The sequence below is a fragment of the Triturus cristatus genome, chromosome 10 (assembly GCF_964204655.1).
Source record: "Triturus cristatus chromosome 10, aTriCri1.1, whole genome shotgun sequence".
Lineage (NCBI taxonomy): Eukaryota > Metazoa > Chordata > Amphibia > Caudata > Salamandridae > Triturus > Triturus cristatus.
The window spans coordinates 253,529,124-253,601,212 of NC_140593.1; the positions used below are offsets into that span (position 1 = coordinate 253,529,124).

Here is a 72,089-nt window from a genome sequence, read left to right on the forward strand (position 1 = left end):
TATTCTAAAGCATGTTGTTCATTTTTGGAGGCCCTCATTGTCGTGATTCCCAAGCCAGACAAAGACTCTACCTTATGTAAAATATTTCGACCCATTTCATGAATTAACTATGATTGTAAAGTCTTTGCAAAGATTTTAGCTTCTCGTTTGGAAAATGTCATTCCACTCCTTATAAAGCCAGATCAAGCTGGTTTTATTAAAGGTAGACTTGCTTCTGACAACGCTAGAATTTTTTCTAATATCCTCGCCCTTGGGAAAAAGTACTCATCTCCTTTAGCTGCCCTCTCACTCGATGCTGAATAGGCTTTCGACCGCATCAATTGGCAATATATGTTTTATACTCTTAATTGGTTTGTTTTTGGTCAAAAGTTTATTTCTTATATTAAATTTTTGTTTATTAATCCACATGCTTGTGTGTTTGTTAATGGCCAGTTCTCTCCCTATTTTAAATTACAAAGAGGCACTAGACAGGGTTATCCTATTTCCCCATTAGTTTTTCTCCTTTGTTTAGAACCCTTTCTTGAACCTATTAAACATAACCCTGATATAACTGGTTTTAAACTCAACTCTCAGGAAATTAAGCTTTCTGCATATGCAGATGATATTCTAATTTACATATCCAATCTCTGCAATTCCCTAGAACTTTTTATAAAAGAGATTGCTTTATATTCTACTGTTTTTGGGTACAAACTAAATTGCTCTAAAACGGAGATTGTACCACTAAACTCAACCTGTTATCATTATATGTTTGATAAAACTAGCTTTACTCGGTGTTCCAAAAAGATTAAATACTTAGGTATATGGTTCTCCTCCAACATACCTGACACATTAGCTCATAATTTCATTGCCTTAAATCTTAAACTTCAAAAATTGATGTCTTTCTGGTCTGCATTATTTTGATGCTAGTGGGGCAGGCTAGACACTATTAAAATGATGATTGTTCCTCAAGTTCTTTTTACACCCTTAATGTTACCTTTTCAAATTCCTAACTATCACTTTTCTCAAATTATTTCTATTTGTACAAAATTCTTTAGGAATAACAAGCATGTTCGTATTGCTTTATCTAAATTGATTCCACCAAAATCAGAGGGTGGTGTACGTTTTCCTAATTTTAAATTATATCTCACTGCCTTCTTAATCCGTCAATTCTATGCTATGTCTAAGGATTATCATGACTCTCCTATGCCAACATGGGTTGCTTTTGAACGTTCACTGTTACACGTCTTTTCCCTTCAGGATGCTGCTTTTATTACCAACTGTACTTTCATTTCCAAATACCCTATTTTAAAGTATTCTCAGTAATTACTACATACTCTTTTTACCTAAGGACTTGACTTTTATCAATCCTTTTTGACCTCCTCTTTATGGTATAATAAATATATTACATTTTGCCACAAATCTTTTTACTTCAAGCACTGGAAAGAAAATGGTATTTTTATGTGCATCATTTGATAGTCAATAACTCAATGTTATCATTTCTTAAACTACAAGAGAAATTTGGCCTACTTGATTCTTGTATTCAACAATAGAACACATTATTCCCTGTACTTCAAACCTTTTTGCTGAATAATAGTTCCAACTCCGATGTTACTTCTGTTACTCCTGTTACACCCTTATTTAATATCATTTTGGATCCTACTCCAAAAGCTTCTTTCTTATACAAAACTGTGTCCTCCCCCATTAATACAAGGAATAAATCTTCTATCGAATTACTATGGGGAAAACATCTATCTCAATCGCTCTCTGTTCAGCAATTGGATCGAATGTGGCTAAAGATTTTTAAGACCTCTAAAGCTGCCAACATTACACAGTCCCTATATTTTATATAAAACAGAGTGGCTGTTACTCCCCAGTTTTTGCACAAAATTGACCATTCTATCTCTCCCCTGTGTTGGTCATGTCTCTCTTCTGAAGGTACTTTGACGCATTAACTTTATTATTGTACTAATGTATATGAATTTTGGAAAGCTGTATGGTTGAAATGTTTATTTTTTTCATTTAATATCCCATTTGCTATTCACAATATCTTTTTGGGAACCATATCTACTGATTTTGATCATCTCCCCTCAAAGTCTATTCTATTCGACCTTTTTATCGCTCTTGCTGTTAAAGTTTTATTAACCTGTTGGAAAGACAATTCAAAACTATCTTTTTTGTTTTGGTACAACTTGATTTGTGATTAACACAGAATTGGTTCGGTTTCTCATTCTTCTGTATTTTAAAAAGATTAAATCTGATTTACTATGGTTACCCTTTACCACTTTTCTATCCTCACACTCATCCTTCTCCCAATAACTTTATCATAATTTATCTATCAACCTCCTCTTTTTTTCTTTCCTTTTCCCTTCTTTTCTTTTTATATAAAACAAAAACAAACAAATGTAATTGAGACATTCTCTTACGCAAAATATTCATTCATTATCTTGATGTATTTTGTTTTTATCATTCTTCTCTTCTCAAATAGTTTTCAATGATATGGTATTTTCTAATGGTTATTGCGTATTTTTCCTGTTCCAAATGATTTTGACAATTCTTATATCTTAGTTATTTCTTACATTTATTTAACCAATGTAATGTTTTACTACAATACCTGCACTCTTAATAAAAAAAAATTAAAATAGCTCATCCCCTCTTTAGAAACGGCAGACCATTGTCAAAGAGGGAAAAGAGCATTTTTGCAGTGTTTCTTCAGATAAGCTATTTTAAAGGGTTAAATAAAGTACTGAACAGGAAATGTTTGTCGGTTTTTCATGTATGTCCAAAAATGGCTCTGTAGCTTGAGCCGATAAAATTATCTATGACGCAGATCATTATAAAATCAGTTACCTGGGTGAAGAATCTGCACTTAGATAGAACAGATGATGAGTGTGAAAATTGAATTTGTATATGCACTATCTCCTATAAGCACTCTCATGTCGGATCCAATGTTTCACAGTCTATAGTCTGTAATTTTACTCCAACTGTAATCTTTCCAGATTCAAGCAACCAATATTCACTGTGTCACAGTGTAGTGGCCAATTGGTTTTATAACATGTAGGAGTGCTCAAAACGTATGCTTCGGGACAGGAGATACAATAAAATAAATCATGTCAATAATGGACCTTGAAAGGAACTTTTATCTACAGCTGGAGCAATTGATAAAGTTCAAAATGTATTGTGATACTTTTTAGGAATGGGTCTATGTTAGACATGACAGCCTTAGGTTAGTCTTTCCCAAATGTTTTGCCTGTTTGGCTCACTTTTTGGTGATCTGTTTTTGTTAGCCCTAGGACTCAGGGCACTTTACCACTGCTAACCAGTGCTAAAGTGTATGTGCACACTCCCCTAAAGCATGGTAACATTGGTTTATCCACAATTGGCATATTTAATTTACTTATAAGTCCCTAGTAATGTGCACTACATGTGCCCAGGGTATGTAAATTAAATGCTACTGATGGGCCTGTAGCACTGATTGTGCCACCCACTTAAGTAGCCCTGTAAACATGTCTCAGGCCTGTCACTGCAGAGCCTGTATGTGTAGTTTCCTGCTTTGTCGACTTGGCATTTAAAAACCCCTTGCCAAGCCTTAAACTACAATTTTATTACATACAAGTTATCCCTAAGGTAGTCTATAGGTAGCCCATAGGGCAGGGTGCTGAGTAAATAAATGGTAGGACATATACTTTTTAGTCTTACATGTCCTGGTGGTGAAAAACTCCCAAATTAGTTTTTACTGCTGCAAGGCCTACCCCTCTCATAAGTAAACATTGGGGATTCCTTAACACATTTACTACGTGTAATTCCTGACTGAGAAGGAGTGGAACAGTCATGTTTGGTATCTATGAACTTGTGATGATAAATCCGCTTTAATGGTAAAGATGGGTTTGTGATTACAACTTCAAAAATGCCACTTCCAGAAAGTTGAAATTGTTCTGCTCTTAAACCCTGTGTGCCTGCTGCTTGTCTCCAATACATGGCTGGGTTGGATGGCAGCTGGCTTTTGTGTATTCCCTCTAGAGAACACACACACAAAGGGAGCTGAGGTGTGCCTGATAAGCCATTCTCTTCCTGGTGGCCCATCACTCGGCTGATGGGTCTTCCTGGGCCGGATGGATGGGAGGAGCTGACACTTGCACCTGAATAGGCCTGTGCATGTCCTCACAAAAAGAGCTGCATAGCCCCCTGTAGTGCCTGAAGCCACGTCAGGAAAGGGAGGACCTGTGTGTACTTTAATGCCCCTCTTTGAAGTCTCCTGCACTTCAAAGGCACAACTGGTTATAGGCACTGGACTTCTGACACTACCAAATCAGTACACTCTGGATCTGAGCACACTGCCAGGAAGAAAGACTTCTGTGCTGCTTAAAGGACGCACACTCTGCTGTATCTGCTGGACTCCTGCTCTGTCGTGCCTACCCTGCTGGCCCTTGCCTGGTGTTGAAGACTGGACCTGGATCTCTGCATCACCGGAACCAGAGGCTTGCCACCTGTTTTGAGGTCTCAGGGACAACAAATACTTAATTCAACCCTGCTACAGCCACTGGACTCTGCCAACTGTGAGACCTGCCCTGCCAAGTGGTTCTAATCCAGTCCCTGGTGCTACTGCTTGGAAATGTTTTTTTGGGCTGTTTTCCTGCAGAATCCATGCATTGTCTTCTGTACACGAGTCGGAATCGACGCATCCCCCTTCAACGCATCGCTGCTTTGAATACTCCACAGGGACAACAGTGCAGCTGGATGCTGCTGCACTACCTTTTTCGCCAAGGGTCCAAAGGCAATGCATCCCCGAACTGCACAACTCGGAATAGATGCATCACCTAAGACCTTTGGATCAACGCCGACTCATTGCCTCCAACCACTCCTCGCAGCTGCTCCTCGAAGTCAACACTTTTTCGGTAAAGGTACTGCTTTCAGTGGGCTCTGCATAGCTCCTGTATTCGACCTGTGCGCCATCACAGTGTGTTTGACTTTTTGGATTTGACTCAGTCTAGCACAACCAAATAGCCCTGGTTGGAGCTTTATGACTCCAAGAACTATATTTCAATATATTCCTTAAAAATTCATAATACCGGTTCAACTTATAAGATTTTTGTCGTTTTGATCTTGCTTTGTTCATTAAATTTAGCTCTATTTTCTTACCTGGTGTGGATTTTTTGTGTGGTGTTTTCACTGTTTTCACTGTTGCACAAATCACTTACAAAATACTTTACACATTGCCTCTAACGCCGGACTGCTATGTGCCAAGCAACCAGGGGGTGTGCACAGGTTAATTTAGTGTGTGTATCTGTTAGAAATGGGATCTCTGGTTGGCTAAGGCTGGTGCCAAAGCCAGTCAGAGACCACCACTCTAGTCAGGGCAAGGGAGTTACACACCAAAGATAACCCCTGCTCAACCCCTTGGTAGCTTGGCACGAACAGTCAGGCTTATCCCGGTGGCAATGTGTAAAGCATTTGCGCAACACACACAGCAACAACATACTAGGCACACCTCAAAAGGAACTCCACAGAAGGTTATATCAAAATAGCCTTTGTATCATCATAAAACACATTAGATGGTAATCACAAAATATACATTGTGCCAACTGGCATTGGGCAATACTTACAGGGGATTATATACACATGGCAGGGCCACGTGGGCCACTGTCAGAATCATCACTTAGTAAAGATAATAAATGTAGAAATATAATAAACGTAGAACACAACCAGCAATTACTGGCAACACTATACTCAGCATCATCCTGTAACATAAATCATATCACGCACAGTATCACATTAGACGGGAAATATATTCTGCGACAACCTCATGAGCCTAAACATATTAGACCATAACCTCCTAAGCATAGCTCACATTAGGAAATACTCTTACTAACATAAACCACAGTAGGGAATAACTCATACCTAAACCACAGTAGAGAATAATCTCAAATATGAACACCGTATGCAAAACCTCATAATCATTAAAACACACTTAGAGGCATCAAATCAGGGTGCATCAATCATAGTATATACATGACATTTCCTAGCACCACAATCACATTAGGGCCTGGCGCCCTATTGATCTAACAGTCCCCCTGGGCAACTGGCCATCTCAAAGGGGCTCAAATGCCCTCTGTCCAAAAGTCAGGGCGCGCTGCCAATGCAGCATGAAGTCAGGGGTGCGCAATTGCGCAGACCTAAACGTTCCAGCTGGCACTAAGTGCTGCATAGCTGTGAAAGTATGGGGCGAAGGAGTGCATCTCTCTCCTAACTCAAAACATGCCCCGAAGAAAGAATAGCCTAAGTGGTGCATCTGCCCATTACTTGCTGGGCAGCTTTGAATATTAAAATGAGGCCTGGACACTCCTGGTGCCCTTAGAACACATGTGGGATGAAACATGCACAAAATGTTGCAGCTGCCCGCGCTGGTGCGGTGCAGCTGAGCATCATGGGAAGGGGACCTGGCACTACTGTGCCCTCGGGGCCCCGTTGGGGCTTTTAAATTAACTTTGCCCCCATAAAGTTGCAGCTGCCCTCGAGCACAATGGGGCAGTTGTAGAAAATGGCCAACACGGGAAAAATAATAACAAATGCACCCACCCGCTACGGCGGTGCAACTGCGACATTACTTAGAAATGGGGAGTGGGGTGGCACTTCTGGGCCCTTGGGACCCCCATGTGACTCTTTAAACCATGCCACCATCGTTGGAGCGGCCTGCTGCCAGGCGGGGCTGCTCAGAATCTGAGGACCACCCAACGGAAAAGCTCCTACTCATCGGGCTCTCCCTGCAACTCTGGGATCCTCTCTCCCTACTCCTTCGTGCTGGAGGACCAGCATCACCAGGTGCCGCGTTGGGCCTGCACTCTAGTCTCCATTTTTGCGGTACGCGGGGCTCTCCCGGCTTCCCTCGTGACACCGCAGGCCTCTTCTTACTTCACCCGGGCCCCCTCCTGGGACCCGGGGCTTCATGGGCACACGCAGGGCTCCCACCGGCATACAGGAGCCCTGTCCAAGCAGATGCTGCCTCCTTCTCTGCTCTTCCGCTTCCGTCGCAAGGCCCCGCTCCCAACCAGCCAAGCCGCGGTGAGAAGTTCTTCCGAACAGCAATGAGGGGTAGGCTCCCTCTAAATTTAAAATATAGAGCGGGGTGGGCTCCCGTGATTCACAATAAATAATAAGTGGCCAGGTGGGGTGGGCACCCACGATTAAATCATCAAAATGAGTGGGTAATTAACAGCACAACGCGGCATCAAAGCGGGGTGGGCACCCGCAAAATAAAGAAAAATGCGGGGTAGGCACCCACCACTGTAGGCATAACGGGGGAATCCCTATGATGGGAATTCCCTCACAAAGGGCTGCAGCTCAGCGATGCGCAGCCCCCAGGCTCCTTTTCTTTGGTAGGGCAAATTAAGATAAAGCGCTCCCAGGCGCTAGAGGTAAAACACAAAGTCCTTAGGGATAAAGAAAATAAAGCAAAAGGTCCCAAAAGTCCTTTAGGCATCAAGGGGCAAATGCAGGGCCAAGGGAGGCAAGCCCTCATTGCAGCCCCCCTGGGCCCCAGCAGCAGCACTCCCCAGCAGGAACAGCACATCAAGACTGAACATTTTCATGGTGTCACAGCCCCTATATTTATACTAAATTTCCCTTTGTGTAAAAGTGCCGGGCATGGGGATACCAGTCAGAACTGGTTTAGGGGGGATTTGGAGCACTTTGTTTTGCCCAGCTCCTCTCCCCTTTGTCAGGTGGGGGCTCAGGGATCAGATATCCACAGGGGGCGGAGCCAGCATTGTGGAGGTAAGGCACAGCCCTATTCAGGTCCCAGGTGCAACTCCTCCATCCCATCTACATGCAGATCTCTCTATTCATCACTGGGCTGACTCACCTTGTCTCCTGGAGCCACCCACACCTCTCAGCTCCTGTCACTCACAAGCCAGACATGCAATTCACATCAGGCAGGCAGACACATAGCACACAGAAATGCCAACTTCTAAAAGTGGCATTTCTCCACCAGACACCATAAATCTGCACGCACCATTGCGCAGCATTTAGTCTCAGGAGTTCATACACGCTAAACTCGCCCCTGCACTCCTCTTATACCAGGAATTACCATGGGCACACATATCCCCCATGCATTCCTATGGGAGAGCAGGCCAATCTCACCACACGTACTCCGAGCGTGCACACACTTTACACTGGCCCACTAATACCAGGTCACAGGAAAGGCAAAAAGTTTAGGGGTGAACCTGCCAAAAAGGGCCAAGTCCAACAGCATCTGATTTACCTTAACTGAGATTGGACAGAGTGCATACCTCTGCCCATCAGAAATACAATTTCTAACAGTCTAGAACATATAAAACATTTGCTTTTAAACTAACAGGCTGTTGAACGCTGTTTAGGTTTGGTGACAATTTTTTTTTCCTTTTTGCACCCTCTAATTCCGGATTAAAGAAACACAGAATAGGAGCCAGTGATCAAACTTAAACAATTCCATCTAATATTTTTTTTAATACAGAAAGGAAACAACAGTCATCCTAGGAGAAACAAACTCTGGATGGGTGTTTTCCAGTACCTCACAGTGGAATGCAGCAAAGTAACAATTAGTGTCTGAAATTAATTCACAAACATACAACTTTTTAAAGTTCACTGGAAAGACTATAAAGCTTGGCAGGGCACCATGGAGAAAGTGCAGAGCGAAAAGACTAAGTTGTAGATATGTGGTACAGGGGGTAATGTTTGGTGTATGGTTTGGAAAGCAGACAGGGTAAAGGACATGATTAACCAGCCCCTCGGAGTTGATGTAAGGTTTAGAGTGCACTACATTAACTGCCAAAGAGGGATGGATGGAGCATTTGAAAAGAAAGAAGACAAGATCCTACCACAACACCCCCCCCCACCCCATAATAATAATTTTGTTTTTAACTGGTCTGTACTTTTTATAAAGTTTATAGTGCAATGGTTCTTTACCTGTAATCCAGGGAACACTTAGAAACCGCGACTCCTACTCGGTTGGATCTACAACTATTTAGAATAAATAAAATAATGTTAACAGATTAATAAAGTGCATTTAAATAAAGTAACAAAATGTAAAATTGCAATTCCAAAATGTTCCATAATGTGAAGAAATATGAAACTCAAGGCTAAAAATGTATTTACTGTCCTCAGACTGATTGGTAAGAGCAGCACAAATGCAGCAAACAGAGCAGCCCGTTCCTCGCTGAAACCACTGTATGCAGGATGTGCAGCGATGACTCCACCAATGCTCTTCCCACACCTTTGCCTTACATTGGGGCCCTGGCAGATGGTCAAAAGCTCAATGCTGGGAAGTGGTGTGTGTACATGCTACTGCAGCCCCCCCCCCCCCCTCCATACTCACATTGGTTGCAGCTGGAGAACTAAGGGAGCCAGCGTTCCCTGATCTGGCCCTCTTCCTCTATTGGACCACGGCAGGCAAGTCTCACCACACTGAGTTTGCCTTACTGCTGATGCTTAAAGTGTGCCCTGCTTTGACCAGAACCTGAGAACCACCCACAGTCTATGTGTAACCCTGACCAAGGGCCAGCAGAGACAGGCCCCAGACCAACCCACACCACCCCTTCAAGCTCTCACAGCAGGACGTGTTTCGTAGGCACTTCTGGATCTTCCCACTCCCTTTTCTCCCCCTATTAAGGTATGAACATGACCCACAGACCTCCAGCACATGCCTATGAGACACACCAACCCACCCCCCTCTTCTTTAAGTCCCTGGCTTTTGACTGGACCCTCCCACCTTACATGTCTGCGCCTCTTCCAGTGACTGGTCTTTGTGACCACACCACCTACAGCCAGCAATCCCATTGGCACTTACTGCCTCCTCCATCATTCCTTCCATTACAGACATTCCAAGGTCCATCTGTCACATGACTATGATGGCGAGTGGCATATCCTTCAGACAACTCTTTTTCACGGAGATAATCAGATGTGGGAAACCTGCTCCCGCCCCTACCCCCCAGGTACCACTCACTGCTGGATGCACCTCTTGAGACCACCCTTAAGGAAATCACCTCCATTGGAACTCGCCTTACTGTCATGGAGGAAATAAAGAATTTCTGCCCTTACCCGAGACGTGAAGACCATCAAAACTGATATGGGACTGTTCCATGAACGAGTGAGCACTCTGGACCAACGACTCACCGTGACAGTGGAGAAAGTGACTCATATGGAAACAGTCCGACGAGATGTCTGGTCAGGATAGTATTCACTTCCAAGGAATCCCAGAGAAGATGGAGCACTCTTGGTACGTGGGCTTTCTTACATGAACTCATCTCGATATTTTCTGGCCTCTCCTTCACCCCTCCCATCAAAATCCAGAGAGGAAACAGAATCCAGGCCAAAGATTCACTTGCAACCAGAGAAAATAGGCCTCATCCTATCATCGCTTAATTCCTACACCAGGCTTACACTCATCACATCCTACTGGAAGGCCGTAAGAGCACCCTGTATGGCCTCAAGGGTAACTGAATTCAAAGAATTGAAGATTTCCGTTTGGACACCAACGCCAAATTACTGGCCTTCCTTGCTCTTCATCCACAATTGAAAAAATGGGACATTAAGTATGGCCTCCTAGAACCTGTCGTCATGTGGATCACCATGGATGGCTGTTCTAGGGACTTTCACGATCCTACAGAACTGGTCTGCTTTCTAGATTCCCTAGGAAATAGGAGCATGGACTTTGCACTTCCTCAAACCATGGAACCAGCGGTTACCGTTGCCTCTAATCTAGATCCAATCATTTGCAATGCGGATGCCAAGACCAACCACACCAGAAGCACCTGGGGCAGGTGCTAAAGGCTGTGGAAGAACTGACCCACACTAATGACAGAGACATAGAAGGGAGCATCACCTTACCCCCCCGAAACCGGCTCTTGTACACTGGCCACGCATGCCTACAGTCTTGCCACGATGAGCATTACATTGTGGAAAGTGAGGCATCTCATATTGTTTTACTGGTTATTTCGTATTACTCTTGCCTCACCGCCTTACTGCTATGGTCCTCCTGGTCCCACCCTCTTCCGCTAGTCCCCAATCTATTTCCCCCCCATACTCTCCCCCCCTTCTCGCTACCATACTCTTTGATGGGAATGTAAGGGTGGATAGTCAGGAACAGTTTGTGGCCTAAACTAGAGACCTGTTATCAACCTCCTATAGACAATAAAACTGCTGCTGTCACGGCTCTGCAGAGATTACCATAGTTCTCAATGTCTGAAATGCTTACATTGTTAAACATATTTAATATGTTTGTCACCCCTGTGAAAAGCTACCCAGCTGTTCCAGGGCCCGCCCCACACCCCCTTTCCATTCCTCTTAATCATGCCCTCTTCATTTATACTTCACCCGAAGCCCAAACAGGTTACCCCCTCAAACCCTTCAGGACAATCTACCCACATCCCAACTCTCATACCATTTCCTACCTCTTCACAGCCTTATCAGAGTCCCATCCTACCTAAAACCACCAGCTGTGCTGAGCAATTGCCAACACCTTTATACACACCTTGCCCCAGCTCCCACCCCATTTGACTTCAAGGGAGACTCCTCTCTATAAGCCACTGTTTTCGACAGGGCTCCCTATCACCCCACTCTGCCCCTTTGCGCCTACCTCAATTCCTGTGCTCTCTGGGTCCCATAACCACCTCTTTTATCTCCACCGGTCCCCTTTTAGGAGCTCCTCGTCCTTCCACTTGGTGGGGTTTCATGGCCAGCTTAAGTGTCAGACATGGATACACATCCATGGTCACACCCCCCCTTCCCCTGGTGGTGTGCACTTGTTTTTACCATCACACCCATGCACCAGTCAATCACTAGTGCCAGTCTCCTACAAGCGCACTCTCTCCTCACCCTACTCCCTAGTTGGCCATGCCCTCGTGGCTATAATCTCAATGGAAACATTAGACACGCCAGAGATGATTAAGAAAACAGCCCCTGATGTTTTCTTTCGACACAGACAAGGCTTTGGTTTGAGGCAGCAAAACTAGCTCACCCCCTCCTTGCACTCTTAGAGGCCATTTACCATCCTCCCACCCTGGCCTCCTTTTCCCCACTTCCTTGTCTGCCACTCCCATGGTCTCTTGCTAGATCACACCAACCGGTACCCAGTTACACCCCATACCCCCCCCGATCCGATACCACCTCCAGATACTTTCACTTGGGTACAAACCATACATCACCATATGCATCACTATGACGTCTCACCCTCTTACCTATCACTGCGGCATCTCAGCCACTTACCATCATTCCCTTAAATGTGTACAGGATGACCAACTATATAAAATGCAAAAAGATACTATCCTCACACGCTTCCCAAAGAACGGCTATCACCCTTATTTAAGAGAGTTATCTCTTACCCAGAGAGGCAAGAAACACTGAGGATACTCGACTGGGCACACCCTCAGCCCCGTCATAAATATAATCAAATCCACCATTACCCCCCACCCCCTCACCTAGACCATGCCAACATCCACTTTAGAATCAGTGTCCCTTTCCTAGCCAAGCCCACCACTAACAACCAGGCCAGGCAATGATGGAGCAAAAATATTTAAGTCAGACTGGCTAAAACCACTACACACAAATCAGCCTGATGATACAAACAGCTTCAACACCAATATCAGCCAATTCAACAAATGGATCACAACCTGCGCCAACTAGCACCACTGAAACACAATACACAGAAAAGTAGAAGCCAGTAAACAAGCCAGTAGGGCAACATAGGAACTCCGAAAAAAACACTAATCAGCTAGAAAGAAGATAGAGGGACAACCACCACAACACTGACAAGGAGAATTGCTTAGCCCCGAGCAGTTACTATAAGCACATCAGAGAAACACAGAAGGCATCCCTCTCTGAGCACATCCACAACAGGTACAACAGCAGCAATGAAATCTTCTTAATTGTCAAAGACTTCACATCACTTACCTTCAGCATAAACAATATCACCCCCTCCCAGGAACCGTGCAACAAACGTTTGGACTTCAACAAGATCAAAGTAATCAACAACAATTTCAACCCTCAACCATACACCAATATCTTCAGCTTACCCACCAGCAACCAAAAAGAAACATTACCATCTGGAAAACTCTCACTTCAGAGGAAGCAGCCAGCATCATGGAGACTATCCATTCCGGCATACCTACAGCTTCTATCCCCACCACATCAACAACCTTGGAGCTGCCCCTACCAGCATAGTAGTCACCTGCATCGTAAAAAACTCCACCATTACCAAGATGTTCCCTGACAAATTGAAACACGCAATGGTCAACACGTATTAAAGGAACCCTTGGCTGACTATACTCAACTAACTATAGGCCGATCTCCCTTCTACCTTTTCCAGCCAGGATCATAGATAAATCAATCAATAGACAACTAGGCCACCATCGCAATGAACACCAGCTCCTAGACACCACACAATCAGGCTTTCGACCCAACTACAGCATCGCAATAATCGCAGCCACAGATGACATTAGGATTATCCTAGACCGTGGAGACATAGCGGCCCTCATATTACTCGACCTCTCAGCAGCCTTCAACACGGTCTCCCGCCCCTCCCTAATCAAAATACAATATCCCTCTCCACTTGCAAAGCTCTTGGATACCCTCAGGGGTGATTAGTGAGCTATACAAATAGGCATAAGAATATATATAGTTCAAGATCCCCAGATGCTCCCACCCTGCCTCTAACCCACACACCTCTGAAGATATCCAGAAAAAGTGATATAGCCATACTCATGCACATGGCCTTGTCCTGCAGTTTTACAACAGTGGACGGACAATGACAGCCAATATGCCCATCCGAAAATAAGAGTGCCTCCATGACAATTTGAAGGGGTTTTATCTATGCCCCCACTTGGCCAACCACCATTTCGCTCCCATATCTTTAGGCTGCTCACTGAACTCAATACCTCCAATATTTTGCAAGGTGGGGACTGGAATATGGTGCAGACACAATACTAGATCGTACGGGCCCCATTGACAAATCTAATGACGTTGACAGGGCCCTACTGCGTGACATTTGAGATGCTCATCGCCTCTTTGAACAAGTAATTTGCATCTTACTCCCAGCAGCTAAGGAATATTCCTTCCTCTTGTCAGTTCATGGCACACAATTTTGCTTAGATTACTTCCTTGTCTCTCACCCAGTCTCCCTAGCCTTGCGTACTGACTGGAATCTACAGATCCACATACAAAAAACATGCTGTTTTAATGTGGCCTGCTATGGGACCCCACCCCCCCCTGGGAAAAAAACACCACTGCAATCCCACATACCTGTCGGACAATAGAGAATAGGTCACATCCTCCCAGAACCTATGGGCCGCAGCTAACTCCACCCTTCGTGGACAACTGATGACAGTGCTGACAAACAAACATGCATAATTCACTCGAGAAAAAGATCAAAACGCATACACTGTACAGACCTAGACAGCGATCAGGTGTGCCTTGGAGTGTTCAAAATGGAGCTTACTCCACTCTACACATCAAAGGCAGAAGTCACCCTATACAAAGTCAAAGCCCAACATTATAAACACAGGAAGAAGTGACAGCCATCAAGGATGGCTCAGGTCATATAATACAGAACCTGGAAGGCATCGCCAGCGCCGTTGGAACCTTCTGCGCCAAACTGTACAGTTCCAAACCCCAGGATAATGAAGGATGAACAGAGGACTTCTTCAGCAGCCTTACCCTGCTCAGTGTTAATGATGATGGAAAGGCGCTCCTTGAAGGAGAGATCACCAAGGACGAAGTAGGGTTAGGGAGGAGTCGGTAGAACTCCTTCATGCCGCTTTCCAAAAAGTGGAATACACTGATGCCCTCACCTTTATGGCCAACACAGCGGTGATCATGGTTCTACCAAAACCAGGTAAACACCCCTTGCTGTGTGGAAGTTCCTGTCTGATCTCCCTCCTCAACACAAAGATCTTAGCTATCAAACTAGCTACTAGACTCAAACGGGATATTCTGACTGTAATACACGATACCCAAGTGGGTTTTTTCACTAGAAAGTCTCACACTGCCCACCTTCTATGGAACTCCAATGATTCCCCAGAGGCCACAACTGCCCTCTCTCTCGATGCCGAGTAGGAATTTGACAGCATTGAGTGAAGATACCGGTCAAAAGCCTTACATGAAAGTGGTCTGGGGGAAAATTTCCATTTGAAAGTCTGCTGGCTTTACTCTTAACCCTCTGCCCAGGCCAACTGTGGCAGATTCTGGTTGAAATCTAAGGGATTTTTCTGTGAAGGTGAGCGGAGGATGTTTGTTTCCTAGCAGTTTCCCCTGACGAAGGGCCTCCTTAGGCCCGAAATGCATTGGGTTTGAATAAACTGCTATTGGTGAATTTGGCTCATGTCGTGTTCTTGATGAGAGGTTCGGATGGCCCAGCAGGAGCATTAGAAACCTGGGAAATTGCTTTAATACCTTGCTTGTCAATTGGAAAGTTTCTGAGTAGAAGAGTGATGAAACAATGGAGTGAATAACGATGGAAAAGAAACCGATTAAGTAACGAAGAAAACAGGAAAATATATTGCAAACGCAATCAGCAGTGCCAATGGTTCAGGGGCAGATAGTTGTCCCAATTATTGAAATCTAAGGGACCCATACAGGGCGCCCCCCTTTTACCTCTAGTGTTCCTTGTAACATGGAACCTCTGGCAATGGCCATCCATCAGATAATGGCCATATCCATCACTGGTGTGGGCAACTCTATATGCGGATGTTACCCTGCTCACACTTACGGATGTGGATAGCTCTCTACCAGCTCTAATGCTGCTCATCTCATCTTTCTCCAGGATATAGCGCTACATAATCTGGTGCAAAAGTGGGGAGTTGCTTATGTGACACCACAAAAAAGGCAGGCACAGATGGATTCCTGTTTTAATTAAAACAGGGACTGCTCAAGTACATTAGTCATCAACAGGGGCCTGGAGGCCATGGCCTCTGACTATCTGGACCCCCCTCATTCCCAAAACCAATCCTGAATACTCGAAACGGAGTTGTCTCAATTTGTTCCCATGGAGAAGAATGCAAGCAGTCAAAATGGTGGTAGGCCAACACTTCACATTTGTCTATGGAATGCTGCCCTGTCTTGTTCGGATGTATAAACTTCAGGCAATACACACATGTATAAAGTTCTTTATAAGGGGCATTATGAGGTCCAGACTGTCCATCTCCAAACAGATTCCACACCAGATATTTAGTGAGAGAGGGACAACCAGCATTGAATTCTATTACGATGCCCTACACCTGGCACAATTGTCGTATATGGACTTAAGGATCCATGTCCTCCCAATCTGGGTATGACTAAAACAAATCCTGATACATAGCAGCCCTGGCCTGCATATCCTCTACTGCCACAAAATGCCCTCCTCACTAACACCCAATCCTTTGTGCTAACAATAGGAAGGGCCTGGGATCACCCCCTAAAAACCTTGCACATCTCCGCCTGACTGCACTTTATGCACCCCCTCTATGGAATAACTTAGACCTTCAGGTAAGAGGCCATCCATTGCAGTGAACAGAATAGGAGACAGGAGGATAAACACACTGGCAACATCCTCCAAGACGGAGAGCTACATTTCTTTACCTCCCAGAGGGAAAAGTTCCAATTAGCCTAAATATTGTGTTACTCCCAACTCTGCCTCCATAGTACTCTAGGGTACTGACCCTAGGACATTTCAGCTTCCCCCGTACAACAATAGTTGGCACTATGCATAAACGAGTCATGTCGTGTTTATGTAATCTATTGGCCCAAAACCTCAATTTTTGCCCCCTACTATTCCTTACTCGTACACTGGCAAACCACTTTAAAACAATACACCGATGACGACTGATGAAGGTAAACATAGATGAGGTGCACACGATGCTGAAATGAAATTCAGGCACTTCAAAATGATAAAGAACTAGTACTGGACCCCTCAAAACTTGCAGCCTCCAGTCTTCTCCAATACACACAATGCTGGAGGTGCACACAGGAACATTGTGACACAACACACTTTCTATGAATGCCCCTACACCACCTACCTCGGGACCTGCATAGACACTACCCTCAACCTTATCTTGAACTACCCCTTCCTTTTTTGAGAGCCCTGATTATGCTGCATAATAAGGGAAATCGACCTGATCCCACAACGGCAGCTATTGATGATAGCGTTGGCCACAAACAACTATGTCTATCAATAGCACTCACCTCACTTATCCACACACGAAGAATGGTTAAATGAAATGTACAAAATGGCCTTCTACGAATGAGTTGTGTACAGACTTCGGGATAAAGTTGACCTGTTTGAAACCATTTGGCCTCTGCTCCCAAGGACGACACTTAAAAAGTCCTTCCCTATGGTTTCTGGGTAAACCTTCATGGTTCACTCATGTCCTTTTCCTCTTTGCATAGCCCCAGCAAGTCTTTCCCTGTTACCCCTCTTATCACACTACCCAGCCACACAGCAATCGGACCGCCCGCCTCTTCCCCCTCCCCCATTTTCCCTACTTAGGCCTCTAACAGGGACTACAACGCCCCAGTTCATCGTCTACCCCTGAACGCAATTACCATAGCTGGCACCCACGAAGGACCTCCCTGTTTAGTTGTGGGCTCTTTTCCTAGGACCTATGCCTATTTTCCTACCCCCTTGGTCTTCCATAGATCAGAACGTTGCATTCATTAACTCTTTTCTTGTTCACAAATCTGGCCCTATGTACACATCATAGTGCCCACCTGTACTGGCACGTTGCCGAACTCACTGTATTCCATACACTGGTGTATTACCAATACCCTTATGCAATAAAAAAAATTCCTTAAAATACAAGAAAAAAAGCCCCAACCTTCCCATATAAATGAAAACATTGATTTTTGTTTGTGTATTCGTTTTGATGACAGCTTGTCTCTGTATTTGTGTACTGTTTTGAGTTCAGATCAACATAACTGCTTAAGACGCAGTCCATGGCATTTAGTAGTGACCCCCCCAATACCTAAATTGATACAGTGCGAGTTACCCGAATTCAGTAATTATTGAGTGAGGGTTCCACAGAAGCCAAAGGGTTAAGTACCACTGATCCAGGGAAAGAAACATCAATGCTAAACTGCCAAGGGCATGAAGAAATATAAATGCTGTTAACGTCCACCTATCCAGCACCAACTGGATCAATGTAAGCACCCAAAAGGAGAACCATGAGACCTAAAGGGAAAATTAAATTAAATAATTTCAGGGAAATAAATTGACAAGAAACTGAACAAATGTTGATTACTGCCACAAGAGTTAGATAAAAGTCGGGCAATCAGGTGTTCGAGACGAAATGGTCTCTTTGGTGCTGAGCTACTGGCAAAGGCTTTTCCAACTTATTATAAATCACTTTTCTCTCCACTTTCAAAATTATATAAAATAAAAAGCTACTTAAAAACTTCTTTACAAAATAAATGGAACATTAAATATAGAATACAAAGGTTTCCTTGGCCCAGCCAGCCGGCTGACAATTATTGAAAAATTATGAATCGGGGAAGGATCTTTGCTGGAAACAAACATCAAACTTTCTAAACGAACACATCGCCTACAACTAATAGCAAAACAAGCATCAAATATGCAATAGGTCTCGCCTTTGATTAAGTTGAAGCCATTTGCTTTGCTAATGGTATTGTATAGCAAAGCAAATTGCTTTAACTTAATAAAATGCGAGACATGATCTGATTTTCAAAAAGTGCGCAATTTTTTTTTTTGCAGTACTGTGTTGTATAATGCGAACTTGGGGTACAGTTGTGAACTTGGGGTACAGTTGTGAACTTGGGGTACAGTTGTATCACAGACAGACACTTTCATTCATTGTTAGGAACGGGGAAATTATGTCACTTACCCACAATCACAAGATGTTTGAGTCTCCCGCCAAGATTCAAACCTGGTTTCCCTGCTATAAAGTCGTCCGTCAAACCAAACTGCCGGGAGGAATGGAGAATCGGGGAGCTGGAAGAGGGAGCCTCAGATGCACACACTCCTGGGGAAGGGGGGCTCCTTACACCAAACATTGCTTAGATGGGCTCGAACAAATTACTTTGGGTAAAACGTAAGATGAAAGTTACCCAACATTGCTTCGAGTGAGGTTGTAAGAGGGAAGCTTTTTACATGGTCTACGTGTTGGGAGAATCACGCCTAATCACTGTTTTAAATTGGGAAGAAGGTACCCGTGCTCGCTTCAAGAGGACCGAAAGGGCACACGTGTTGTAAAATACCACACACGTAAACTGCCTTGCGGGGTAGAAAGAAGAGAACCCCCTCATGCTGCTTGATAGGCTGATGAAAAGCCCCCTCGCATATGAACTTAAGAGCGATTATGAAGGGTGTCACCACTAAACCACTACCCCCGAAAGAAATTTTAAGTGCAGATCCCCACGTCAACATCACATCGAGAGTGTAAACGATGAGTTAGTTTGGTTGGATTACAAATTTTGAGAAGGAATTCTTCACTGTACCCATGTAAAGCGTGATCGCCCATAATGATCAGCAGTGAGGCGTGGCACACCATGAGTGTTTCATCCTTATAGTGCAGTATAGATTATCCAGAGTCAGAAAGTCCCAGACAGTGCAGAGCGTAGAGTGTACGCATAAACGTGAAGGTCTTTCTATGACCAGGGTGTGGTCACAGTATATTAACAGCAAAGGGCATTACAGTGAGGCGCATTTGTAGAGTTGAGTGTTCTCTATACGGTAGAATTTTGAGGTTGTAAACTGAGGTGCTTTGGGATAGCTCTGAGGGAACTGATTATACGTATAAACGAAGTTACTGAAGTGAAGCGCCCGATAAGACCTTTTTATGCCCTACGTGATGCTTATAGTGAAACGAGGCATCATTTATGTGACGTGCATTGACAAAGCAGTGTTAGGATGACCACTTTTTTTGGCGTTTTTCTATAGCGTGCACTCGACCCGAAGATATTGGTGCACTTTACATGAGCACCAGTTACGTTACACATTATATAAATAGTATAAAACACTAGTGAACATTGCAAGAGAGCCACACTCCATGTGAGAAATATTGGTATAACTGTAGTAATACGCAGTGGAGTGAGGTGCATTGGCGGTGCTGCCTGCGATCCCGGTTTTGCAGCAGCAAAATGTACTATCGTTGGTTGCTTTGTCCGCGACGGGGAGGTCGTGGGGGAGGTCGTGGGGGAGTGTCGGGTAGTGGATGAGAGGGGTTATGATGGCTGGAGTGTTGGGAGACAGCTGCCTGCCTCTCTCGAGCCCATCCTGGACATCGCTGCCCTGCACAGGGGTGGTGGTCGGGCCTGTAACTCCCCCGTCACACGTGTTTACAGTCCGCGCAGAGGGGGCACTGGGATTCTCAGGCTCGTTCCTAGCAGTGAGTCCAGCGGGGTCCTAGGGAAGAGTTCTCTCTCCCCCCCCCCCCCCCCCCTCCCGGCGTGCTGCCCGGGGACTGTGGGAAACAAACGCTCGCCAGGCAGAGCGCTTTACATGAGCACCAGTTACGTTACACATTATATAAATAGTAGAAAACACAAGTAAACAATGCGAGAGAGAGCCACACTCCGTGTGAGAAATATTGGTATAACTGTAGCAATACGCAGTGGAGTGAGGTGCATTGGCGGAGCTGCCTGCGATCCCGGCTTTGCAGCAGCAAAATTTACTATCGTCGGTTGCGTTGTCCAAGACAGGGGAGGTCGGGGGGGGGGGGGGGGGGGGGGTGGGGGGGGTGTCGGGTAGTGGAGGAGAGGGGTTATGATGGCTGGAGTGCGCGCTCGCCAGGCAGCCACAGTTTAGCGAGATGTAAAAATAAACACTCGGCGGAGCTTTTCTTTATGGAGCCATGTGTTTCAAACACATGGCCCCATAAAGATAAGAAACCTTTTGCGACGGGAGGAAGTCAGACGAGCCCGTCCAAGTGGGCCGTCTTAAACATGGAAAAGTCTTCCTCACAAAGTGCTCTTTCCCAATGGCTGGCCACCATTTAGCATAAACGGTGACGCCAGCCAATGGGAAAGAGGGGCGGGGCTTGAAGCCCTTTACAGAATTCCCTCAGAATCATTAAATCTCGCCGACCGAGCTGCGCATGTGCGCAGCCACGCTAGCCGAGACCTAAAAATGTTTTGAGGACCAAGCCCCTTTCTTCGTTCTGGACACACTCCAAGGATACCTCCCAGAGGCATACTCTAACTCTATGGAAAAAAACAATCCCTAATTTACATGCACGTGCATACTTTAATTTGATCCATGTTTTTCTTGTTTCCAGCTGCACGTACATACAGCAGTTCTGTTTCCTCACTCGGAATGTGGTTCAAATATGCTGCAATGCTTGATGTGTTATAGTTTTATGAAGAGCTCACTTAACTGCTATGGGAAACACTTGGGCATTTTGTGTTCCCAGATAAAAACATAAAATAAAAAACGCATCATGTACTGTCGAGCTATCAGTATAAAATATTACAAACTTGATTTCACTTAAAAAATTATGAATGTAAATATTCAAAGGAGCATCAGGTGTCAACACCAACAACTTGTTGTACAACACCCTTTTTAGATTAATGCACCACTATATTTTGCACATTACAATTATTTTTCAGGAAGGCCTATGAGAACTTTATATTTTATTTTATTGTAAAAACTTTACAGTGTCCATTAGCTAATTCCTCCTTTTCTTTTTTGCTTTGGGTTCTTGTGATATTTCAGAAATTTCTTCATCTTCTGAATGTTTTCTTTTCTTTTTCTTTGCTTTTTTATGGTCATCCAGGTAACCACAAGAGTCACTTTCAAGAATAGTCGAGTCTTGCTGCTTATGTTTTTTCTTCTTTTTCTTTGTCTTTTCGTGTTGTGGCACATTGTCTGCAGAATCATCAGTATTAAGCATGTCAGAAATGTCCATAGCATTTTCAGTGCCACTGTCCACATTGTCACCATTTAGAATAAATTTCTTCTTCGGTTTGTTGGTCAGAGACACATTTTGATCAACATCTCCAACAATGAGGGAAGTCACACCAGATGGCGTTTCAGAAGAAGTTGCTTCAATGCTGAAATAGACAAAACAAAACTTTTATTTCCAAGCCCATTGTATCCAATAGATTAAATCAAACAAGTTCAAAGCTAACAAGTTCAAAGCTAGATAATAAATACAGTTGTATCATACATGAGCACGTGAATATGTGGGTGGAGAGAGGCAGAACGGACCATCACACTGGTTACATGTTCACCCTGCTGTTATAACTCTGCCCTTGCCTTTATTTGAGAAGATAGAACACCATAGTTTTGCATAGGATACAACTGGATGGGCTTATTCGAGTGCAGGAATTCATGCCTGCAAACTTAGTCCGAAGGTCACAAGTTACTTAATTCAATTGGAATGGGAGCAGCATAATCAGTCCCCTAATTGGAACCGGATTAGTTGAAGGAAAGCCGGCAAGATTAGCTGAATAAACTCACCACCACCCTGGAATAGCCTTTGTGCCTAGGATAGTGGATGAAGTTCCAGACAGGGCAGTGGAGTGTACCTACATTTCAACAGGCAGACAGAAATGTCCAGTTCTCTATTCTGGGGATGATGGTGTGGAAATCAGCGTGCTCTCATTTTACTTCGAAATGAATGATTTCAACTACAGCTATATTAAAATAACATCTCCTAAGTGGACATATAAATATGCAACTTATGATTAAAGTCCTGCGGCAACAAATTCTCAAACAGACTTAACAGAAGGGCTATTAAATGGATCATTATAGCAGAATGAACACCTTAATATTTCTATGTTCTCTGCACTACTCTCTATACTAAATCAGAGTAGTTTTCAGTCATCAAAAGGTCCCTCGAATAAAGAATTAATAGTGGACTGTATAGCGATTCATTTTAATGACCATGAACTAGTTAGGCATTTGCGAGGACAACTTCACAATGTTTCTTTACCTGGGACTCAGATTTTTGCCTGATGACTGGACTATTTTTACAGCCCCACCTCCTTATGTAGCATTGAGCCTCGAAGAGCCCATTCTGGCAGGCCCAGACTACCTCTTATTGCTAACGCAAATTCAGGTAATATGGGGAGATTCAGCCTGAGAGTAGAGAATAGATTTGCCCATCTGTCAGATTTAGTCTTGCGACTGACTACCCATAGCTGACACCTACCAAAACGGGGAGGAGCCTACTAAGACAATCAATACAAAAGGCGCAAACCCCCCTAGAGAGCCCGCTTGGGGAATCCAAAGGGTGGCTAAAGTTAGCTTTTTGGAAAGTGGCCGGTGTTAGCTCAAATGCGGGTAATACATACTGGTTGGACGTTTGGCAGAGTCAGGACATATTATGCCTACAGGAGACGTTGGCAATTGACCAAATATTTGTAGATGGCTACCGTTAGTTTCAAACGGAAGCCGTTCCATCCCGATCAGGTCGAACTAGAGGGGGCTTACGGAAGTTAATATTTAATAACTTGCCAATAAGAATAAAGAAATTCGAGAGGCTGTATTTAGATCTCCTGTTATGTGCAGGGAATCGTGACCAGGATTGGCTCTTAATACATTTTTATATTAATAATTTTGGTGGAAACATGCACATGGCGGTGGCCTTATTGGATAACGAGCTTGTCAAATTTAGCAGAGCAACTTGGAATAATTTTTCCATTGTGTGGGTAGGAGATTTTAAATGCCCAGCCCTGTAAATATTCACTGAAGACAGTCTGTTGTATAGTGGACGAGGTGGGTGACCCAATCCATCATTTCATGCGTCACGAATATGGTAATAGACTTCTATGCATTAGAAACATGGAGATAATAGTGTAGACACAATCTTGGTAGATTTCACTAAGACGTAATGAGTACAAATTGACCATTGATGTCGTGCTCTTATCTGAATTTCTCAGAAGAAAGATTACAGAAGTGGATACTCCATTTACTAGCTTTAGTGACCATGCTATTCTTTCACTATCCATGTTAGCAGGGTTCCCCAGGAAGAAGCAACCACAAACTATAAAGAAGCCAATTTTGGGTAGAAAGAATGGATATCAACTGAAATGGGAAATAATTGACAAGGTAAAAGTAGTCAATTTGTATCCAATAACATTGAGTAAGTAATAAATTGTCTGGAAGCAGACTATCCCATTGACCTCCTTACCACAGAAATTTGGAAAATATTAGAGGGAGCTAAATATGCCCTGATTAGCAGTAAATCCACAAATAAGGCTCCAGTAATGCACTGGTTTGATCAAGCCTGCTCAGAATCTTTAATAGATTTGCATAAAGCCCTGAAAGCCGAACCCAGGGACAAGTACTGATAAAGACTCAGGGTAAGGCCTATAGAGATGCAAGGAAAGAAAGAGAAAAGGCCCTGAGAGAAGAGGCTTTGGAAAACCTGGAAAGGGCAGCAATTACCAAAAATAGTAGGGATTTCTGGAAAGTGGTAAATAATCTCTACTTTAAAAATACTAAGGCACTAATTTTGAGGAGATTTTGGGATCGAAGGTATAAAAAAAACTTTCTTCCTAGTCCTCCCGTTGCACAAACTGAGTACCTTACCTTCTAATTAGATGAAGTAATAAAGGGGTTGGGCAAGTGCAGTACGGCAAAGGGTACGGGCCGGATGGCGTTCCAATTGATTTATTTTTGGAATACCAAGATTTGTGGGCCCCATTACTGACTAATGTATTGAATGCGGTAGCCAAGTCTGGCCCCTTGGCCTCAGGGGGGGAACTAGTATACCTATACCAATTTACAAAAATGGAAACAAAAATGATCCTCTGAACTGTAGATCTATCTCCTTGTTAGACAGTACCTCGAAGCTAATTGGCGAACTACTGCTACATAGGGTGGAAGAGTGGGCACGGGAGAAGACTATCTTGATTCTGGCCCAATAGGTCTTCCAAAAAGGGAGGGGCACAATAGATCAGTGCCTGAACTGGACTCCGACTAGAGAAAAATACTCCAGAGCTAAAGACGGTAAGATTTACATGGCCTTTATGGACCTAACGACAGTATTTAACTGTGTGAGCCATTTAAAACTATGAAAGATAATGGAGATGATAGGGATTGATGCGCCAATAATAAATTGTATTCGTCAGTTGTATTCTCAGTCCACATCATGTGTTTGATATAGTAAAGATGCAGAAATTACCAACCCATTTCGGATCATAGGGGGAGTTCGACAAGGGTGAGTCTTCGCCCCATTTTTGTTTTTGATTTACACAAATGGCGTAGAGGCTGCACTGGTAGGATCAACACCAGATGTTCCTGTCTTTGATACCCTCACTCTACCAATATTGGCCTATGCCGACAATGTGATATTAATTGCCAGAACGGGGGTGGCTCTCCAACATCTGATAACGGCCTACTTGACCTTCATGACATCTTTGGACTTGAGGGTTAACAAATCCAAATCTTTCATACTGATAGCAGGGGCAACCTTGTCTAGGAAAGTGCCACACTTTCATATAGGGTCCCGCAGATTAGAGGTGTAGGACACATTCTCTTATCTGGGGGTCTCATTCGACAATAGCCAGACTTGGTGCAATATGGTGGAAAATAGGGCCCTAGTGATGGAAAGTAGTATGGTAGCCATCTCTAGATTTGCTCAGAAATTAGGCACAAAAGCTTTAGAACCCATAAAAAAGATATATAGAGCAAAGACAATACCGTCCGCTACCTACGGGGCAGGGGTGTGGGAGGTGGCTTCTTCAGCGCATCTCCAAAAACTTGAGGACAGATCCTTTAAATGGCGGGTGTCCCTCCCCGAATCCTGTTCTAATTTACCTGTCATTTAGATTTAGGTTTAATTTATGTAACCGATATAATAAGGCTCGCCCTGATATTGTTATGGCACTCAATATGGCGGAGGGTCACAGTAAATCTGACTCAATCTATTATAAAAAACACTGCTTAAAGCTAGATAACGCACACAAAATCCAATGGCTACAATATGCACGGTCAACCCTGATCTCATTGGGCTTAGAAGAATTATTTAGTAACCCAAGTGCAAGCATTAAAATAACAAAGAAGGAAATAATGGCAAACTTTATCAATGGTGGAGTACGACAGACAGGAAACAAATCAAGGCAAACCAACTGTAATATTGCCAGACATCGCCAACATTAGTGGGAGAGTATTTTTACTTAGAGAAAATTGAGAGACCACAGCATAGATTAATTTTACTGAGATTCCGTATGAACCGGATCCCTCTGACGGTGGGGTTTCCGGCAGGGAGGTTTAATTTTTCGGAACTGTCAGTTTGCCCTTGTAACAACAGATCAGAGAAGTCAGACCTTCACCTAGTTTTATTTTGCGATTTCTATAAAGAGGAAAGAGCAAGATATATTTTACCAAATTTAAGACAATGTAATTTTAGACAATGTAGACCAGCACTATGCTTTCTTAAAAAAAGAAGTAATCAGTTTATATGTTTTTTGTTAGCTACTTTTTTTATGGGCATGTTTAAGGAGGAGAAAATGTTGCTGATTTAGTTATCTTTTAGCAATCAAGGTATTTAACTTGAATTTGCAAAAGCGGTGTTGTCTTTTATCTTATTTTCCTTAAGGTATATTATTTATTGTGGATTATTGTAAAGTTACTCTTATTTGTATAGGTTTGTTTGGGTCAGATAACTATGTGAAACTATGAATGGTTTAGGAGGTTAATCGGTCTACATAATCCTATTTTAGAAATTAATAATGCGTCATATCAACCTGTTATTTTAATCAGAACTGTGCTTTTATGAGTAATGTTTTACTGGAATGAGATGGCTGAAGATGCGCCGAGCTGAAGTATATGCACTGACACTTTATGAGAATGTAGGCTACGAAGTACTGCACTTTTATGATCTTTGTTTTAAGATCGAATAAAGTTATTTGATTTGAACATATACATTGTTTGGTGTCAGAAATTATTTTATTCTGTTGCTTACCGTACCCTTTCAGCTTTCACTGACAACAGGTCAATGGCTGTTCGGTTCAATAAAAGACAAGGTAACTGGCGACAAAAATGCCCCAAAAAAAACAAAGAAAACCTAGCGCCTTGCAATTGTACGTTTTAGATTGTGTACTCAAATCTGGGTAGATAACCCTATTATACTTTTGTGTGGAAAACTGCACAATTTGTCTTAAGAAAATGGATGGAAACCGTAGGTTCTTAAGCAAAGAACATTTATGGATGCAGTGTGTTTTTTACAATTTCCCTCTGGTCCCCTCGGATAAGGTTTGAAGTCAAAGGTTTGGATCCGAAAGTCTTTGAGGAGGCACAACAGCCACAAGGAAAAAAAACACAATTTCTGAAAGAATACACGGGTAAAAGCTGCATTGAGGATCAAATAAAAACAAGAAAAACAGTATGGTATTTAGGAGGGGATAGTATCTTTAAAGATAACAATGAAATGTAGAGGTGTGCCAGCTATTACTGCATCAGTACTTCCTGGCACCGTAATTAGGCCACTGCTAAAGAACTTCTTCTAGCTCTATTCTGATGACTGAGGAAGATTCATAAACGTATCCGTGGAAGAAGAATCTATCAGAAAAGAACATTCATAAGATTTTGGCTATTTCAATGCTTGTTCTGTCATTGTTTTTGCAAACCTTTATAACGGTTAAGCTCCGGGCCTCTGATCAATCTAAAACAAAAAACAGCAAAAATATTTCTCTAAAAACAAAAAAAAGCACATATTGCAATAGTTGTCCTTGGGACTGACGAGAACTACTTGGTGTGGATGTGGTACTTGTGAAAGGGCAAACTGAGTGACAGTGAGGTTAGCCAGAGGCTGAAGTGGGAAGATCCACTGCCCCATGCTGTACTTGGCGGAACAATAGACTTAACCCCCATCGTGAGGTATATTCTAGAAATAATTTTAGTAAAATCATATGGTCTTGGCTAAAGCCAAACCTAAAATGATTACTCTCACTGGGCAAAAATAATGTACTCAAATGTGGCTCAGAGCAATTCTAAATGGAGATTAACTCCAGCATTCCACCATTTATTTTTGTTATTTAGAAGCCTTAGGTGTGATGGCTAAGAGCAGACGTGGGCACCATTGCTTGTTGCGATAGACTCAAGCTGTACCTCACTCATGAGGCCCAGTAAGCCAGAAACTTTACTGCAGTTACTTTTGTTTCTGTTAAGATGTGGCCTGGACTCTTCCTTTTAAGAGTCAGAGAAGGCTAATTCTTATCAGGATGCTTCCTGCCAAATAAAATCACGCCCAGAAATGCAGCAAAAAGTAACTCACAATGTCAGAGTTTAATTTAAGCATTCTATAAATCACTTTTTGGGTTTTTCTTGTAACTATCATGTCAGCCTTGAAATCTACCATATATATCATGAAGTTTACAATGTGGTGCTTTTTCTCCTTTTACTGAAATTACAAACGATGGAACACTGGCATAGATTGAGAGACAACAGCTTCAGATTGAAAACCCAGCAAAGCTCAAATCCAGAACAAAGCGGAAGTAGTGGCTTTACTCTTTAAAATTTAAGGACAGGTTACATCAGTCCACTGCAGACAATAAACTATAATGCAATTGTTAAATTAATTTCAAGTTGACTATGTCGAACCGTTGTATTTTCAACCAGCTACAACTACTTCAACTTGAAGACCATCTGAGACAGAGGAACTAAGTAATGCATTCGAACATATGCTAAAAAGATGGGGTTTGGTACAGCTTCAACTATTATGCAACTTTCGTAGGGCAGCTTTGATGACTAGCTACAACCAAGAAAACTCAAGCGTGGGGATCTTGTAAACCTCCTCATAACATATGAGCAATGGGTGGGTTCAATGGTTTAAACACAAAATGTAAACAAAGTACTAAAAACATGTTTTCACATGGATTATCAGCATGGCTGTTTTCACATTGATTATCAGCATGGCAGGCTGAGATGATGAACATGGTGGGCTTCTCATAAGTAGAGAAAATTAAACTAACTCTTTAATATCTTGCTGACTTGTCCTTTAACAAGTAGTTGCTGGACAAGCATTAAGATGGATTAACAGAAGCCTAAATAAACAAACAGGCTTCTCTTGAACGCTATTTATGAGGTGTGTATGTAGTTCAGGCAACGGATTAGCAAGTAAGCACCATTAGTTAAACCACAGAGAGCGAAGCTTAAAACAGCAATGTGTCTGGGAGGGAAATGAGTTCCAAGGAGGACACTGGGTCATCCAATTTCAAGACACCAAGCTATTCAATGCTAAACTAAATTTCTAGTATCCCTTGCTATCATTTAATGGAAAACAAAAATGAACATACCATAATGCTACGGGCCTATCAAATAGTATGAACAATGGAACTAAAAAGTGAAATTAATAAAAATGTACCGAGCGTTGGCTAAGCAAATCGGCTTTGCAAAAAAGGCTGAATTATTGACTTTACCAATGCTTGTTTGCGTTTTTAGCTAATGCTAAAATGGCAGCCACTGTTTTCATGATGCATGCATCGTAATATTTTCATGCTTTTAGACCTGTGGGTGGTCATCTTCTAATTGGATTTTCTATAAAATAAAAGCCATTCCACTATGGCTGCAGGTGCGGTCGCATTTGTGCACGTGTCAAGATGCATCGATGTGAATATAGGTATTCAAATTTGGAAGTTGACACGTACACATGCATGTGTTGTAACGCAACAGCGTACTACACACAAAAGGTGATGAAGATATTTGCAAAAAGTCTACCCACTGGCAAACGTTCAGGATAGCATTCTCGTCCATTATTTTTCACCCACTGTAACTTTCTAGACAAATGACTCCTTATGCAAATTAGTACTGGCCCTGATCCTCATGGGAACAGTTCATAACCAATTGCCAGACGATGAGGGCACCCTCAAGAAGGCACCACAAATGAAATGAAATGAAAAATTATATTTATATAGCGCGTAACTGCCCGGAGGCCTCGTCGCGCTTTAAACTCTAAACTGGTTTTGCCCTCTTCTGTTAGGTATAGCTTGGATCCTATGGCACTGTGAGCAAGGGACCCAGTCTGGCAATATCCTTGGGCACATAGTGTGGCACATAGCTACCACACTAGAACAGTTAACTGAATGTAAATAAAAGGCGTACGGAAAAAAATGGAAAAACGAAAAAACTGAAATGTTAAAAGAAGGGGAGCAGAAAATGTAGTAAATTCAGAGCACGGAGGGGAGCTGAATAATGAAAAGATTAAGGAGCAACAGGAGATAGGAGGGTGAAAGTTTAAAAAGCGATGGGGCAGGGAGGTCAGGAGAAACAAGTGAACAGGTTAGATAAGAGACCAATGAAAAATTAGCAAGCAAGCCTTGACATGCACTTTCATCAAGTGCTGGAACGGAAAGAACCCCCCCCCCCCCTCTAATAAGCAATGGACACATACAATAGATCCAATCACAACAATGAGACCAAAATGTTTTTGGGTGGGCCAAAAACTTCAATATGGAGAAAGCTGTTCAATCAAGAGCAGACATGAGACAAAACAACGCTATAGATCACGAGCAAGAGCTCATCCATAACCTATTGTGAGTATACATAATGTACTGGAAACAGGTCAGAGACAGACAGCTAGTCTGCAGAGAGACCTAAAAATAATAAAGTATTTTGCGCCCCCAGCCTATCCCTCCTTTAGCTGACAGTGTGATAATGCTTTCTTCCACTTCAATTGATGGGACGGAGATATACACACACACTCAGCACTGAAAGAATCCACATAATGAAATATTATCATGAGAAACGTTCTTGTAAAAGCTAGGAGAGACACACTAATCACTCTACCTTTCAAAATCCAGCCTTCCGCGAATACAGAACACCCCAACTGCATCAGAATCCAGGCGGGTCACGTCAAACTCCAACTCATCACCAATTTTTACTCCTAGGTTCTGCCAGTCCTCTGCAAGCATTTTATATGGCTTTGGTAGAGAAGCATTAAAACACCCATGCACTAAGCAGCCTATGTGACTGGGGGCAACTTTGTTGACCACGCCCTGAAAAAGAAAAAAATATATATCAATACGACACATGGAATTTGTTTCCCATAGAACACAACTTAATTATAGGTCTTTTATATGGACAAAAAAGAACACCAACTCGGTGGCAAGATTCCGTTTTAGCTTGTATGGGACTACAATAAACAGACAGTTGATCACGAACACTAGTTCCGCCAACTATTTCTATTTTCCTCACTGCAACAGCATATGCACTAAAAGGTGTCTAGAATGCCCATTGCTTCGCAGCCGTCTGTCCATGGCCCACATTAACAGCTCACTAAAAGAGCTTCAGATTGCTCATCTCATGATCAGTTTTAGTAATTATGTTCTTCAAAATGCTTCGTCTGATATAAAGAGAGGGCACTCCATTTAAAAACAGCAGCTAACTGTAGCTGGCTTTTAAGGGGGGGGGGGGGACACAGCAGCTGTTAGTGACAGGTCAGTAAGACATTTCTTTTAAGATGCTGTATTACTGTTCAGTCGTGACCAATGGCCCTTCTCACTATCAAAGAACTGTGTTCAGCATTTTTGAAGATTGCCTGCCACCCACTACAACTTCACTGTATACAGTTTGGCACAAACTTTCAGCCCTGAATCATGAGAGTGGTTTCATTGAGGTAGTTTTAGGTCACGTAAGTGTTTGTAGAAGTTTAACTAGAAAACTAGTATTCAGGCACACCACTACAACCCCAATATAATATAATATATCTATTACACTACGGAAACGCAATATGACATATCTATTTATTGGCTACACAGTGTGTGTGTCTGTTGTCATGTTTTATTATTGTGTCATGGTTATGCTTTGGTGTGCTGTTCTCTAGTGGTGATGGGACCTATTGTAGCACGGGTTTTTATTGGTGGTGTTATTCTGCTCTCCTGATGTGCTGTTTGGAGATCTTACTTTTTTCTTACGTAGATTGTTTTAAAGACATCAGCAATAGCAACACCCCTCCTATTACCTCTAAGCCTTCACATGATTCCAAACAAACTTTAACAGTGTCACAAATCGTTCCCTGGTCATAGGCCTCTTCCACATTTGCAAGATGAACAAGCCAAAGTATGGGAAGACTTTGTTAGAAATGTGGTCCTAGAATTAATTAACAACCTCACAAAATGAAATGGACGGAGCGTTGATACTTTTCAAACATTCTCCCCCAGTCACAGATTTGCATTTAATCCATCATTATTTTCCTCGCCACATCACCCCAGTTTGGACCCAGCCATAGACAAATCAGTCTAGACTCTGCTCCCGATGGAACAGTCCAGCCGGAACTGCCATGCCTGGTCCTTCCTGGACCGGAAATGAGCATCATGGGACTGGTTTCGAGGCATTACTCCTCATCAGCCAGGACAGCTTGAATCCATTGGTGCTGCGAGCCAGGGACCTAAGTCTGGGCATACGCTTAGATACTTAGGGTGCACATAGCAACATCAGTAAATAAAATGATGGGCGTGTTGAAACTTTTCAAACCCTCACCCCAAGTCATAGATCTGAACTAAAAGAGGTACTTAGAAGAAGGGAATCCATAAGTAGATAGTGCTCTTAAAAAGGAGATCATTAAGTGGATGCGACGGTTGTTGGCATACTGTCTGTCCCATGTAATTTTTTGGCCATGTGCAGGTGAAGAGGAAAACTTCAATGTCTGACAGGTGTAATCAACAAATGGAAGAGCAGGGCTGTTTTTTATACTTCTCTGTATAATTCTTTTTTAAACTGCTAGCATTCTCTGGCCAGACCTAAAAAGTATATATATGATATGGATGATGTATTTAAACTATCTAGCGCTGTTGAATTAATGTTGCTTCTCTTCAATTGTGACTAAGTCAAAAGGTTTAAAAAATATGAATAATAACATTGACTGGATGAGCAACGCAAATTCAATAGAATTATAAAAAGGTACAGACATAAGAGTCTCTGAAAACCAAACCTTAGCAAACTGATCCCAAGGAGGTATCGTTTTTAATTAGCATTTAGAGGAAAAGCAAGATAAAGACATGCATATAAGACATATGCTACATTCTTCAGATATGGAATGGATGGAAGATAATAACGCACAAAATATTGTAGGGGTATAGCTAGTCTTTCAACCATCCAAGGCTGTTTCCATTGCCATGCTTACACCAGCTGACTTTTACCCATATGTTAATAAAAGCTATACTAGCTGCAATTTGCCAGGCGACAAATGCTGTTTCTCATCAACAACAGGACAAGCAGTTGTTTATCAGCAGCATATACAAACTACATAATACAAGATGAGAGAAAATGACAACCTTGTTTTTGCAACAACACACATCACAGAGGATGGTTTCGAGATAAAAGGCACTTGCGCACATTCAAACTGATGGGCAGCTTCTGCAATTGATCTAAAAGAATGGGGTAGACAATGGTGTTAGATTCTGCTGACAAAATTAAGAGAATTAGTCCATCAGCAGCTCCCATTGGTCTTTCACCGCAGAACATCCAAGGTAATGACAAGCATGAAGTCTTGCCATAAATGAGGCTTGAAAGTCAGTAACTGGTTTTCCATTTTATTAAAAAAAAAATTTTTTAAAAACCTTTATTTATGTCAACATGGTACACAGCTATTCAGCCGACATCCCGGAGGTCCGGCAGCACGATGAGAACAACACGTAAGAAGGTCCATAGCTATAGAGCAGGAGTAACAAAGGTTTAGTTTTAAAGTAAACCGAAAATAAAAAACACAAGCAAGACAGAGCATATAATAAACATGCGCTAGTTCTCAGTTGGGGCGAGGTCCCACTCCCCTCAGCGGATCAGTACACCACGCTAAAGAAGTGAGGGGAAAGCAGAGGTATGGACTCCAAGTTATGAGCAGTTTTACGTCCAAAGTTGGAAGTAGAGCTAGGGGGAAAGTTGCACATCGAGCATCTCAGTAACCGGGGGCACACAAATATCTCCCCTATAATGGTTCCATTGCCCCCATATCTTAAGCCATTTCTTAGGGCGACCTCGGGCACTGTACACCGTTTTCTCCCGGAACATGCCCCAGTCCATATTTTCCATCCATGTTACCAGGGTGGGAGGTCTCTGGGATCCCCACAGCTGCGCAATATCTCGCTTCGCCACCATATTCCCCAGGGTCACCCATTGGGTCTGAGCGGCATCATAGTCGGTGGGACCCCAGACATTCAATAGGCATCGTCTTGCCTCCGGTAACAGTGCGATACCCGTGACCTCTTCCATCACGTCATGAATTTGTTTCCAGAACTCTGTGATCTCCCCACATTCCCAAATAATGTGTAGAAAGGTGCCCAACATCCCACAGCCTCTCTTGCATAAGCCATCTTCAGAGAAACCCATGTGAATCAGGCGGGGCCCCGTGACGTAAACCCTGTGAAGTATCTTAAGCTGCACCAGCCGCAGTCTCGCCGGGATCGCAACCTCCTTCAGAGAGGAGATGGCATACTGCCAGTCCTCAACGTCCAGCTCGAGACCATCCCTAGTCCATTGTTCGCGCACATCGAGGAGGAGGTCGGTCCCAACATTTACAAGCTTCTTGTAAATCAAGGAGATTGTACTCTCCGGCATATGACCATCCAGAATCCGATCCTCCAAAGGAGAAGACTCAGGCACGACCTCCCCCTCGGCAAAGACAGATAGCAGAGCATGACGTACCTGGGCATATCGAAAGTATTCAGTACCCCCTAATTCGTACTCCCGTCTGCAGCGTCTCAAACGATTTCACCTTACCCAGCAGATCCCCAACTCTAGAAATCCCAATTAGGTCCCACTTCTCGAACCCTTTCGTGTGCCATAATTTCCCCAATTTATCAGATTCGAAAAGCGGAATAGCCTGGGTAAGCCTGTCCTTCCAGCCCAACGAATTTGTAACCGCCTTCCACACATGCACCGCCGTCTTGGTTGGCCCCGTGAGGGACCCATCCAGTGATTTGGAATACAGCGCCCTAAGATAATTACCCCCGCGCAACAACCACCGATCCATAGCAAACCCAGGGTTCAACGCCGGACCATAAACACCGTGGTTATTCGCTCCCAACTGGGTAGCCCAATAATATCTTCTGATGTCAGGGAGTGCAATCCCCCCCGTCATACCATGGAAGGGTCAACTTTGCAATAGCTATACGCGGTCAACCGTCCCATAACAGCGAGCGCTGGAGACTCTCCACCTCACGAAAATAACAGGCCGGAACTAACTCTAGGGTGTTCTGTAGGGCATAGAGAAATCGGGGAAGAGACATCATTTTAAACAATGCGGCGCGGCCTAGGAGGGAGAGCGGCAGCCGCCTCCAATCCGCAACGTCCCGTCTCAAACGTGACAACGGAGGGAGTGGGTTCTTCTCGTACCGGACAGATGGATCGGTGGAAATATATATCCCTAAGTACAGAAAGCCCTGCTGGGCGATCTGGATGGAGCAATTCCGCGGGACGATAGGGGTGTCTCCACTTAGAACATATAGATGCCCCAGTTAATGGCGAGACCCGAGTGTCTACCGAAAGAATTCAAGACGTCACAGACTACTATGAGGGATTTCCTAGGTGAGGTCAAGTATAACAAAATGTCGTCTGCATACAAAGAAATGCGGTGCTCGTGGTCTGGCGACCATCGGATCCCTTTTATGTCTGGCTGCCATCTAATCCATGCCGCCAGCGGCTCAAGGGCGAGGGCGAACAATAGTGGCGACAGAGGACAACCCTGCCGGGTGCCTCTCCCAAGCTCGAACGGAGATGACGCCCTACCGTTCACCGCGACTTTAGCAAAAGGTTCCTCATAGAGTAGCCTAATTCAGCCTATAAAACCCGGTCCGAAGCCAAATTTTGTGAGTGCTGCCCACAGATACGGCCATTCCACAGTGTCGAAAGCCATCGTGGCATCAAGTGACGCCAAGATGGCCGACTCCCGCAGCGTCCCAACTCTCGCGAGCACGCCATGGAGTCGCCTGAGGTTCAACGCGGTGTTGCGGTGTGGGATAAACCCAGATTGATCAGGGTGGATGAAGTCCCCAATGACCCTGATCAAACGGTTAGCCAACAGTTTGGCGAGGATTTTTGGCTCCGCGTTGAGTAGTGGAATCGGCCTATACGAGCCACATCTGTTCCTGGGCTTGCCATCTTTGTGTATAACCACTATTGTCGCCAGACGTTGGTCAAATGGGAGACACCCATTCTCCCGCGCCTCTACAAACATATCTCGCAAATGTGGAGCAATCTTATCCGGCCTGAGTTTATACAACTCGATCGGTAAGCCATTTGGGCCCGAGGCCTTGCCCGGGTGTAGCGAGCGGATAGCAACTGCAACCTCATCAGCTGTGATGTTACCATCAAGGTCTTCCCTGTCTATGTCAGAGAGACAAGGCAGGGCAATATCTCGCAGCAGTTCATGCGAGTCTTCCTCCGGCTTGTCCGACACGGACGCATAGACCGTGCGGAAGTGGTCCGCGAAACACTGGACTATCCCGTCGGGTTCGGTGACAATATCCCCGCCGACTGTCACTATTTCTGGCACAACTCTATTCACTCGTTCTTTTTTGTCTAACCACGCTATTAATTTCCCAGCCTTGTCCCCTACATCATACGATCGCCCTTGTTGTTCCCTGCTAATAACCTTGGCCGCGTTTGTCACCAGTGCTTTATATTCAGACTGTTTTAATCTCAGCTTGTGCAGTTTTCCGCCGTAACCTCATCTTCCAGAACTGTCTCTAATACCACTATCTCAGCCTCGATCTGCGCCACCTCCGACGTTTGACATCCGCTATCAAGGAGAGGGCCTCCCCTCTCAGTACCGTTTTAAACGCTTCCCACAAAGACACCACGGAGGTAACCGAGCCAAAATTTTCCAAAATGTAGAGATCGACCGCTTTCAGCAACGCGCTACGAGTCCTAGGGTCACGGAAATACCAGGGGTTAATCGGAGCCACCCTACCTGCCGCTCCCCGGCCAAAATCCATACAAATCCACACCGGCGAGTGATCGGAGATGCCCCTAGCCATGTGCCTAGCCTCGGACACCAATGAAGCCTGGGCAGCCAAAGTGAGAACATAATCTATTCTAGAGAGGCTACCGTGTGCCCCAGAGTGAAAAGTGTACTGCCGCTGAGCGGGATGCAGCAGCCTCCAGCAGTCAACCAGACCTAGTGTATCAATAAGGTCTGGGAGCCATCTCTGCGCCCCCCCGGGGTCTCTTGGCAGATGCCTGTCTAGTAGTCCGGAACCAACTGCATTAAAGTCACCACCCACCAACAACACGCCCTCGGGGAGATCCAGCATAGCCCTCCCCAAGTCAGCAAATGTGGCGGTCTGCAGGCCAGGAGGGACATAAACAGAAACCAAAACCAGTGTCCTGCCCTCCCACCTCCCAGCAACAGCCACAAAGCGCCCCCTCTCATCGACAGTAGTAGAATCAATCTTAAACGGCAGCGAGGTCCTAACAAGTATTCCCGCCCCCCGAGATCCCGAGGAAAATCCAGAGTGCGCAACAAATTTATAGCCCTTTCTATTGAGTGCATGACACATATTGCCTATCAGGTGCGTCTCCTGTAGCAAGACTATGTCAGGAGAGCACCTCTTCAGAAATTGCAATACAATCCCCCGCTTAATACGATCCCCCAAGCCGTTAACATTCCAACTAAGTATATTCAAACCCCTACCCCATCACGAAATGGAAAGAGACCCCCGCCCCCCCCCCCAGAGAGCAGCACTCGAGCGAAAAAGACTTGCATTGCGATACCTTGCAAAGAGAAAAACAACAGCAACCACCAACAGACCCATACCACCCCCCACCCTGTACCCCTGCGTAAGCCTAAAAATCCCCCCAACTTGCAGTGTGCCTGTCGCCCTAGCAAAAACTAATCTACAAGAAGAAACCCCGTAGGAGGAAAGAGTCCCCATTGTACCCCCGCCACCCCCGGACAATAGCCAGCAAGGAAAACGAAAATCAGCGAACCACTGTCCTGAGCTTAGTCAGAATGTTCAATCACCGGAATCCTCACTCTTGTGCGACATGACCACCTTCTGATCCGCCAGCATGATCCCCACTAGTCCGCCGCTGAGGCAATGTGTCGAGCCATTCCCCGACCACATCCGGCAAGTCAAAGAAAAAGGTTAGCTCTTCGTACTCGACGCGCAACTTGGCTGGGAAGAGCATGGCATACTTCAGACCCATCTCACGTAGCCTCCTCTTAACCCCCAGGAAACTCTGCCGTTGCGTCTGCACCGCCTGGGTGAAGTCAGGATAAGAACTCACTGCAGTGTTCTGGAAAGTGACTGGTCCGGACACTCGTGACGTTTGTAGAATGGCATCACGGTCCCTGAAATTGAAGATCCTGGCGATAATCGGTCTCGGGGGGGGGGGGGGGGCACCTTGGGCCTCCCGCCTGGGACTCTGTGGGCCCACTCGACCGCAAAGAACTTGCTGAGGCCCTCAGGCGCCAGGTGATTAACCACCAAGTCCTCGACAAACAAGTCCGCTGATTGCTCCTCCGATTTTTCCGGAACGCCAACAATGCGCACATTATTGCGCCGCGCCCGGCCTTCAAAATCCTCCATCTTGCGGGCAAAGAGGTCATTAGCAGTCCTCAGCGTGCGGACCTCTATTTGCAGATCAGAGACGTCCCCCGTGAGGCTAGAGGTTTTTAGGTCCAATGATTTAACTCTCTCATTAGTTTTCCCCAGGTCTGCGCGAAGCAAGTTAACATCAACTGATATAGTATCCACTTTGTGTGCCAGGGTCTCGAACTGTTGCCCAATAGAGGACTTCATCCCCTCAATGGCGCCCATGATGTCTTGCAGTGTCAATTCCGGTTCGGGGAGCGAACAATCTCTTGGTACGTCCTGTGGCTTTCCCGGTCCACTTGGCGATCCCTTTTGCTGGGCATAGCGATCCATATTGTTCGTTTGAGTGTAGCCCCCCCCCGCCTGGTATTCTTGGGCTTCTGTTTTTCGGCTTCCGATTTGGCCGACATCCTCAACTCCGGAACAGTCAGCATCAAAGACAGACCACTCAGCCATCCAATTGACACGAGGTCCGCTGGATCCGAAACCCCGATTTAGATCCAGGCATGTGCAGGCCGAGCTACAGGCGACTATTGCCCAAGACACTCTCGGGCCGAGGCACGCAGTTGTAGAGGAAACGAAAGTGAAAGTGAAGACAGCCCCCATCCGATGGTCTGCACCACACACGGCCGCTGCTGTTCAATTAGTGTCCGGGCCCATGCCAACGCGAGACCCGGGCATCTCCCGGGGGTAGGCCGCGAACTTCCACTTGTCACAACTTCAGTCTCCGGTGTACGATTTCAGTCCGGACAACGGCGTTCGCCACAGCAATGGTTTGTCTCCAATATTCCGGATATTTGACACAGGATTCTTTTCAGGATATTTGCCGGAGGGAACGAGGGTCGCGGGAGCTCTGTGCTTACGCAGCCATCTTGGTCCCGCGCTAGGCTCCTCCCCTGGTTTTCCATTTTAACATATTGTGTATGTTAAGTAAGGAGTTCCTGCTACAAGAGATTTTCAGTATAAAGCTTCACATTGGATGATACCGGTGTATAATGAATCAGGGGTGTTAGAACACTGTTTAGATCAGCTGCAACACAGCCTTCTTACAAAAAGGTATTTTGCTCATCAAGTGAGGATCAACGATACACAGCATACTGAAGAGTAAACTACATTTTTTAATTCAAAGACAAAGTGTCATACATTCATTGCACAATCAGGGTACCAAATCAACCAAAATAGAACATATAATCTAAAATTCTACAATGTGGTAAATATGCTGGGAGATCACCACCTTTACCCAACACATCACTACAAAAGTGGGGGATCCTAATGCAAAAATCTAGCTCTATCACAAGGAGGCATTGAGACCCACAGAAAAAAGGGTAGGAAGAAAAACGAAATTGGACAAGTATGGAGAGCTGCAAAGAAAATGTTACTCATTCAAAGATACACTACAGTCAGATGCTCAAGAGCATGTTTAGCACACATAAGCAGGAGCCTGCATGAAGCTGAACGACTAAGAGGAGGAAAGCTGGAGAGGCATTCTATGCAGCCAGTGTGATGGGGGAAAAGTAGAAAGGAAGTGGCCTTTGAAGATACATTGTTGGTGCAGAAATCTTCTTACTGAAGCTGTTGGAGAGGCAGGAAGACTTCCAAAGATAAATAAAGAAAAAAAAAAAACCTTTGCAGAATTCAAAGAAAATACACAACAGAAATTGCTGCCATAATATGCATATTTACTTTGGTATTGTCAGTTACATTTGTACTGTGTATTAACTTTACAAAAACGGATACAACTTTTCACACCAATAACATTCGTGTGAATTTGGTAGAAACCCAAATCTTGGACACAGCATCAAATACATATAGTTTGCCTTGGTATCCAACTTATTTCCTCATCATTTTTTATGCAAGTTGGAATGGGAGGGAAGGCAAAAATGTGGCTCCGGGAATGGCATGGTCTCAGACAAGTTCCGAAAATGTTTGGTCTTTTTAAAGGCAGGAGTAAGGAGAAAAGGTTTTTCACATACCTATATTTTGTTGGGCTTAAAGAGAATGATGAAAACTTTATTTAACAATAACAATTTATTTTCCAGTTTGTTGTCAATGACCTTTGGGTGTTACATGAATAATAGCCAAGGAGTTTTTAAAGTGTTTTTACAATAGTGATCCCTTTCTAGGCTGTCTTTCCATTTCACACACATAAATGCAAACACATGGAAAGATGGATACAGTAATTAACATTGATTTAAATTCTTTTTGTCTTGGAAATTTAATAGGACAGAAATTTGAAAAACATACATTTTTTGTTAGTGACTAACGTTACATTGAAAAGAAAGTCTTTCAAAAAAACATATGTTTTCCTTATATGCCTTATCTTCAGATAAATCCAAAAGCAGATTAGACTTCCTGAGTGCATTAAAATCTCTATTATATGGGGGCAGAAAGTTGTAATCTCAATCTTGCTGACTTATATTTTATGATTAACATTTAAATGAAGACAATGTCAAACACCAAAACTAGGGGATACAAAACACTTTACAGTCCAGCGGTTAAACCAAATGACAAGAAAATGAATGCAAATACCAAAACAATATTTGTGTGTTTGAAAAATGTAAGTGAAAGTAATTTAAATAGAAAGAAATGGACAGGATTTAACTTACTTAACAATCCAGTCCGTATGGTCTAAACAAAGGAATCCTGTTGGATCTGAAAATATTCTTTGTTATGGGAACCTTACTTTCAGAAGACTTCTGGCACATTTCATTGTGTTCAAAAGCAGATTAAAAATATTTGGGCATTTATGGTAGTGCCAGCAAACTTTCTGCCAGAATAATTAAATTACAGACATTATCATTTCAACAAATCTGTAATGCAAGAAACAATTCAACGAGTATAGTTTAGGTTTTCTCCAATTATTTTTTTTCACACTACAGAACTTTAAGATGTGGTCTAAATATGTATGTCATTGTGAAACCATTAGACATGCATGGTGCCCAGTGGAAAGATGATGTAGACAAAGGGAGGGATGTGGAATTCCTATGCCAGACGCCCAACATATTGTTTGGGGTCAAGGTCAACAAGTTTTCTTGTATATTTTCTCATTGGGACAGGCAGGTCTAACCCCCTGCAGCACAAACCCTTTGGCTGCCAGTTTGCAGTACCACATTATGGGTCAGGGAAGGGCACTGTCTGCAGTTAATGTAATATTTGTGTCTAAATGTTAATGTATTTAAAACTTGTATTTATGGTTCATTAATTGAAAGCCTTTATTATTAGGGTGAGTGCTCCAAGTAAATGTTGTAAGCTCTGACTGCACTACTGACAGTGATTCCAGTATAAAAATGTGTACACACGTTTTCAAAGTTTAGCAATATGAGGATATGTATAAATGCTCCCAGAATGCTCTCCGATGGATGCAAATATTTGCAGAAGCTTGAAAGCAAGATTGATGATTCGTTGCTTTCAAAACAAAATGTTCATTTAAAAAATTAAAGCCGAAAAAAACATTTCGCTTAACTACTGTAAACTTTAAAAACCATTTCTTTGACGCATCATTTTGTAACATGTTTTGATGCATGCTAGTATTTCCCAAAAACATTCATAATGGAAAATCAGTGTAACCAGTTTCAATAAGATTATGGGAACCAAAAATAAACAAGCATTGGCAAAACCAGTAGGTCTGAATTTGGTGGTCAACCTTTTAGTTTTGTCAATGTGTGAATTGTTTTGGCATGGTTTTTGTAAAACCCAATTGCTGTGGGAGCTGCCAGGCCCTCACCATTACAACAAACATTGGCGAAAGCAAAAAGCCACAGTAGATACTGGCACTAAACAAAGCTACTTCATGTGCCGATATGCTCCTTGTGAAAGAGCAGAATGCTGTCACTCACAGTGAAGCCAGCCGAGAGAGACAGAATTTTTATAAACGCAAAAGGTCATGGTCAACGCCAGACAAAATTCGGGGCCCAATTATTAAAGAACGTCTCAAAAGTGCCCCCATGCTATATGTAGGGTGACCAGGCGTTCCGGATTTGCCAGGACAGTCTTGGTTTTTCGTCAGCTGTCCCGGCAGATTTCAGGAAATTAAGCTAATGTCCCAGTATTTAGAGAGGGACGGCTGAAAACAGTGGGAGGTATGTTTTCATGTTTTGCAAAGCAGGGACAGGTCAAAAGTCAGTTTCTTTTCCTACTCGCCAGAAAGGGCGAGTAGGACCTAAAAATAGCTCACCCTAATTCAATCTGGCTCACAAATGCGAACGGGCGACTGGATTTTTCAAGCCCTGCATATGTCCTTGTGTCAAGCGCGACTATACAGATCGTCAATTCCCAAGAATTTACAGAAGTAGGACAAGAAATAGTACTCCTTGAAAATATGTGTGAACTGCACTTTAGCAAGAAGTAGGACAAGAAATAGTACTCCTTGAAAATATTTGTGAACTGCATTTTAGCAAGAGAAAATATGAAAGTGTAGATTTGTTCATGCGAACATCTGAGTGTTTGTAAATTCACTTTTCCTCCAACCCCTTTTTTCCCAACTTTAGAAGAAGATTTACTTCTGCCATTGTCAGGAGTAAATTTCCAACATTTCTCAATATGGCAAAAGATTAGAGAAGCGTTGTTGAAAACCCTTAACATGCAAGTTCGTAGGTTTGCACAGACTCAAAAGGGCATTCTAACCCTGTAGATCTGCGGAAACGTAGCAACATAAGGGGAATGCAATGAATCAAACACTTCTATGGTATGAACCCTGGTATAATCAGAGAGGCTATATCAGAGCTCCTATATAATGAGATTGCGGCCATAATTTGGCGCCGCACTATATGGCACCAAAGGAACAAGTAGATTTATAAAGCAACCTGCCCCATGGACAAGTACATATTTTATTAAATTCCACACCCCTGCAAAGGTGAAGAAAGATGAACCTACGGTATGATACATCATAAGGATGATTCTATATTAGATTACAGATACGATTAGCTAATAGATAGTCTAACACCCTATTCTTTGAAATGCCAATTTCCATTCCAGAAATGGATGCGATTAGAGGATTATCTTAAATTTGGTTTCAAAGTAATTTCGGCAAACTATATAGCTGGGTTCTATAGGAATTTAACCATGTGTCTCAATAAAACTGCACAAAACCATAACAAAACAAAGAAATAAAAGACAAAAAAAACTTTTGGGAAAAAGCATCAACGTACCACAAGTTTTTCCCCGGCCTTGGGACGGAAGATAACAAATTCAGCTTCAATGGTAAGATGAATATATCCTTGGTCATCATAAATATCCCCCAACTCGCCCACAATTTTGATGTCATCATAGGCAACTGGAACTCCATTAAGGCTACATGTAGAAAGTAAAAATTTAAAAAAAGGTTTGAAGGTTACAGTTTTGTACTTATGTTATTAAAACAGCGCTTTAGAAAATATGTAAGAAAATCGTACACAAAACAATGACTTTCTTCCTTTTTTTCACTACAAAATTAGCAGCAAGTCAAATCAACGTTAAATGCTCCGATGGCAGAATATAGAATTGTATACATTATGTTACTTGTCCAAGGGATGCAACTCTTTTCAAATCTACTTGTTCCGGAAAAACAAATCCACTTGTCAGTTTTAGTGCCATGCAAGGAGGTGGCACATTAGGGACAACATTTTCATTATCAATACACAACCAACTCTTGAATTTAGAAGTGCAGATGAAATGAGAGAAAAAAAATTGAGCTGCAACGTTTGCAGTCTCTCAATTTCATCATTACCACATCAGGCAAATACATCCAGTATGAGGTTCAATGGAATAACTCTGCAACCTCGGTATGGGGCATATCTCGAAAAATCATTAAAATGTTACTATACCTGTAGATCTAGTAACTTGAAAACACTAGTCGGCCTAACTGTAATGTACTTGACCAATGAACTGGTCTCATCCCGATTGTGTTTGCTTTGTTCGTCCTACGTTGGCAGGGTAGGCCCAGACGGGAGACCCTTGCTCACGTTGCCACTGGAGTCAAGCTAGTCTGGCTGATGAGGGGTATTACCCCCAAACCGGTCCCAAGTTGCCTGTTCACGGTTCAGGAAAGACCTGGCTTGGCAGTTCGGGCTGGACCGTTCCCATGAGGGACAGGGTCAAGACTTATCTGCATATGGCTGGGTCTGAACTGGGGTGGCGAAGTGAGCTCAAGAACGATGATAGATTCAACCTAGATCTGTGACTGGGGGTGGATGTCTGAAAGGTCTCAGCACTCCATCTCCTTGGGTTAGCTCATCCCGATTGTCACACAGTTCACTTTACAAAACCCTCTAACTTCAGTCACAGAAAGAAAAGTAAAAGTAGAAAGACAAACTGACTTTTGACCTCGGTCTCTGAAAGCAGAGAAATGTGACAAGATAACATGATTTAAAAGGCATCTTTATTGGTCATACACTTTGTGAACAAGCAGGACACCTGTTGGCAGCTCGACAGAACAGGCGAGTAGGCCCTAAAAATAGCTGGTCCTGATCAAATCCAGCTCGCTATTGCGAGTGGATTTTTCGAGCCCTGTGGGATACCACCTCTTTTTTGAAGACACACTTGTGTCCATAATGCCAGACTACAGGACCCTGGACTATTAATAAAAATATACACGATGAACTCACACACCCACCTGGGTGTCAGGTTACATCATCGATCATCACGTGCGTGCCAAAGAAACCTCTAATGGCGGGCAAGCTCTTGGATACGTCGAGGGTACTTGCAGGGAAGAAGAGGTAAAGGTTCCGGTTAGAAATATGAAATTTTCTAGCTATTGGCACAGAAAGTTTCAATTCTATTAAGGAGGCGAGAATTATGTTCATCTTTCTTCACTTTACTCATTACAGCAGCCACTCAATAAACAGACTACATTTCCCAGAAAAACATGAAGGAAAGAGAAAACATCAAAACCAGTTAACAGTACATGCAATATAGTTCTGCTTCAATAATTATGCCTCCTCTTTCTTTATGCGAGAGGCTGCCTTCCCAGGTCAAGATTCCATCAATATTGGCTCACTCCTGTTTGGAGGCATCACTCCCTAAAGCATAAGGGCAAACGCGTAAAATGTTCTGACCTTTATCATTTAAAAAAAACACACCGAAACTTTGAGAAGCATCACTAGCAAATAACACCTACAATTTCTCAGATACAAAATATCACCATACATCATAACAATTACTGTTGAGCATTGTCCTTACACGAAATCCAAACGTATCCTTACGAGAAAACTCTCGTACCTCACATCCCTGTAAGAAGCATTGGCATAGCCAATAGGTCTCGCCTTTGGGACCTTATAAATATTTAGTTATGCAACAAAATATCACTGGTACAACAACATCAACTGTTGCATGGCTAAACACTTCTAAGGTCCCAAAGGCGAGACCTATTGGCTATGGCAATGCTTGTTATCATCAGAAATGACAGATGCAAAAGGGCAGAAAAGGGACAAGGAAAAGAGAAGGAAAAGATTACAAACCGTGGGAGAGAGAAGAAATGAAAAGGACCATTTGAAATTTGGACGAACAGGAAGGTTAAGGTGTTCAGGTAAAGAGGCATCAGATGGCGTCATGGCCAAGCATTCTTTGATATTCAGCGGCGCAAGCTTCCAAGAAAAAAACGTTGACCCCCTGCGCGTATTTTGTTTAGTAGTTTTTTTACAAATTAAGGGGCAGATTTACAAGCCCCTTGCGCCACTTTTGTGTCACTTTTCCCATGTTTAAAATGACACAAAAGTGGTGCAAGGGCCTTGTAAATAAGCCCCTAAGTCCACATGGGAAAAAGAAAATGTCAAAGATAGGCTGCTGTGCCTACTACTCTGTTAATTGCTAGGTATATGTGAGAGTTGGTGCTGTGAAACCCAGGAGCTTGGCGCTCAGCGCAGGCCGCGGAGACGGGCCGGATCCTCCAGGCCCCCGTGCGGTGCAGCTTGGCAGGAATGCGGCCCTGGAGCTGAAGACGACATCTCAGGGCAGCCCCTTCACCTCTCCCGCTCACACCTGGCTGTGCCCCTGGGGGCTCGTGGCGGTAAGAATAGATGCGCTGGCGCAGTCTAACCGGCTCCTCCAAGGCGTCGTTCCGCCCCGCTGCCTCCTTCACATGAAAAAAAAAGATTTTTGCTTTCTTGAAAATATGAAAATGTCCCCCGACTCCCGAAGGCAATCAAGCAGGCATCTGAAGCAGATTGTGGTGCCGCAGGCCGCATCAGGGCGGTGTACTGTGGTAGGACGGGCAGAGAAAGAGTGGAGATGGTATGTTTGTTTATATATTGTGTTGTAATTGCATTTTTAAAATGCTTGCGTTTTACTTGGACTGCGGCATTGCTCAATGGCCGTGGGGGCTGGTCAGAGTCAGTCGCATGTCAGCTTCAGATGCACTGGACAGCACCAGGGTCTCAGGGATGGACTCAAAGGTGAAAGTTGTGAGACCCTGTGTTATTGCTTTAAAGCCTGCATAAGAAGGGAGTGAGGAAGCCAGACCCAACACGGAGTGTCGAGGTTTCTGACTTTTTTTGGGTAGTATGGATCCAAATATATCGGAGTGCTTTATATGAGCATCAGTTACATCACACAAGCTCGCATTCATGTTTTTTGAGGGGCGGAGATATTAAGTGATTTGCCCAGAATCACAGAATACTGAGCCACGCCGGGACTCGAACGTGGTTCACTAGTTACAATGTCAGAAGCTCTGGCCGTAGAGCCACACTAATGTGGTAAGGACAACAGAGGTGAGAGACTGCGGTCTTGTAAAACTTGCAAATGCCGCCATTAATCAAGCCGGATGGCTCTGTCTGATTTCGAGCCCAGTGGCACCTGTTGTCTCACGAAACTCTTCCGTGCAGTAAGGGAGGGGGAGGAAAGCCGGCCATGCGAGGAAAGGAATGCTAGAAACCAGGATAGCAGCTGTGCGCGTGCACGACATCGCAAACGGAAGCTGGAGGCCTGAAAAAAGCCACTAGGTTAGCACTTCCAAAACCCGCTTACTAAAACTCTCGCCAGAGCAGCGCTATAAGCGCTGGCTCAGGCGAGACCTAAAAAACACCAGGGAGGGATAAGCATCCTTGCTTGGGTAGGTACACTAACAAAAATCCTGAATATGCTACTGGCACAGCTGACAGATTCTTTTCTTTTTTTCTGAATTTTATCCCAAATGCCTGTGATATTTTGAAGGGCAACTGATACAATCCCAGCAAAAGAATCAACCTTCTAATTCCAAGCGGTACATTTCAAGTTTAATAGGGCTGCTGCTCATTCTCCTATGTGCTCTTGCACACCACCCGATTGCATGGTTTGGACTGCCTTAAGGCAATCTCTCTAGCTAAGCTAATATTGGGCACAGAGCCCTTTATGAGCATCTTAAGAGGAAACTTTGACAAAAAGGAATCAATTTTGAGACTAAGCCCAAACACTTCATTAACTCACTCAAAGAACCTAAAAGAAGCGGATCATTTATTCAGCTTAAAGAAGATTTCTACTCTAAGGGCTGTCCTAAGTGTGTCCTTGTCCCCGCCAAAAAGTGAGTACCCCACCTCAATACCACTGCCAAGGAGGAAATATACAAGGAAACTAGACCAAATTCCAAACGCATAACATGAGGAGCAGCCAAATAATTGAAACTACAAACCTGGCACAAAATGCGACCTTCAACTCCTTCATAGAAATGCCAATAACTCATATCCTGCATCTCAACAGCACAAGACCGGGAGGTGAGGGGGTGTTTTGATCCTGAAAACAGACAACACGTATCCAAAATGACGTCTCCCACAAACTTGACAAAATCTATGCAATGCGCTGGCCTGAGAGAGCCCGGCTGACACACAGCTTCATGTGTTTCACGTCCCACCCATTTTAGGAAAAACCCTTTCCGAGGTAAAGATACAAATCCAACATTTCTAGTTTTTCAGTGTCCAACAGCCATTGAAGATTCCTCTTTACACTTAACCCTTTCTTACAGAAGATTAAAACCTTGCTTTTGGCAAAGTTGATCTTCCGAAAATGGGCTTCTGCATACTTAGAGATTCCAAAACAGGGCTCGAAAAATGTACTCGCCCGCTCGCAAAAGCGAGTAAATTTCTTCCAGGGCGAGACAGTTTTCAGGCCTACTTGACCGGCCTGGCGAGTGAGCTTTGTCGCTGTGCTAAAGTGCAGTGCCGGTAGAAGGCTCTAGAGGGCAGCTGGGTGAAATGTTCAGGAACTGCCGTGACAAAATGTGGGAAAAGCAAAGGTGTTGATTGGCTGATTGCAACTAGGCCTCTGCAGACCAAGCCCGCGTGGCAATCAACCAATCGGATGGTAGCTAATCTCCGCACAGTAAAGTGTACACGCTTCTCATTGGCTAATTACAATGAGCCTCAGCAGGAAATACTGCCGGAGAAGCGTGAAAACCGCCTTTCCAACCCCTGTACCCAATTCACTTGACCAGAGGCAGGCCATAAACGACACTGGTGCCCTAGCGAAGCAGAAGTTCTCCTCCTGCACCTTGGGTATTTAACCATGTTTCTGGGAGCCCTGCGAGTGGAGCTCTGCCCGTGATGTAAGCTTGCGCCTGCCGAGGACAGCTCGATCTCTCTGCGGGAGACCCTACGGTAGGTGCGCTTGGATGGGAACACCGCCGCGGGTCAGGGGTTCTTGCTCCGATTGTTGGGGAGAGTGGCTTTGAAGGGGATTGACGCACAGCAGGGGCTATTGTTATGCTGGTTATTGCTTCAGACTTCAAGTCTTCTATCCTGGAAAAGCACAAACTTACCGGCAACGTAAATAAACCTAGTTAACTAGAAATTAGGCATTAGACAATTATAATTGACGAGTGAGATCACATTAGCACTGCAAACTGCCTGTGATCAGAAGGTTGATAGTGCTCAGAGAACCACAGCTAGATGAGGCACATGAAAAAGGTTGGAGATTTCGAAACTGCAAAGCATTCATGGACTCTAATAGAGGGTGGCCAGAGGGCACTCACTGCACGTGCCTCATCCAATGGTAGCTCGCGAGGTGCCAACAAGCTGCCTGCTGTGCCCATCAAGGCGCCAGATGGAAGCGCAGGAAATTTTGCAATCTCACAGCTTAGATGTTGGATTACCCAGCTCTACAAGGCATGTGTGCACCGGCGGTATGCAGAGGGTAAACAGCGCCCCACGATTCCCTTTGTTATTTTAATTACAAAAATATTTAGCTGCATAATATGATCTATAGTAAGGAAGGAGTGAATGGGTGGGTTGGCAAAGATAAAAGAGGTAAAAATGTAAGGAGGCTGGAGAAAATTGGACAAGAACGAAAATATATGTCCACTCCAAGTTGTACAAGCAATCACGTTAAACACCTATCTTTTTATTTCCCTGGGTGATTTTTAATTAATTGTATATGAAGCACGGCCGTTCACAAGGAGGATCTGGCTGGCGCCGACTTCATTAAGTTGAAAGGCCAGACCGTGGAGCCCACCAGGAAGTGAAACAGATGTATGAGAAGGTTGTAATCACAATCTATGGTGTGAAATCGCACTGAAAGGCTTCACCGTCGCTTTGACAGAAAGGTCCCCACGTCAGCGACCTGGAAAGGAATGATGGAAAATGACGATGATATGTCACGTTCAAGCAGGGCAGTTTTGTTTATGTGGCCCTAGTTGTACTTACACAGCATGCCTGATCTGATAGCTGGGACATAAAATATAAATGCAAGAGCCCATAAAAACTTTTCAGTCATACAGTTTCTTCTGACCCAAGCCATGGTGCAATCTGCCCTTTCCTAGGCTGTGCTCTAGTATGTTTAAGGTACAGCGGTGTACCAGAGTACTGCTAAGAGTTTTTGTTTTGCAGATTTATATAGCGCTTACTCGACCTGAAGGTATTGGAGTGCTTTACATGAGCACCAGTTACATTACACAAGGACACACTCAGTTTTGTTAGGCACGGAAAGATGAAGTGATTTGCTCGGAATCACAGGATGCTGAGCCACCGGAGCCGTACTCTAGTATGTTTAAGGTACAGCAGTGAAACGGAGTTCTGCTAAGAGTATTCATCCAGGGCCACTCTCTAGTATGTGTAGTGTACAGTAGTGTACCCGAGTACTGCTAAGAGTGTTTAAATGAGGCTGCACTCTAGTATGTTTAAGGTTCAGTGGTGTACCCGAGTACTGATGAGAGTGTTTATCCAACGCCATGCTCATAACTTTTAAAACATTGCAGTGAGAATGGTAATGAGGCTAAAAAAAATTGATCATGTCTTACTGGTCATAGATCAACTGCGCTGCAAATGTTTTGAGGAAAATTTGCATGCAACCAATTTGTGGGTCGAGTACGTTGATGTTAGGTCGAGTAAAAAATTCTAGTCACTAGACCTGCAGGTCAAGTGCGATTTTTAAGATTTGTCGAGCCCTGCAAATGATGTTGCAAACCAACGAGTGTTAAATCAAAGATGACCACATCATCAGCATGTAATAAAGAGCCAATGGACAATGTTCCAATTTTTGGGGCACACCCCCCTCACTTGATTTAAAGTACCTGGGAGATCAAAAAGATACAACAAAAACAAAAGGGGGGCCATCAGACATCCCTGCTTAAGATCTTTAAGGGTTTTAACCCTGCAGGATAGACCCTGTGTCCCAACGATCAAAGCTTGACACCAGGTATCCATATGTTACTCCATAATGAGTCCCAAAAGATGATGTGGAATGCCCAAGAAAAAAAGCTTCCTCCACAGTGTTTGGGAGTCCACTCTATCAAACACTGCAGAGAAGTCAATGAAGGCCGTATAAATGGGTATACCTCAGAGAAAAACATGTTTTTTCACAATAGTCTGGAGGACCGCAATGCTGTCTAGTGTGCTATAATTCCTCCTAAAACCAGCTTGTTCCAGAGGTATGATATTCTAATCCTGAGCCCACTGTTGTAAAAGACAAAGAATGCTCTAAGAAAATAATTTGCCAGACGCAACCAGCAGAGCAATCAATCTAAAGCTTGCCGGAAATGCTTTAGGGCCCTTCTTATACAGAGAAATTACAACACTTCCCTTCCAAGTTTGGGCAATTTTCCCAGTTCGATGACAATAATTAAACAACGGGGCAAGAAAGGCTCCCCGTGCAAGGGCCTCTTTTTTGATAATCGAGATGGGAACATCATTGGAGGCCTGGGCCCCAGAAGTTCTAGTATTGTTTATAAACCAAACAATCTCCTCTGCTGCTGGAGCACTGTGCACCAAAAATGATGCCTCGTCCACACAGAGTCACAGGGAAGGCAAGCATGTTATTCTCATACAACTGAGAGATATAATCCACCCAAATCCTTTACAGCAGTGGTTCCCAAACTTTTGCCTCCTGAGGACCCCCAGTGAGTCACCACTGGAAGCCGGGGACCCCCAAGCAATTTGTAGGATTTACATTTCAAACATTAAAACAGTAATTCGAAAAAAATAAACAAACGTGTGCACACAAAACAAATACTCAAATTACTTAGGATTTTAGGGGCATATTTACAAGTCCCTATCGCCACGGGAACGTCACTTTTTGCGATGTTCCTGTGGCAATAGGGGATTTGCCTTATTTACAAGGCACAGTTGAGCCACTTATTGTGGCTTAATGCTGCCTTGTATATAAGGACCCCTTTCACGCAATGCTTGGCATGAAAAAGGTGGGCAGTGGGAGTTGCAGTGGGCGTTTCACTCCAACACCCATTGATTTTGACGCTGCCCTCTATTTATAAGGTCAGCTTAAATAGGAGACAGCACCAGAATTAAGACCATGAAAAACCTGGTCTTAACTTGGCGAAATGAGGAGAAATGCCTTATTTCTCCTCGTTTTTGCTTTTTCCAACGGAAAAAGCAAAACACCTTTGATTATGTTCAGGATGGTGACCCTTCCTGCACATAAACAATCTTTAATAAAAATGTCGTTTTGTAACTTCCAGTGACAAAAAGACATTACAAAATTGTTCATGTGCAGGAAGTGGGAACATAGCAGCATCAGGATAATGATAGACTGGGAATAAACATATGTTGCTAACTTTTACCATGCAGTTTGCAAGCAGCTCTTTGAAAGTTTATAGGACACTGTGCTAGATTACGATTGTCCCTTATGAATTGCACAGTGACAAAAGAATCTCTGTGACAAAATCAGTAGCCCACTGACCTATGCACATAAAATACTGTTTTTTTAAAATGCATTGTACACGTTCTTTGCAGTCGGCATATTAAACCTCTGTGTCACATTAGATAAGTCAAAGCTGCCACTAGACAAAACTCATCTCTTTCCAGCAGGTACATTAATCACTGGCATTTTCTTGACACTTTTATAGTTGCTCGAAAACTGCTAATTTTACAAGGAACTTTGCAGTGCTTTTAAAACTGCTGCCTGCGGACCCCCTGGGAATGTGCCACGGACCCCTGGGGGTCCTCGGACCCCAGTTTGGGAAACACTGCTTTACAGAGATCGGGATAGCCTGCGCCTTCACCCTTGAATCACAGTACTCTGTGATCTAGCACCAGTACTTTCTGGTATCACTGGCCCTTGAAGACTCTCTCAAACTAATCTATTTAGAACAATAATCGCATCTACTTTCACAGAGTTTACAGCGGCGTCTTAAACATTTAAGAAAATCAATTTCCCACTGCCGACCCAGAGAAAACAGCAAATGTTGTTTTCGTATTAATCGATTTCCTGATTTAATATTGTCAATGAGGATTTACCCTTTTAGGCAATAAACTACCAGTAAAAGTACCTAGTTTGCGACTCTCTTCCATGTGGGGCTCAAAAAGAAAGATAGGATCACCAAAACAGTGTGTCTGCTGGTCCACACAAAGTTTCTTAATTTTAAGGCGGGCTGCTGTTATTCTGGAGTCCAAAATGAGCGACTATTCGATTTATAGAAAGCAGTCATACCCATATAGGGGTTTCCCGGGTCCAACACCTGGAAACTGAAAACCACGGACATACCCCCCTATACTATGGTCGTTTCCCTTTAATTTGGTCATTCAAGAGATTGTAAACTGGTAAAACAAGCTGCTTTACATTCCTTCAAGACTTAGCCTGAAGGCTGCTCTCCATAGCTACCACTAGGATAGCTTTCAATAAAGGTTATCTCTAACATATCATCAATAAGGGGTTGTTTAAACTGGTGCAAGGTGCCCACTATAATTAGTGGACAGCATATACCAGGCCAACTTCTCACATTGGTAAATACAGAATGAAGATCAAAGAATTTATCAAATACCCCGAACATTTGAAAAGAAAAAATAACTTAATCCAATAAACCAGTGGTTCCCAATCTGTGCACTGTCAAAAGCAGCCAGGTTTGAGCACCTCTGCTTGAAGCAAATATATGTCACTGATTGTGTATACATATACAGCTCCTTTCAAATAACGTACAGAAATGGAATTACAGTGCCTTGTGGCTCGGAGGAGCGAAATAGCCAAAAAATAGCTATTTAATCACTTAACAGTAAGGTAGATAACATGCAAAGTGAAGAAGCGTAGGTTCTAGTAGACCAAACTACTATGGATTTCCCCACAACTGATCTCACTACTCCACATAATGCAAAAGTCAACTGCCAGAGCATGCAGTGTTCCCCAAATGCATGCAGACATCCCCAGTACTTAAGACAAGTGCAGTGGCACTAATTTGCTATCGAGGATCAAATTTTAAACGGGCCTGATAAGTCCCACTTTCCATTGAGCCTTCCCACTACATCTGCAAAAGCTACTGACAAAGCATGCAGTGTTAGCTCTTGAACTGCGAAAAACGTTTGTTAATTATTTGTATCATTTGGTACAACTGGGTATAGGATAGGTGTAGCAGCTGTAAGGAGTGGGATATTTGTTTGTAAGGTTTTTAAGATAAAATAGAGAACTTCCTACTGGCATGTCAACATCACTGATAAAATCATTTAGTATGAGTGTTTTGCAATAATATAATTTTTACCTCTCTTCATAAGGGGAGGGCGAGATTCCTTTCTACTGCCAACCTCTGTTCCTCTCCCTACCTTTGCTGAAGAGTTCAGAGTGATTCGTCTGGACACATCAGAACCGCTCTGAATGCTCAAGTCCCCATCCTAGGGACATAGCCCAGCTGTTAGGGAACTAGTATGCTAACAAGTTTTTAACCTGCGAGGAAGCTCAGAGGGCATAAAGTACTTGAGAAATGCATATGTAACTATGTTGTGTGTAATATGTCAGTCACAGGTCCACACAGACTAGGAATTGACATAAGTTTTAATCCGGCGACAGCTGAGATCAGTGCACTAGCTCTAAAGCAAGTATGCCATTAAAGAAAGATAGCTCAGCAGGCTAAGGCATCTGCCATAGAGATCATCCCTAACCCACGGGACACAACATCCAGTCCTTAATGTGCCGTCCGCTGTAACACTGAATTTGCAAGTACATAGTCAAATATTATGGAGGCAAATAACTTTGAGGCGCATAAGCTACATAACTTTGGGGCGCATAAGCTACATAAACAGTTACCACTCACAGGGTCCTGCTGGGGAATGATCATATTACTTGAAAGTGTCCTCTGCTCCAGGTTTTCTACACCACAAGCAATGTCTGCCCCTCATTCAGAACATGATGTTTAGCAACAAACTGAAGCTCAGCCACACAAAGGGCTGCTATTTGCCTAGAAAAACAAGCACTAGTCCAAACTTGAGCCAACGGCATGAACTAGGACAAATTCAGGCCCCAGCTTTCATACAACACCGAGTTACTTGCAATTACCCTGGACACCAACCTCAGGTTCAAGGACCACACTGCCAAGGTAACAAGGACAGCCTGGTACCATCAGACGGGAGGCAATAATGTGCACACAAAAAAAAAAAACTAGATGGCAGACGCAGATACTCTCAATCAATGCATCCATGATCTGAAATAACATTTCTGCATCTATCAGGGCCTAACAAATCCTGCTCAGGAACAAGCTAAAAGACACACCTCTTTAAAGAGCACTACATCACAATGCATTAGCGGTTCACTTCAAGAACCCCGTGTCTCTCCAGTCGTTGACACTGCTTGGGGCTCCGCAGTCGATCGGATTACATCTATGATTAGAATACCTTCATCAGCTTCATCTCAATGATTCAGGGAGAAAAATGGATGTACTCCCCAGGCCGGGCACACAGCCCCGCCACACCAAAAAAAGTTACATAATGGGGCGCTGCAGCTAAAACGTCAAGAGAGCCATGGGTCGAAAAATTTTGGAAACCACTGCAATAAACTCTGGGTAGACGGGGCATGAAAGGTAAAAAAGGGCAGCTATGCCCACAGAAATTCTCCCATTTAATATGATCGGATCAAATCTTCTATGGGTGTCAAGTATGAGGATCCCACGTTTGTCCATTTTAAATTTATCAGGAAATAAAATCTTAGGCATGGACCAAATTCTTTCCTTGGCGACATTAGCATAAATTGCAGAAGCAGAATTAGACACTTTAGCATTTAAATCTCTCATAAATATTATGTGGGGACATTCTTCCCCAATGGACATATCAGAAACAAAAGAACTCAACAAATGATTATAAGGTTTCCCAGGCGGAATGTACATATTTGCCAAAACGAAGAAAGACAGTCAACCATTTCCTCCCAAGCATGCCATCTTCTGGCATAAGCACAAATTAATGGGATGTCTATAAACCACATAATTCCAATTATGGGAGTTCTTAAGCAAAATTACAGCCCCGCGTTATCTTGGTCAGAGTGCCAGGATTGCTGGAGAATAAAAAAAAAATAGTTACTACAGTCAAACACTTTACATGACCAAATTTATTGTGAGCACAAAATGAAGGGGTTCAGGGATTTCAAAAAAATTCCCTTTATCCTCGTTTTGACCTAGCCCAGACATATTTTATGACAAAAGTAATCCATCCATGCTACCTCAAGGTTTAATTCCTCGAGGATAATGGGCAGGCATTATTACTATTAAGCCCCTGCCACCCAACTTCATTGGGCCAACTCATCTATCACCTTAATAACCGGAGGATCAACAACCGAGCCAGCCACCATACTGATTGTTCGACTCCTTTGCCACAAAGAAACCACGATGTCTTAGGGGTTCCAAAGTGTATACTCAGAATCAGGACTCGCTGCATCAAGCACCACTGATGAGACCCTAGGGTCATTCGAGTGCTGGATTGAAGAAAAAAGGAAAGGAGATTCCCAGTGTTCCTGAACGGGTATAACATCAACTCTTGCTAAGGAAGTGCTCACACTTCTGAGCCAATAAACTGGCAATAATCAGGGAGCAAAAGGCAACCATAGAATAGAGAGGGGGGCCAGGTGAATGGATCTTCACATTTAATACGATCACTGTCTACAACTTGATGACCCCATATTAAACTGTCGCTTTGCAAAATATTTAAACAGATTTGAACGGAAAAAAAGTAAACTTGAACTGCAGAACACGGTGATAATTAGAGATTAAAAACTCCACCCTTCCTCCAGGGGCCAGGCTGCAAGCCAGGAAGAGAACATTCACATCAATGCCCTTGAGCTACATCGGCTCCCTTGCGAACTCATAAGTGCACTCTATAAAGTTTGCGTACTCCCGCTTATGCTGCTAGTAATTCGCACTTTAAAGCAGTCTTTTAGTTGAGGTGGTGCCCTATCTTTAATCTTTTATGTCTGCACAATTGTTCGATGTACCTTCCCACTTGGTTTGCTTTGGACATCAATATGTTCCAGCCGGCTGCTCACAGGGACACTGACACTTTTCTTTTATTCTCATTGTTTAAAACGACTTTTTAAATCTGAATGTTTGAATATAATTATTGCAAGAGTTTTAATTAGCTTGTGCAAATAAAGTTTACTGACTCACTTAAAAGTAAAGTTTAAAAGAAGTAATGTTTCAACATGTAAAGTTTCAAATGTACTTTAAAAAAAAAAAAAAAGCCTTGAGTTGTCTATCACTAAGGGCACTAATGTCGGCTACATCACATACCACCGGATGATCGGCATGCACCCACGGAGTTCTGTGCCCAGTACTGGTATCTGTCACTAGCTGTACCTTTCGCTGTATCGAAGCAATTCGGTATTGAGCTGGTTTCGGATGCCAGTTTTCTTCATTTGGAGATATTTAGGTGGGAACGCCATGTGTCTACGGTGGGTGTCAACCACCAGGCAGGAGTAACGACTACTAAGCAGGGCGCATGCTTCAGGGAAGGAGGGCAGCACTGTCCCTGAGAGACCGCCTGGTTCCCCGGACTTTTCTGGCACATGCTGAGATCCAGATCCAAGCAATACGCTATTGCGTGTACTCCCTTGATCAACCATGCTACATCAGGCACTTCCACTCCATGTTCTGTCGGGTGCCTACATTGTACGTCATCACGCACAGACCTCCGTTTGCGTGTGATAAGATAGAAACGGAAAACAATGCAACGAATCAGCGGCCATGTTTGTGAGCAATAACTCTATTGAAAATGAACGGGGAGGAGAAAAATAAATGCCACTTTTATTCAAATCAGGAGGACTTTTCCAGAAATAATAAATATTTTATGTTAATGTACTGAAGCCGTGAACAAATGAAAAATACGTTCTCCTAACATGATAAATTAGATACATATTTGTCCATTTTAAATGTGCTTTTCAGTTTCGTGGCTTTCCCGTTTCCGAAAAAAAAAAATAACTCTAGACTTTCACGGTTGCCGTCCTACTTGATAATTGTGCTGGAAGCCAAACAAGCAGTCAGTATTACGTAATTTGATTCTCCTTTAGGACCTTGGAGTTCAGCCGAAGAAGTAGAGCGCTGCCTATTACTGATGCTTATTGAAAAACGAAATGGTGAGCGCCATGTTGAAGGAAGTATGGAAACGCAGCATTTCCGAGGAACGAAGTATCAGTTATCATCTAGATTAGGCTTTTAACCCAAACTGCATAGTTTTATTGCCTATGCGTATTGAAATTGTTGTTTCAAAAACCAGCCCTGCCAAGTGCCCCAAATCGTGTGCTAGTCTAACCAGGGCTTTAAGTGAGATGAAAAACGGAAGGGTGTCTTTGAAAGGGGCGGGGTTACCAGGAGATATCTTTTTGACAGTCTTTAGGATATAAATTGGGCTTTGTAGAAATAGGTCCTATGCACACCTGTAGGTAAATTTAGCATAAAGAATCCCAGTGATGTAGCGCCTAAAGGTTTTGAAAATTGTAGGGGTGCATCATATTCACTGTTAGTTGGCACCCGCATATAATTAATGTATCTTTAGTTATGCCGTGCGAGATGTATTAAGAAATGTATCAGCTATGTCGCAATGTAGAAGCGTTAGGAGACGTGAAAATATATTGTGAATGTATTTAGCAAAATGCATAACGATTAGTTCCTGTTTAATACAATACATTAGGCTAAACGTGTAACCTGATTGAATTAACTCATGTATGTCGTTTATCCACGTATATGAAAGTAAAAGCACTAATGTTAGAATGTAATTTAATAGTGTGTTTAACCTAGTAGAGGCCCGAATTCACATATATCGTTGAGAAGAAAGGCCTGGTATTTTCTTATGTCAGCTGAATGCGGTAGGCCGCAATGATTTATTTCGTTAGAGGTTTTAGGCTGCAGTAAATTGTAAAAGTTAAAAGATGCGAAGTATTTCTCCATCCCATGATCTCACCGCAGGTGCAAGGACAGTTGGTTCGTTAGTAGAAAAGGTCTTTGTCTAAGAATTTAATTATGGGGGAAGCCAGACATGGGAGTACTTTGAAATGTGCCAATCGCAACTCCTAGTGCGGACGGTGTGTGGGACTCAAGGCCAAGCTGATGGACGATGGAAGATGGACAGCGTCGGATGGAAAAGTACTGGAAGAAGACCTGGTCGAAGAGGTGTGCCAGAGGGCGTGTTCTATGATTTGGGGTTTCTTATTAGGGACAGCGCCCCGAGGGTTGGAGAGAACAGAATAGCCCAGAGCAGAGAGAAGAGGTGGGCGAGGAGCTAGAAGGAATACTTTAGACCGAACTCTCACTAAGTGAAGACTTCTTAGGGAGTTTCACTTCTGACACCTTTTCATGATTTCTTGGGTCTCAAGGGAACGCTAAGTAGGGATGTCATCCAGCATAGAGTAGGGACAGAGATGCTTTTGGTTTAATGATTCCGAATATCGACATTGGCTTGGTAGTTACCTACCTCATGCTTTTAGAATTTGTACTTTTGTTTATATTTAGTCGTATGCGGATTCTTCGTAGAGTAGCATTTGTGTTAGTGCCTATTTACCTGTTGTGCCTTGTATTAAGGTGCTTATATCTGCAGATGTTTTTGTTGATAATAAAATCCAGAGAGCAATAGAGATTGAGTTTCGAGTCCTTAATTATGTCAAATTGCGGAAAGTATTCTCTGATAAATGTGTTTGCTCCCTCCACGCTATTGGGCAAGTAAAAAGGTTCAATCGGCCAGAGTGGGTTCTTGGAGACTAATGGAAACAAGAAAATTGGGCCCCAGCACCAGAAACTGGTTAATTAGTCCGATTTCTGAGTAGAACCGGTTTGAGGCTTGGTTTGGGTTGTTCCGAGGGAGAGATCTGATCGTGGCACATGGAGGCGCCTCAAAAGAGGGAGTGTGTGCTTCTGTAGGTTGGCATGGATAGAAGCACGGACAATGCTGTGGCAGAGAGGGTGACAAGTGTTGGAATGTCACAGTGCATTAGAGTCCTGCAACAGCAAGATACAAGCAGCACACACTTATGAGTCAGACCAGTTCCAGTCGCCTGTATCCTGCCAAGCGGAGACATGGGATTCGCATAGGCCAGGCACTGGATGCCTGCCTTCAGTGCCTGCCTATGGACCAGCCCACGCACCACATTTAAACCTACAGAGGCACGTATATGGCTTTAGGAGAGGCTCAAGATATGGATGACAACTGCTTGACAGATGTTATAAATAATTTTTGAGCTTTCTTGTCTATAAGCAGCAGATTCATAAAAACTGGATTCAAGGGGCTAGGTTTCAAATCAGTAGTCCCCCACTTGAATCAGGATGGTTGACGTATGCTTAACCATATATGCTAACATTTGCGTAGGCTGCCACCCACCCACACACTTGCATAGAATTACAACTGCCATACATGACCATTGCTCTGTGCACTTTGCAGAGAGTCCAAGGATTGGATGACTGTATTCACTACGCCTTGTAGCCCCACTGACAGGCATTCATAGATACTTGTGTTCCAGCGCGGAGCATTAAGTTCCACCTCCGGCACAGACCAACTACCTCAGCATCAAATTCACTCAAATACATTCATTTGGTGGGGCCCATAACACCAAATATACTTACACTCCGTTGATCTGTTTTTCCCAAGGGAAATACACCTCCAAACGCTGACATGAAAGGAATAAGGAGATGGATCATTTAGTTGTTTTGAAGGCTTAGATTCACAGTTATTTATCTAGTCTTAAATCCCATCAAACTCTCTTTTTATAATAATCGACACAACACATTTGTCAATTAATCAAATATTCTTTATCTAAGAAATATTGCAAGAAACGTTAGAAATCATCATCAGCATTTTAGGGTATCATATTTACCTATTCTGGCTAAAGTCGTCCTCTAAGTCAATCAGTCAAGGAAGAATTTATTCAGCAAAGTTAGGCCACAATTCAGTCTCTCAAAGATTCAGGATAACAGCTGTCCAGCAGTGTCACCATCCTCTCCGTCAGCATAACGTCAGGAAATCGAGTGCGTCAAAGAAGAGCGTGTCGATCAGCGATATCGTTAGCGTTTTTTAGCCTAATTCCCTACCTACTTTTAGAATGAAAATAATGTCAAAAAGTATCAAGATCGGGGTTTAGAGAGTCCTGATTGGTCCATTTGGGGTAGTGGGGTACAGTTCTCAGGGTGTCGAATGATGAAGCGATCAAACTTTCTTGTTTCGGCTTTTAAATTGAGCTTTGTCTTTGGTCTTGGATGGGTTCCCGGAGTGTCCTTGAAGGGTACATGTTCTCCCGGGGTCAGGTCCAGGCCGGTGCTGCTGGCGGTAACGCTTGCGCACTTCACCCAGACCCTCGTGTTGTCAGGGCAGTCACATTTAACGTCTCGTTCAGCCATCTTGTTTAGGCCGAAATGGTCAACTTAAGCAAAAGAAACACAAAAACGTAAATAAACATAGAAATAGCTAATAAAATGTTATCCCCTTGCTAATACCCATATGTGTGTATTTATCTAGCAGGAGCAACACTCAGAGCGGTTTATAATCACTGAATAAAGCACAAATCACAAATACATCACCAAAGCGACATATAACATGCAATATTCTAGTTTTCTACTATTAATATGCATACTCAAGTTAGTTTACAATTAATATAGCCATGCAAGGTGCAATTCCCACATGTAATTCTTTGTTAATATAATTGGTGAGTTATCACTTCAAACAAATTAATAATATTACAATTAATTGATTATTCGGATTAATATAAACATGCAGAATGGGGGGTATACACAATGTTGTATTACCCGCTCCAGCACTTGCACTGCCTGAAGCCACAGGCCAATTGAGCCCCTTTATAAACATGTAGATGCAACTCAATTCAAATAATGCACTAGACAAGGGTATTATACTGCCTGAAATGAAAAACCTTAACACAACATCCTGGAAAAAGCAAACACTCATAGGGAATGCAAGATTAAGTATAGCATGTCAAATATAAGCAGGAATGACATTGATTACCTTGATGTGTTTTACACTCATAGGCGTGCCATCCCAGCCCCCCACCCCAGGTTATACCCCCTATATACAGTGACAGAAATACTAATCAATGCCCCTGAGTAATTGACTTCCTCTCCTCCTTCTTATCCCATCTGTCACATCACACCGAAGCTACCAGCAGTCACACAATTTTTTCCCCACATTTTAATCTGTTCTTATACTGCTTTCAGATATGTTTTATAATAAGCAATTGTTCTAATGTTTGCAATGTTCTTAACACACACATACTGGAGAACTGTATGCAATTTATCTACAATGTATGCAGTGAAACCTCTTCAACAAAGGTACAGTAATCTTTTCAGTAGCATTGCTTAACTACACAAAATGTATTCAGTGCTGTTAAATAAGATTTCCGCTCATGCTATCAATAAATAAATATTTTAAAAAAGAACATTTGATACGCTCATTGTTCAGAAATTAGTGTGTGCATGAAAAGTTAAGGACCCGAATTCAGGGCCAAAAAGGGACCCGTTTCAATGTCCATTTTAAATTACTACTGGGTCTGTGACCCAGAGGAACCCAGCGCCCTTAAAACCCAGAGTCTAACACATTTCTGTGCCTATGTTATACTTTCCAGAAGAAAAATACCAACCATTTGTTCATGTTTTACGAGTCTGTAAAGGCCTAGGTGTGATACGTAACTAGAACTTCATATAAAATCATCTATATTCATTTGTAACATGACCTTTATGTTTTTTGTTTACTTATCAGCCAGTGATTATTAAGGCAGCTCTAGAGCATATTTTAAAGTGCTTTCTCCTTAACTTTGCTGTTTCAAGTATGGACTGATAATGGGGAAAAATAATGGTATTAGGTGATGTTACAACTTTTTATACCGCCAGGACATTGTGGGATCTGATTTTCTTAATTTGTAATGTTTAATGCATGGAGACATCAAGCTCATGCTAACTTAAGTCAGTTTTGTGTTTCTTCCATTTTGGATGTGACATCAAAACATATCACATGATCACTGTTGCTGTTGTTTTTCACTGTAATAAAGACTTGAGGTCTGTACATTTATAAGACTTAGCCTTTCCCAGTCACATTGAACTATATGTACCTAATCAAGGACAACCTTAATGTCTCAGACCAAATAACATACTGTGTAACAAGCCATGTCCCCTTTATAAACTCTGGGAATGCCTGAGTCAAATACAGTAGAATTGTGAGAGAATTCTTGAATGTATTTTGCAGTGAAATGTTTCTTCTTGCTTGTTTCCATTGGTGCATTCCCAGTGAACCATGTATTTTGTAGTGAATGTATGAAATCCTTTGTCTAAAGTCCTATAAAAGGACACAATTGTTCATGTTAGCAGCTCACCATTTTCCCACTCTTAAAAGGCAAATCTATGCTGGATTTCCTGTTGAACTTTACTGAGTTCTTCTTTTATTTTTCTGATTTATATGCTAAATTGATTACTGGTCTGGGTTATGTACTCCTGTACTTATATTATTTGAGTAAACTATTAAACTCTAGTCCTTATCTGTCATTCCTATTGAGAACGTTTACAGCTTCATCTTAATGTATGAGATTTAATAAAGAGACGGGTCTATCGGGGATCACAAAAGTCCGTTAGGGCCTACACCGCACCCAGTCCAAGCCGTTGGTGTGCATAGGGCAAGTAAATAAAACACTGACTTGTGTGCCAACAGATCTGGTAGCAGAGCTGATGGTTCCAACTGGATCCATCCGGCACTGAGTGAACCTAGTCGGATGAGATAAATTGACAATATAAACGATTACTGTACCTTCATGGATCAGGCAGTCTTGCCTGATATTCAGATTGACCCAGCCCACTCTGATCCTGATTGTAAAAGGCCATGGAGAGATGAGGTGGCTGTTGTGGTAATCCAGAAATAACAACACGAGTATCAACAGGGTTTTGTGTGTGTGCAAAAAACAGATGAGAACTGCGATGCAAAGCAGTGCATGTTGGGAGTTGCTTTGGTGAATTGCAGTAGACATACTGTAAATTGGTACGGTAGACTACCGCAGGTTGAGGGATTACTACTGGTTGAAAGTGGATAGTATTTTCTGAATTGTAGCAATTCGTTCCCCCAAAAATAATATAGCAAATGTTAAAAATGATAGGATCGGAGACAAGAACATCCAAACCACTACCTCATGTGACACCACAAACAACATAGCAAACTGTAAAGACACAAAGATCGAAGAAAGAAGTATCCAAAACACTGTGTCACACAACACTGAACAGATCACCTTGCTGCCAAATGAAAAGAAGCCAAAAGCAGGGGAATTACCTGAGGATTCATTCTTGGCAGATTGTCCATCTCTAGAACTAATTACGAATATACATGACTCAAGAACTGAAGCGATTCAACAAACGTATGAGCAGACGAAACCAAAAAAGAATCCCCTGCCGGCACTAACTAAAAGACATAAAAAACGACCCAGGAAAGCAAGAAATCGTCTGCTTGTGAGTAAAACATCAAAAACACAGGTATTGGATAACTACCCAACCTTTAACTTCAACAATGGTAAACAGAGATTACCAGTATCACCAGGGAAATATCAAAAAGAAAAGGAAGAAGACGAGGCAAGCTGCTCAGACCAGTTGAGGCTAACTGAATCATCATGCCCAACGAAATGGGCTCTGTCAGCATCAAACAGCCCGTCCGCAACAATCAGGAGCTTTGTGAGAGGAGACTATCAATTAACTAGAATTAAGAAAGAAGAGACCAAACCTGGTGTGACCAGTATAAGACGTCAAGAGGTAACTGAAAACCAAATAAAAAAAAATCCCATGAGGCCAGCAAGACACCAACAGGAAGTGAACTCAATCTTGCAAGAAAATGGCCATCCACCTATTAGAAAAAACAAAGAAGAAGAACCCAAATCAGGTGCGAGTAGACCGGGATGTCCAAGCGACACGACAAACAAAACTAAAAATGCTAAACGAATAGTAAGCCTCGAGTGGAAATTGACCGCATTGGCACAAGAAAACGACTGCCCCCACAGGAACCCAGGCTCCAACACACAAATCCATAACAGCGATAACAAAAGAAAAAGGCAAGTCATCTGGAGGATAGATCAGCCACTAGGAAACGTCAAGAAAGAACAGCCACTGATTAATATAAAAACGCAGAGAGGTGACGCGAATTGGAATGAAGAACTGGGAAGAAATCAAAAGCCCGCATGGACGACATCATCTGACTCGCAAGTCTATAACAGCAACAACAGAGGAGACAGGCAAGTTATCTCGAGGACAGACCAGCTATTAGAAAACGGCAAGAAAGACCAGCTACTGATCAACATAAAAACGCAGAGTAATGACGCAAATTGGAATGAAACAGAAGAACTTGGAAGAAATCAAAGGGCCCTGCAGACGTCATCAACCCGTCTGCAAAAAAAGGAGTGTAAATTAACCTCGACAGATAGGATTCTTTTTACACCACAGTACGCCTCACAAGGCCCCCAAGACAATTTAAATAGAGGGAACATCATGCGCCTAATGGGAGTGTTTCCAACATTACAATACCTCAAATCCACAGATTAAATAGCAATAGAATTCATTAATCCTGGAAAGAGTATAGGAAAGGAAAACACCTTAGCAATATGGAGGAATGAAGACATATTAACAGACATCTTAAAAAAACCATAACATTTGAAGACTGGGGAATATCACTTTCCATTCCAGCAATAAAACGCTATCCATCAGCCCGTTAAGGAACGTCTCAAACCAATAATCCAACCACGAGCCTAATCCCTTCGTTATTGCGAGGTGCCAAAGGTGCAGACGGTACAAATACACCAGAACAGAGTCAGCCAAAAATAGTACACAGAAAGTTCACCCACTACCGGCTGTAAAGGAGAATGACACGCTAGTACAGCACACCCAATAGATTATTCTTCTCCAATCAAAATTCTGTCTTGTAACATCGCAGGAGCCAGAGGAATCCTACAGGATAAAGGGACCACTGAGAACTGGGACAGTTATGAAATAATTGCATTACAAGAAACCTGGTTATCGGCCCCGGTAGAGGTCCCAGGGAGGGTAGGTCACCACGTAAATGCTACACAAACACGACGATATGGAAGAGCAATGAGGGGCCTTGCTGTCTACATCTCCACAGCAATAAAAATCTCAACTCAACTGTCAACAACCACATCAGATATGCAAATAATAAAAATGGTGCTGAGCGCACACTCAGGGGTAAGCATGATCATTTTAATCAATATCTATGCACAACCGAAAATAAAAACAAAAAAAGATCTATTTAACAAGCTCATTGCCACCATCACGGAATTCCGATTAAAACAGCCAACTTGGTAAATTATTCTCACTGGAGATTGTAACTCAAGCCTACTTCACATCCAAGAAGCAGAAGATAACATCACCGCAGCAAATGCCATCAGGGCTGTAGAAACGCAATTGTTTCCTATCTCAAAACGCCCGGATAAAGTAGGACAGCGACTCTTAAGGCATCTCGAACACCTAGGCATGCGTACATTAAATTGGAGAATAAATCAGTACAGGCCTGCCACTTGTACTTTCATTGGCCCTCGCTCGAGCTCAGTATTGGATTACACAATAGTAACCCTCCCTCTCCTAGGGCAAATAACAAGATTTCAAATCAAATCCTCCACCGATAGTGATCATTCGGCCCAGCACATAGAATTCAAAATGACATTTCACAAACATATAGAAGCCCCAGCAGTAGAGGGGCATACATCAATGATTAATATGAAGCGCCTGCGTTGGACAAGCAGCACATTACCACACATAGCCTTAAAGGCTGAGGAGCTAATGATAACCCTCGAAACACAAAATACCATGACGATCGAAACATGGACAACCTTTCTGGCAAGTTTACCACAAGCAGGAGCATCCAGTAAACAGGCTAGTAAAAAATGGACAGATTACAATGCTGCCTCAGTCAAACTGCACGAATTCTAAGGAAGCAACTGAGGTTGGCACTTAGGACGACACACCAACAAAGTCCATCTTCAAAAGTATGGGAGCACGTACGTCAATTAAAGAAAAACCACAAAAAACAAGTCTGGATCGACAAAAAAATCCTCAAAAATAACTTTTGAACAAAGCTATTATATAATGCAAAGAAACCAGATGCTAGAGCTTTTTGGGATCAGGTGAATTCCATGAACAGAACCTCAAAAGTCACAAATACGACCTGTGTCACAGAGCCAGTGTGGGTACAGCATTGAATCACCACATTTTCAATTAGAAAAGTGGACCAGTCGAACCTCGCTGCAACTACTACAAAGAAAATGCAAAAATCAGCAATGGTCGTAACTAACCATCGTACCAAGAAAGATAAGCCTACTATTGAACAAAATAGCAGGAAACGGCGCACCGCAGTTTGTGGGTACACCACAATCAAACTTTTCCCATACTGAAGCAGAAATTTTACAAATCATAAGAAAAAGTCGGCTTGATAGCACACCAGGTCCTAATGGAGTACCTCAGGCTATTTACAAACAAGACTCCAACTATTGGGCAAGCAAGATGCAGAGTTTGTTCCAGCTGATTGGCACATCCAGTCGTATCCCAGAGAGCTGGAGAGGTGCAATAATTAATCCAATATATAAGGGGGGGGAGCGCTCAGACCCCGCAAATTATCGACTTATTGCATTAATAGACTGTTAGAATCCGGGTTCTCTGGTTGGCACAGGTAGGTACTTGTGACAAGCAGGGAACCTTTCCTCTAGTCAGTGTAAGGGGTTACACTACTAAAACAACCCCTTGCTCACCCTCTAGGTAGCTTGGCGCGAGCAGACAAGGCTTATCTCAGAGCGAAATAGGTTAAGCATTTGTGAACACATACAGTAACCAAGTGACAACACTACAAATGGACACCACACAGGTATTTATATTAAAAATAAGGATTCTTTATATAGGATTATCACAAGACCGTCAGCTACAGCGGCGTCACCCTTGACGAGATGCGACGACAGCGGCTTTGGCAGCGGCACTCTCCTCCGACGTTGCGAGACGCTTCCGCTCGATGCGATGCTGCAGCGGCGACACCCCTTCTGCGAGATGCGACGACAGCGGCTCCGACGGTGGCACGCTTCTCCGTGGATGCGAGGCGCTTTTCTGGATGCGGTGCAATGCGACAACTATGATGGCTGCGATGGCGACACGCTTCCTCCTCGATGCGAGACTCTTCTCCCGGTGTGGTGCAATGCGACAGCTACGATGGCTGCGATGGCGACACGCTTCTTCGGCGTTGTGAGACACTTCCGGAATGATGCGAGACGCTTCCGCTCGATGCGATCTCTGCGAGATGCGACGACAGCGGCTCCGACGGCGGCACGCTTCTCTTCCTTGCGTCGTGCTTTCAGCTCCTTGCGACATGCAGTCCCTCAGAAGGCCCAACAACAGCAGCAGGCACTTCCAAAAGACTCTGGGGAGCTGGGGGTGAAGTCCACTGGTCCTGGGACTTCGTTCAGGTGTGGTAAATAATTTAATTACCGGGACTTAATTTGATACAGAATCTTAATAAAATAGCTCAGTAAAATAAGAGGCAAAATCCGTGACATTAGAGGTTCGGAATGGGCTTTATTCCAATGGACGATTCGAATCGTTGACTCCAGGTTCCATCACCACGGAGGTTCAGGAAGTGAAGTACATACTTTATTGATAAGTAATTACTTTTATACAATAGGCATTACAGTGAAGCAAATGCAAGAGGCGTAACAATTGATAGTGTAGATAAAACATACATGCGTAGCAAAAGTGGGCGTAACTGGGTGTGACTAAAGAACGTCATCAGGTGTGATGTCATAATAGGGTGGTTCCATGAAGGAATTTCGCAATGTCAGCAGAAATACTTGGCAGAAATGCGCGCGCAGCAGCATGACGTATGATTGACGTGCGACTAGGGGGTGAAGGGGATTTGACATTTAACTCTACATGTGGCGACAGATGTCTGGAGGGTCAAGTCAACCTTATCCCAAATCATATCTAACATCCTATGTTTAAAGAACTATGTTATCCAAAAGAGAGGTCTCTTAGAGTAGAATCTTATTCTATACTGTCTATACTGACTATTAGTGCGTGTACAAGCGTCTAAGTGTCTACACTAGATGCGAGGGAAAAAGTCTTCCATAATAATAGGGCTATGAATTACTTGCTTAAAGACAGAGAAGCCGGGCCTTTGCTTGGTAGCTGGAAGACTGTTTACATAAACTACTAGACAGGAATGCGTTGGGCAGGGAGCGGAGCAGATAATTTCGAAGGTGAAATACAGTTTTTGGCAGGCAGCAAGCTGACGTCAGGCACCGTGAGCCGCGCAGAGAATGAGGACAAAGTTCATGGATACAGATGCAGGCTCAGACTGGAGCTATCTGACGCAGAAGGCAGGAAAAGCTTGATGGCAGAATCAGGGCCTACTCGCCTGAACTGTAAAATGGCATAAGTGAACCATATAAAGCCGGTGGCCTTTCGTACTTAGGAATGGAATATCCGGCCCATTCATGGCGGATCTGAAAGAGGACATGTTAACGGTGGACGCACATGTATTTGCGTCTTCATAACTGGAACTGGAGGGAACATACATGTACTTGTGATTTATACATGGAACCGTTGGGGTCCAAGATAGGGGACATAACTGATCAGAAAAATCCATATTTCCACATTCCCTCCTTGTCCCCTACTTGCCCGTTTAAGAGATATCAATCTTCATCAATCCGTTGATCTGTTCATATAGCATCATTTGTTCTTCTTTTTTCTTCTTCCGGGATGAATGAAATCTTGGTGGTGGAATACACGATGTGGCACACAGACCACAGATCGCTGGTCCACATTGTAGACATAGACAGCAACTGAATAGTATGAGAAAGCCAATACCTAGGAAGGATAGGACCTTCCATCCAAAGGTAGATAATACACTCCAAAACCAACCGGACCAAGTCCAGGTGCCTGGATTCTGGTGTATCTGGCTTACAATCTTATGAAGGCGGGTTATGGCTTTATATACAGATGGCGAATTTTCTGGTATGAAAATGCAACAACTTGATCCGATGACCCTACAAGCTCCGCCCCTATCGGCCAGGATGACGTCAAGGACAAGACGATTTTGAAGCACAACAATCCGCATAGCAGACTGCTCTTCTGTTAAATTGCCTAAGGCGGAAATAGTTTCATTCACTACTGCTTCAAGGGTTCTAGTTAATCTACGTATCAGCTTACTATTAGTAACGGTACCTATATAGGGAAAGAGACCTTTATTGAAATCTGTGTATTTTTCCCATGCTGTTTCAGTGTAATCGACTATTGGGAGATCTCTCCTTTCTCTATTGTGTACTAACTGAGTATTTCTGTGGTAATCAGGAGGAGCTAGGAAAACAGGTGGCAAAAGGAATGCAATGTAGCAGGTACCATCCCAATCTAGAGGCAAGCGTATATATGCAGTCTGACCACATACAAAGTAGGAATGGCGAGAAGCTCTAAACGAAGACTTGCCTTGATCACTGAATTCTATTACAGTAGTGCATCTACTATGGCCCATATGTATGGAACCATTCTTTCTTACACACAATTCACCCTTAGCTGGGAACACTGACATGGCAGGCAAAATTGGTGCAACTTCGGATTCGACATTCAGGATCATGAGATTAAGTATAAAATTACCTAATCCATATACTTCATTTTCTAGATCAGTTCCTGTTCTCTTGGGACGACCCTCCTTGTCGGGGTAGCAGACTTTGAGTAAAACTAAGTTCAGATTTCCCCATACCCAATTGTCTTGATAAACTGCTGTGTTTGAGTCTAAGGAATTAATTAAACTAAACCATGCTCCACAGGAGCCATTGTGTGTAAACAGATATGGAAAGAGGGGCAGAACTCCCTTATAATTCTGATAGGGAGGGAGTCGACCACATATCCAACAATTGGTAGCATTACTAGTCTGATGGGAATGATGTAACATACTAATGAAAGTGTTATTGCGCAGCGCAAATCTATAGGACAATTCATGCGGGGGTAGGTCACTAAAGGAATGTTCAGCAGTAACATTATAGACATGTTTAGAAATAGGATAATATATGTGCAACAATATACTTGCAGTGATTATTATAAGACTCAAGAAAAACAAAATTAATAACGTCACTATACAATGACTACGCAGTGATTTACAGTACGCATGTCGTTTCAACATTTTTCGGGTTTTTCCTCTATTCAGGTCTAAGGGATACATGTCAGAGACAAATTCAACCGCTTCACCTTGGAGAGGACTTAAACAATCAAATTGTCTGACTTATTAGACCTGAGTTTTAATTTATATTGTTCCAGGCTACTGAGTTCAACCAAAGGGAGCTTTGAGTCAATGGGCGAAGACACACGAGGTGTGGTATTTACATCCGATGGTAGCCCATGAAATTTCTTGATATGACTTGAATGTACCCAGCCTTTTCTGCCCTCGATCTTCACGGCTGTCCTTGTGGTGAGCAGGACCAATTGCGGCGACTTCCACCTAGGATCCAGCTGAGTCTTCCGATCAAAGTTCCTCACTAAAACTAGATCCCCCGGAACTACGTCATGGGGTTTCACCTCAGTGTTGTCAGGAAAGGCTGCAGCTACCTGTGAACAACAAGATTGTAGTGCAGACATCAAGGAAGCCAAGTAATCTGTCAGCATATTACAGTCAACATCAGTTATTTTACGGGGTATAGGCGTCCCCCACATATTCGGTGGTCTTCCAAAGATCACCTCATAAGGGGATAGCCCTGTTCGAGAGTGTGCTACCATTCTCATGTAAAAGAGTGCAACTGGTAAAGCTACTACCCAGTCAACACCTTTCTCTCTACATATTTTGGACAATCTGATTTTCAAAGTTTGATTATGTCGTTCCACGAGACCTGCTGCCTCGGGGTGTCGGACACAATGAAACTTCCACTGATATCCTAGCAGAAGTGAAACATGTTTCATCAGTTCGGATGAGAACGGCTGGCCGTTATCTGAATAGACAACACGTGGTAAACCGTACCGTGGGAAGAATTCTCGAACTAGCTGCTTGGCAGTGGTCGGGGCAGTGTAATCTGATACTGGGTAAGCTTCGGTCCAGCGGGAAAGAGCGCAGACA

At 43.3% G+C, this 72,089-nt stretch overlaps 1 protein-coding gene across 1 annotated transcript; it reads right to left on the reverse strand.

Annotated features, from left to right (window-relative positions):
• Window positions 1-21,548: 21,548 nt before the first annotated feature.
• On the reverse strand, window positions 21,549-57,670 carry POLR1F (RNA polymerase I subunit F). The gene is made up of 4 exons (XM_085630933.1): window positions 57,341-57,670; window positions 43,557-43,698; window positions 30,665-30,873; window positions 21,549-21,981 (listed from the first exon to the last, which is right to left on the reverse strand). The coding sequence occupies exons 1-4, from the start codon at window positions 57,604-57,606 to the stop codon at window positions 21,597-21,599; spliced, it is 1,002 nt and encodes a 333-aa protein (XP_085487059.1). The 5' UTR covers window positions 57,607-57,670; the 3' UTR covers window positions 21,549-21,596.
• Between the last annotated feature and the right edge of the window lie 14,419 nt (window positions 57,671-72,089).

Coding starts and splice junctions, on each gene's coding strand:
- POLR1F (XM_085630933.1), bottom strand. CDS start 57,606: ATGGTTGATCAAGGGAGTACACGCAATAGCGTATTGCTTGGATCTGGA. Junction 30,874..43,556: donor AGGCCGGGGAAAAACTTGTG/GTACGTTGATGC, acceptor TTTCTTTTTCAG/GGCGTGGTCAACAAAGTTGC. Junction 21,982..30,664: donor GGAAGGCTGGATTTTGAAAG/GTAGAGTGATTA, acceptor TGTCTATTTCAG/CATTGAAGCAACTTCTTCTG.